Source organism: Homalodisca vitripennis, unplaced genomic scaffold, assembly GCF_021130785.1.
Source record: "Homalodisca vitripennis isolate AUS2020 unplaced genomic scaffold, UT_GWSS_2.1 ScUCBcl_3337;HRSCAF=8813, whole genome shotgun sequence".
Taxonomy (NCBI): domain Eukaryota; kingdom Metazoa; phylum Arthropoda; class Insecta; order Hemiptera; family Cicadellidae; genus Homalodisca; species Homalodisca vitripennis.
Window position 1 is genome coordinate 1 of NW_025779447.1, and position 58578 is coordinate 58578.

General features: G+C 33.9%; 1 protein-coding gene across 1 annotated transcript; it reads right to left on the bottom strand.

Moving 5' to 3' along the window:
- Window positions 1–372: 372 nt before the first annotated feature.
- Window positions 373–46229, bottom strand: LOC124372477 (cadherin-86C-like; the record flags this gene model as incomplete). Its single annotated transcript, XM_046830879.1, is given in 17 exon segments — window positions 373–475; window positions 30198–30420; window positions 30516–30605; window positions 31207–31306; window positions 32363–32538; window positions 32623–32938; window positions 33284–33436; window positions 34177–34267; window positions 34393–34588; window positions 36755–36878; window positions 38265–38405; window positions 38582–38704; window positions 40641–40678; window positions 40681–40723; window positions 43647–43700; window positions 43702–43889; window positions 46054–46229. Coding segments are annotated over 17 exon segments (2334 nt in total), but the record flags the coding sequence as incomplete, so codon positions are not given.
- Between the last annotated feature and the right edge of the window lie 12349 nt (window positions 46230–58578).

The window sequence follows — 58578 nt, forward strand, 5'->3', positions numbered from 1 at the left end:
TCTCGTTCTTATGAAATAACAAACATTATTATTTATGTTAAGAATAGTCCATTTAATTTATTTAATATATCAGTATAATTAAGAAGTATTTTAACAAATGTTTATTGTTAACAGCTGTTGTTTTACTGGGTTTGTAAAACAGCTGTTATGCAACAAATACCCTACGAGTCGTAAAATGGTGACTGAGGAGTGGTTGGTAAGGAATGTGGAGAGGGAAGTGAGTCCACGTTTCTTCTCTCTCTCTCACTCCCCTCCCCCTGCACTGTTCACTTAACAGGTTGCTCTCAAAGCAGTTCATCTATAGTTGCTATTTATAAAGCCCATCCTATTGTTGTAGATGATCACTACCTGACAACAGTTAGTTGTACTTACGACAGTAGCAACAAGTTCAGTCCTGTTGTTGAGTTGATGTTGAAGTTTGTCCACATCAATTACAGAGTGCCCGGTAAACAAGACTGTAGCTACCACAACACTCCTAGACAGAGATCACATAACATTAATGTATTTATACTCATATTTTAACAAGTCTAAATAATTCTTTATTAGTGTTTTGCATATTTATATAGTTCATAATGTACAAACAAACTATAAAGTAGATAGATCCACTTTACTCAGTTTAGAGAAATTTTCACAAACTGTACAATATTTCAATATTACTAACTTTTATCTAATTAAAATTGAAAGTAACTCTGTTGCAAGATACTTAGTTTGTCAACCTGTTATTCTCTAAACCTAAAATTCTAAAAGTGCAAAAAGATTCAATGTATATTGGATTTTGCGTTTAGAAGGCAAATTCAAATCTTCATGCCAATACAAAAATTCAATGCTAAATGGATTAGGATACTGAATGAACTGTAAAGTACTACAATTAGGTTGATTTGATGGATAGTATAGTGGTGTATATAAAGATTATGTTTGAGGGGTTCCGCTGAGGGAAGTGGGGGGTATGAAATATGGAATATTTTTTTTCCCAAACCAATAGGCCTAAAATATTTTTCTTTAATCTACACATTTCCCTGTTTCCCTTGTCTACTTTCATGTAATTCAGGATATATACATAAAAGCAAATTACCATTGACTGATTCATCATGAATTCTGCAAGACCACAGGACACCTACATTACAAAATATAAAATATAGTATAATCCAGGTGAATTGACATTCTTATTGTCTCATCCAGTGCACAATTGTCTTTGATATTGAGATGATAGAAATTGTTCGTTTTTAAGCTTATTCGTCATTGACTTTTTTTCAATCTCTTCAGACAAACATGGCTCCAGATTCCAGGTGTCAGGTATGTAATAGCATCAGGTTCCAGATGCCGAATTAAGAATCAACATTCATATTAACCAACCCTTGTCTATTTCATGAAATGATGCAGTGTCTAGTCAGCTCAATAAAGACAGTGACATGGAAAATACAGCATTTATAATTAAAGTTTAGTAAACATTGGTTAACGATTCTTATTTTTTTAAGCATAAGTTTTCCATGAACCTTGCTCAGCCTTTTCAGATATTCAACAACCAATATGCCTACATATCAGAACATAGTATATAATTTTTTTGAAAAATACTTTTATGAAATATGTAATTAAGTAAGTGCTAAAATCAAAATAAACCTATAAAACCGCTCATATTTACCAAAAATTTCTTCTCAAGCACGGCTGCCGTGCTGTTTATTAGTAGTATAGTATAGCCAAATTTTCATATAATCTCACAGACAAGCAGCAATGAAACGCCCTCGATCAAACTTCTTTTTCTTTTCTTTTTACATAGGGGGAATGCATTTGCGCACAGAGTGTGGGACTCCCTTGCGGACTATCCACTAAACCCCCTACGGGCCACGGAGGGCCCAGGCCGGAACCCTTTTCGGATGACATCTTGCCTGGTCCGTGTGTCTTATGTCCCATCCAGGACAAAACTACTTGTTTCGGAAGCTAGGAGTCAGCGAGGCATCCGTCTTCACGCTTCTGATGAAGGATCGCATGTACAGCTCCACAATGGTGTCTGCCAAAACATCGCCAACTGTGGTGGCGAGCGTTCGCCTGGCCTCGGTGAAGCGCCCGCAAGCGAAGAAGATGTGATGAACATCATTATCTTCCTCCGGGCATTAAGCACACCGAGGCGACTTCTTGAGGGTCTTATTACCCCCAAATGTTTAGGGAATAAATTAGTAACAAAACATAATAGAAACTGGAGGTATTTAAAATACACAGTTAACAGCAGATTATTTATTCAAAAGATTTAAAAACAAACTACAAGTAAATAAGTTTTACAATTAATCTAGGGTTCAGGGAAGGGGGATTCGGACTCCTTTATCTATGCCACTGTAATCATAAAATTATCAATTACAAACTTAAGGTGTAGGAGTACAATATATATATATATATATATATTTACGGAAACGAGGCACTTGATGGTCCTGTGTTATACAGCGACCCATGCAGGTCCATCAAGCCCCCTATTTAAACCGCCATATAACCGTATTATGAATTTGTTCTCAGCATACATTTATGTTTTATAACTTGCTTGATAAATGTATGCTAATATTTTTTAATATATAAAAACTTTTGTCCACATGCTGGTCCGCGTGTAATGAGCGGTCCATGTTGGTCCTTTTTATACACCGCACAATTAAGCGGTACATGTTGCTCCGCGGGTCGTGTGGTCAGTGGTGGGAGAAAGAGGGGAAGGGACCTGCATCTGCCTTTTGATTGTAAATTATTGAAATGACCTGTACTTGCCTTTCGTTTGTAAAACTCCAAGTCATGATGCATTAATTTAACATATTTTATTTAATTTAAGGGGAGCGGGTCGTTCATATCCCGCGCATGTTAAAATTTACAAACTTTAGGTACATGTATTGTCAAAACTAAGTAAGTTACAACCTTCAAATTTTTTGTAGGCAAAGAGTACTCCTTTATAAACATCTCTTGCAACTTTAGTAAAAAAGTCTTTAAAATAAATTTTTTTAGGAATTTTTAAATATTGTGTGTAAACAAATTATTTTTTTTATACCAAAAAGTTTTTTTTCTCATTTGTTTTTTTAGATAGAATGATAAAAGATGCAACGCCAGTTGGAATTGCACTGTTCTATATGCATACCAAATTTCAATTCTCTAGCATTTATAGTTTTTGAGATACATGTACCTTTATATGAAAAAAACCAAGTTTCCGGGAAATGTCCGGTAAAGGCAAAAATGACTGCTAAACTAACCTTTTGCTGCTAAAACATCCCAGCTCCGTACTCAGGGTCATCTGGGTCTTCATTTTCCTCTTCTAATGCAAGTTTTCTTTTCCTCCTAGCAACTCTAGCCTCCTTGGTCATGTCTAAAGCAGATTTTTCTGCCTTTTTCAATCGTATTGTATCAAAATTTCGCAATGCGGCAACAGACTTCTCGCTCAGTTTGATTCCTAGCTTGTTTATACACATCCAATTTGCTGGTGAATCCATTATTAAAAGTTAAAACTGCATCATATATGCCAAGTTTTAGAGTGTTTAGCCTTACAAAAACATTTTTAGGCACCTTAGACCAGACGGCATTGTTGAAACTTTCGTTCTGGTTTTGAGTCTTTTGGTCAAGGCATTTTTTTAGAAGATCCGGATTGGCTAAATCTCTATAAATTTGTTTGATCTGTACCATCACTTCATATGGCAAATTGTGTGACTTATGGCTGAAAGTCTGATGTAGGGCTTCGGCTTTATTATAACCGCACCACGACTCCGGCCCCTTTGGACATAGGCCATGTTGCGGAGTGTCATCATTCGATATTTTGTGGAAATAAGTTGCCCACACATTATTAACCATTTGTTGAAGATCTGATCCACCTCTTTTTATAGCTAGGCCATAATATTCTTGCAGCTTGTCTATGTCATTATTTGTTAGCCTATTCTTGCCCCCTATTGCTCTATTATCTTTTAGTTTTGTTTTTCCCAACCGTTTCTTCAATTCCCTTAGTCTGCTCCCCATTCTCTTCTTGACATGATTGACGCATTCCAGTTTTCTTACTTCTACTTCATCTCCATATGGCTTATCGTCAACCACCTTTTTAAAACCATTGCTGTCACCATCTCCTAAGTATCGTACATACCGTACATTTCGATCTCTGGACTTTCGGAAAACATCTAGGGCACCCGCAACTTCCATGCCGCCACTTGACCCTTCGTAGTTTTTGGAACATATATGATCAGGTACTATTTTTTTTTTATTTTCATGTACAGTGCAGATTTGACAGTATTTGGACATTATGGAAACATCCAACACCTTGCCAGTATCTAATGATGTTACGCTGACAACCCCATTCAGTGACTTGTGTCCCCTCCTTTGCCAAGACCCATCTAAACAAACCGTCAAATCTCTTTTTGACGTTTCTTCACACTCATTTACAGACACAGCTTCCTCAATTGCCTGCTTCATACTTTCACTAGCACAATTTACAACAGCCTGATATATTATGTTTACTACAAGGTCCTATTTTTTGAGGTGGTAAAGGTAAGTCTAATAATGAACACAGAATGTTACCTGCACTGATACCTTTTCCGATCGTTCTCATGCCGTAAATAAATTTCAAGTTTACCTCATATTTTCCATTCTCATTTTTTAGAGTTGTAAAAATTAGTTGATTCCAAACAAACACAACATTTCAGTTCAATATTCACAGCCAATCCAAATCTTTTCTTATCCGTAGTACAAAGTTCTATGCAGTCTTCGCTATCGCAGAATTTACATTTTACAAATTTTTTTAATTGCTCACTAAATAAACTAAGATCCAAAATAACACTACCCATTCCAGTTCCTTCATAATTGTCATATTTATCAAAGGACAGTTTTTTAGAAGCAAAGCTAATGTTTGCATTAGTAGTAGGCCTAGGGCTAGGGCTAGAAGAATCTGTTTGGGTAGGCCTAGATTTAGAGTCCAACTTACGGTACTTGTTTTAGATTTAGTTTTGTAACTAACCTTTGCTCTTGGCATGGTTATAAGAAGTTGTAAAACACTTCAAGAAACAATACACACTCCTAATCTACCACTAACTATGAATAAAGTGCAACACTTTTAGTAAAACACAATTATCCGACACAAACACATACAACATAACCTCCTAAGCATATCAAAACAAATAAAGCAATATTCTTTCTGTCATCTGTATTCCCAGTTGTCAGTACCTAGGTTTTGACCAACAGAGCAAAGCCATAACATACTTATAACTAACACACATGATATATATGATTGTGTCAGCCAACATCTTACGAACTGCTGCAAAAAACTAGTGAACATCTTTTGTTTGGGATTTTTTTTTGGTAATTTATAAATTTATTTGAGCATTAATACTTACATATTTTTAAAATACACACTTTAAACTATTCAAAAAAGCAATAAAAAATTTTTCTAATTTTTTAAAATTTTCATCGACCTGCTCCCCTTAAGATAATCAATAATACTACCTTAGCTAAAAGTAACAGAATTTCTTGGATAATTAATACTAAAACATAAATTGCTGTTGAATCTGATCTGTGGCATCCTTATTACCCACAGACATTTGTTGTATTTCATAATATTAAACATATATTTCAATAGAATGGACATTTTCTAAATCATACGCATTAAATAGATTTTCATTTTAAACTATTTTTCCATTTATAATTATAAATAGATATAGCAATGTGCATGTTTTAATATAAGTAAAGTTTATCTATGGTGTGCATTTTTGTCATAATACTGTTTTTAATTTGTTAATGGGTCGCTTTCTTGTAGTAAATTTAACATAAAAGTTAATTGACAGTGGCTGGTTTACGCACGGAGAATACTATGCTTCAAGCGTCTCAATTATTGCTGGGTAGTTGTGTGGTCAGAAAATCAGCGAATGGATTGCATTGAAATAGATAAAATAACAGTTTTATTTTGCCAGAATATCACAAATTTTATAGCACTCTTCAAAGTATTTTTTATTTTAAAATTTTAAATATCTACATCACATATATCACCACACTAAAAGAATGTAATATTCTACATTAATATTATTTTAAAAATAATACACCAATCATTAATGATGAACTTAAATCTAAGAATTGTTTTAAATTTAAACTAATTTTCGAATATGATCAGGGACCAGGAATGTATACACGTATATGCCTACTAATTATATACTAACTGCTGAATTAAATCTACCAATTTATACTATAAGATAACCAGCAACATATTTATATACTAAAATTATAAATACGGAATGAGATGAAAAATAAAAGTTGTACATTTTATAATAAACCTGCCATAAAAAAATAAATTATATCTATGTGATATTGAAGGGAGTTGAATTCACTAACAGCTAACAAATAAACATTATACCAAGTTTATACAAATAAGGTCTTGACATTTCAATTTATTGTGGACAAAACCTTGAGCTGATCTTATAAAATTAATAGTTCTCAGGTACTGCACTTAATTGTAAAGTTTTAAATTTATTCCTTTTCCCTAAATGTTTTTATGGAAATAAGTGCGCACAAATTTTTATTATTTCATTAAATTCGCCTATTTTTTAGTTCATTGGCACGTTTAACAATTTTAAGAACACAGAAGGCCAATGCACAATACTGTTTCTTATGTTACCCCTTTTTATTGGCCCTTTAATTTTCAATATCGAATGTAACATGTGATGTTAGTCTTTCACTACTTTAGCCTATTCTGGTTATGGTTGTATTTTATTTAACAATCATACAAAAATTTACTTCCTCAAATTACATATTAAATGTTTGATTGCAAGAAACCACTGAGCACTAATTTAAAGTTTAACGAATTTAGGAAGAAATATTATGGTATTACACAATGAGATATTACACAGGAATATATCCATATAGCATAATATAAAACCATAAAATGTAGCTAAGGTCTGTTCACACTCTACATTCACAGATGCTAAAACCAACTCTTCGTTATACTCTGCATTAAAAGATGGTACATAAAAGCAACATAGATCTTTTCACATTCTAATTTTGTATTAAACATATCGGAGTTAGTTAATAATATATGAGGGTGGTCTGAAAAGTTTGCTTTCTGAACGTGAAGATGGAAGCTTCGTTAACAAAAGCTAACTGAATTTCGTCTGTTGACAGTTACTCAGAGAAGTTTTAGCTATTTTCGACGCGCCGTTTTTATGTAACAGTCGAGTGAGTTGATATGAGTGTTTTTGTGATATGGACCCGATTACGTGCTGCCATTAAATATTTGTGTTTGAAAGGCAATACGCCTTCTCAAATAAAATATGAGTTGGATTCTGTGTATGGAAAACTCTGCACAATTATTTACCTCAGTGAAATTTTGATCTGCTTCATTTAAAAATGGCCATAAGATCTTGGGAGACGATGAACGTTCGGGACGTCCAAAAACTGCAAATACCCATGAAATCATCGACAAAGTTAACCAAATGGTGATAGACGACCACCGAATTAAAGTGAAAAAATATATCAGAGGTTATATTTCTAAAGAACGTGTTTATCACATTTTAAACCAACATTTAGGCATGAGAAAAACTGTCGCGTTTGCTCACGTTAGACCAAAAAGGTTTTAGGATGAACATGTCCAACGCTCTTCTGGCGTTGATTAACTACTGTAGATAAAACTTGACTACCCCATTATACTCCCGAAAGAAAAATACAAGAAGGGAACCGACTCAAAAAAAGAAAAAAAGCTGCTTCTTTGGTTGGGAAAGAGATGACGAGTGTTTATGCGATATTAATAGAATTAATTTAATCGATTAGCTTCAAAAAGGAAACCATAACAGGAGCATACTATCCATCATTACTTGACAAGGTAAAGGTAGAATCTTTTAAAAGAAACGCCCACATTTGTAGAAAAAAAAATATACTGTTTCACCAAGGCTACGAACCCTCTCGACCCTTAGCGGTTCTGATGGCGAAAATCCATGAATTACGGGTTTAACTGCTTAACCATCCGCCTTACTCACCAGATCCAGTCCCCAAAGCGAATTCTTTTCGTTCCTTCATCTCAAAATTGCGCTCGGAGGACAAAGATGATCGTCAAATGAAGAGGCAATCACCTACGTGAACAATTATTTTTCAGAGAAATATTCCGAGTACAATTTTTACGGGTTACAGAGATGGTATCGCCAATAGAAGTATGTAGAGTGACAAGCAGACTATGTTGAATTTTTTTTTTTTATTTCACAAATTATGTCATGTTTGTTAGGTCGGAAACTTTTCAGACCACTCTCGTAGATATAAAGCATTATTAATGGCTTTTAAGACCTACATACATTGAATGTAGAAAATATTTGTCGAGTTCGTGAATTAGGACCAAAAAAACGGATGGATATAAAAATTTTATTTTTGTACGTAATTTAGAACTTCAGAATAGGACAAAATAGTTCATAAATTATTACATATTTAAAATTACACATATCTTAAAAATGTCTATATTTAAATCAAATATAATTTAAGAATTTTATTATGAATAAATTAATGATATTCTCACAAGCCACTTTTCTAGCAAGTACTGTAAAATGTATTATCCTTATTATCAATGATTTTTAGGCCTGGATATCACATGATGGTATTAATAATTATATAAATGGAAAAGTGCTTATGTTTGTTTGTTTTGCTTTCACGCTTTAACTATATAAATATATATTTAACCCATTGTACAGCAATTTTAGGTAGACATTCTTAGGGTTCCTTGGATGAATGTATGCATATTCTTATTTCGAAAATCTCTTCGGTCTACGCCCTACTGGTCTATAAAATAGCTAAAAATCCCATTTTCCGTCTCTACAGAAATTAGTTAATTAAAAGAGCCTCTTAAATGTCAAGTGTTGTAAAATATTATAGGTGCGAATTTTGCAAATTGATTATTATTATCAATTTCTCTGTGTTAAGGAACTGCCCCAAATAGAGAATGGCGTGAACCTACCGATAAAAAGGTTTTAAAATATATTCCCCCCCAATTCTTTCACATTCATACACACGATAATAATACCTTGCTCAAGTTGTCGCAAAAAATGTTAATTATCTTTTAGTAAATTTTTTAATGATAATGAATTCAACATATTTCTATCGATTTAAACACTACACGACACAGTAATAACAGCTAAATATACTATTATGGGATAAATATAGCAGAGGTTTCCAATGTTGCTTGATTTTGAAACTTCAACGCCGCGCCTTAGTTTTCCGTATTTATTTATTTTAATTAAATCAAAATTTTCCTGAAAAATAGTAACACTTACAAAGTAATTTGTTTTTTGTTATGGTTCATGTTAGCAAAAACAATACGAATATTGTCCTATTTGTGTTATTTTTACTAATTAAGGTTAATAACATGATGTTAATAAAAATAACAAATGTTTTAACGTATTTAAAATGAGAAATGAAAATAATAAAATTTTTTAAGCTTTAAAGAATTTCCTTAAGATGTAAACCTGGCAATAAGCGATAAGATAGATGGTCGCTCAACATTGCTTTGCGGATACCAATCCCAGAATAAATGGCAAATTTTTCAAATAAACCTATATAGAGCACACATAGTAAATATCATAACAGTTATGAACGAATGAAGATTACTCCATATAAGAAAAATATCATATGGGAAATCCACCGCTCCTTCCCAGGAAAGGAAGCATCACTATCAAATGCTCCTAATCTCTGTTATGTATATGCGATGGATATAAACAGTCAGTAAATCGCGTTAAAATCACTGCTTCTATCCTAGAGTTTTAGAATATTTGTTTGCACTAAGTCTCGTGCATAAATCTTAAAGGAAGGCGTTCTCAAAAGTGTGTCACAAAGTTCTGTGTCTGATAGTACTTATGATCCCTAACCAAATATGTCCTATATGGAACTGAGACCTATTTGATTGGATTTAAACCCTATCAACATTTAAACGCTACGGGACGCCATTGCGCAATACTGCTTCTTATTTACCATTAAATGTTAAATATATACTGTAACTTTTGATGTTAACCTTTCACTTAACCCATTTCGTTTATAATTAACTGCATTTTGTCCAACGATCATACTTGCATTCCTTTCTCCAAATAACATATAAACGTTTCCGTCTTATTGCAAGAAACCACTAAATACTAATTTAAAGTCACTAAACACGGGAGAAAATATTTCCTCACTACATAATGAGTTACATAAAATCATAGATATCTCCAAGTAGAATAATAAGAAGACTTAGAAAATCCGTTCACACTGTACATTATCATTTGCAAAACCGAGGTCTCGTTATACTCTGCGTTAACAGAAGGTTTAATAAAGGCAACACATATAAGAGCTTGTCACATATTACCTCAATATAAGTCGTAAGGGAATAAGTTAATAATACAGGGATACAGCAATATTAAAGGATTTTTTACGATTAATATATGTTTAAATGAGAAAATGTTTGTGGTGAAGTCCAAATTAAACGGCCGATGCCGATGATAAAAAAGTGAATTTTGTACAGTACGTAGATAAATAGTAACTTCAGGACGTAACATTTCTTAATTAATGATTTGAGAAAATTAAATTTGTTAAGACTAAATATAGCTTTAAAATGTTTTAACAAAATATATAAATAGTTAAAAACTGTGTTATAAATAAATTCATGACATTTTCTTCAGACAGACTACTTGCACCTACTTTAAAAATTCATATCTTTATCATTAACAGTTTTTAGTTCTGGTTATGAGAGAGATGAATATAAACAATTTTTTTAATACCCAAAATTGCAGTCATTAGGAATAATCAAAAAGTCAACCTTAAAGATCGGCTGCTAACACAGAGTTAAGTGGGAGCGAGCGTTAGTTATTGAATTGTTTTAGAAAAACTCATGAATGAATCTCTGACCAAGTGCAGGAGGTGCTGACCACGGTTACGCCGGACAGGAGTACTATTGTCGCGTCGTAGTGGTAGTAAGAGTACTATGTTGGTCAGCGGGGCGGATGTTCATTCTTTGTCATTCGACTGCTCGCTCTCTCTCTCTCTCTCTCGCTCACTCGCCCTGTTCTTGACAGAAGACCGGAAGCGAGTTTCCTCGGTGTCCTGCACCTGCACTGAATGCAGTGCTTGCTGTGATCGCAGATCTGAAAACTGTGCACTGAGCACCGAAGGAAGTAATAGAACCTAATCTGTCAATGCAGTGATGAATATACCGAGCCAGCACCGCAGTGGTCATCTATGCATTAGGTTCAAGATGCAATCTAACCTATACTTCAGATTGAGAGCAAGCAAAGTAATTTCCTTCCTCTTTTTAATCAGCTTTCATTGCGCCCTCTTATGAATGACGTGGTTGGTAAAGTCTTATCAATACATTAGAACAGCGTGTATTAAAATTATCGCATGAGTATTGAATTTTAACGATGTTTATGACACTGTAGACAGGGAGAAGTGCGTTAGCTGAATGATAAAGAAGTTAATATCTACGCATGTCAATATTTTAACTGTAATTAGGATTTTAGTCCAATGTAAATTTTCATGATAGGCAGGAGTTTGGAAAATGATTGTTTTATAACAGATTTTTCATTATATTAGCCAATTGGAATGGAACATCATGTAAGTTGATATTATGTTAGGCCAACGGTTTCAATGGTTGAGTGTTCTGAGTGGCGCGTTTATTATCTGGAAAGCGATAGCCTGGAGTCATAAATATCAGGGAACCGCTCCAGAGAGAACGGATCAATAAGAAAATACTCTTGAATTGAAGACGATAACGCACTTATAATATCTTAACAGTGCATATTAAAAAGAATATTATAAAATGTTTTCTAACTTTGTGGTATTGGTTAAAACCTTTTGAGGAAAATAAAGAGTACAACAAAGAAATGCTAATTTTCCACAATAAAAATTCCTTTGATACATAAAAAATTCATTGTAGTGTGTTTATGATTTAAAATAAATTTAGACATACTAGTATGCACAAGGGGGCAATTTGTCAGGCCAAAATATAATTTTTGAAAATGTTGAATTTATTGTTAATTAAATAAATTTACCCCTTTCCTAAAAATATCACAGCTAACAGCTAAGCATTCACGATACAAATATTTACTTTTTCAAGTTCAAGTTCAAAACTCTTTATTCAAGTCAACATTTTTAGTACATAAATCTCACAAATCCCAATGCGCCTCACAGGGCGCGTGCGGGAAAAGTTGTTGACAGTTAACATGTTACAAGCTTTGAAACATTTTGCAGTCGTCCATTTTTTATCTCCCACCACCATTAACTTTTAAGCCAATATAAAATAGAGACAATTCAAAAATTACACTTTTTTTAGCTTAATCATTATATCAAAACATTTTTGAGCAGAAAGCGACAATAAATAATAAACTGCTAACAAATAAAAAACCTGTTTGCCATGGTAAGTAACAACAATTCTGGAACTATGCACTAGGATGATCTATAGATTTTTAAGCGGAAACAATAATACGAACTATAAATAATTAACAGTAAAAATAACAATAACATTGAAATAATAATAACAATTTCATTAATTATTGTATAAACTATGAAGTAGAAAAGGCCTATAACAAGAAATATACTATAAAGTAGAAAAAGACCTATAACAATAAATAAACTATGAAGAATTAAAAATAAAATAATATAACTAAGCAATGTAACAAATAAACCTTATAATCTAAAAAACAGTATAAATTCAAATATTAGACCATAGACAATGGCAATGACTTTCCATCAGTTATATCAATATTTGGTGACATAATAGATACTATTGTCATAAAATTTTGTATCGTATAATATTGCCTTCCTTAAGGGAGAGGCAATATCCACAGCATATTCATATATTGAAATCTGTGTCCATGGTGTCTGAATACAATATCATTAATTGTGGTAAGTGACTTTTGAAACTTAACAAAACAATGACTTTGCAGTTAACTTTGTGAATCACATTAAATAAGTAACCTAACATAATAAATAAATATAACATAACAAATAATAAATAGTGTAAAATAAAAAATAATAATATACAAATACTATATAGCAAATAAATACTATGTAACAATTAAATACTATATAACAAATAAATACTATACAAACAAATAAATACTATGTAACAATTGAATACTATATAAAAAATAACTATAATATATAAATAAATATAATAAAACTTGTCTTTTTGTATGTTGATAACTTCTTCTTTAGTTATTATTTATTTTAAGAATATCTTGCCCAAATAATTAATTAATAGAAAAAAATGAGGTATTATTAATCTATAGTGTACAATTTTGTATACAAGTTTTGTGTGCAATACGAAACAAAAATATTAGTGTTATTACTACTCTCTGGCTAGTGCCTAACCAAACTCTATAGAGTGACACAGACCATCATGAAACCATCAAGACCATCAAGTCAATAGTACATTTAGTTTTCGGAATATCGTTCGGAAAGATAGACAGAGAATCATAAATTAAGTTTTTCCAGCCCCCCGAGTTACAGGCTTCATTAATTTTGAACCAATAACAATAACACTATTCATTAATTTAATAAATTTCTAAGGTTTTAAATTTGTTTGAACTAAATTTTTGAATTGTACATAAACAATGGTACATAAATAAAATCTATCACTAAATCTTTAAAGCAGAAATGTGTGTCTTTCCGTTTGTTTCTCGGGGAGATCTATAGAACGGTAAATTTTAAATGTGGGAGGTTTATACAATCATATTTAGTATTATTGCCAGATTTAGGAACTACATTGGCTTTTTGTATCAATAAAAAAGGTCATGGATGTATTTAAATATAATATAAAACTATAGACTGTAAAAGATGATTCTACGAGTTTTACACTACAGAAGCAAACCGATATGAACCTCTGGAAATTCGTCTGAGTCGTCCCGAATCTGCTTTGCCGGCCGAATCTCGGTAAACAATATAATATAATTTCATATTACTCTACATGTAATTCTTATAAAACATTTATCAAAGGTTTTAAATTCAATCCCATCCATCCCCATCAAACACAATACCATAATTTGCTGCTTTTATATTAAGGACGCTTTAATAAATCATTATTACCAGTTTTCCTTAAAAAAATTGTCTCAAATATTATAGACTTGAAATTGTGCCATCCCTCCCACCATACAATAACATTCTCAAATCCGCTACTTACAAATTAAAAAATAGTTTTAAAATATCATTTGACATACATTCTTGAGTCTTTCGCCTAGCTGACCATTATGACCCTGGCTTGTCACGTCACTTTACAGGAAAAGTCTTTTTTTTTTCTTTTGCGCTCAGTGCAAGACACTGTCAATATTAGCACTATCAACAAAACATTTACTGTATTCTAGATTTAATGAAACTTTACAGTATAAAACATGTAAACAATGTAAACAATAAAAACACAAACCACGAAATTCCTTGAAATGTAGTTAGATCGGGGTTTGACTTGGGATAATCACATCGACCACGCATGTACAGAAATTGCATAAGAAAATTTTGCTCTTCGCAACTTGGTACAGTATTGCTCCATCGGAGTCTTGAAAACGGCATATTTTTGTCTTATCTATCCTCATCTAGGGTATGGAATTAAACTCTGGGTAGCTGTGCAAAACACAAGTTGGAACGGGTCTTCAGACTCCAAAAAAGAACTGTGAGAATGATTTTGGGTTTGAGAGCCAGAGAGTCATGCAGAGATGCGTTTAAGAAGGTCGGGTTACTAACTCTGTCTTGGTTCTATATTCTCAAGGTGATCCTTTACTCCAGATCAAAGGGGGGGGGGGGGTTTCACCATCATGGGAATAGAGGTAACTCGATAACTTTCGAGTCCAACAACACAGAAGAAATGCTTTCAGAAATTTGCATTCTCAAGTTGGTGTCGGATTAATAACAGTCTACCTGAAGGTATTAAACAACAAAATTTAAAACAATTTAAAGATCAGTTCAAAACTATTTTGGTGTCAGAGGCATTTTACTCTGTTGACGAGTTTATGATGAATCGCTGGGACAATTAAGAGCACAAAATTTCACAAAATCATTTTGTCAGCCCAGTAAACGTTAATAAAAATAATAATAATAATCTCTTTATTGCATTATTTAAAAATGTTTTACATCGTATCGCAATAGTCAATAGTTCAAGTAAATCTACACGATTTATCCAAACACTAAAGCAACCTCATATTCACAATTCACACAATCATTCAAGACACAATCGCATTGACCTCAGATCCAGCACTCTCAAATATCCCAGGGGCTTATCATGAATTTATGAACAGAGTAGAAAGCCTTGGACACCAAAAGGAGATTGAGACAACTTTTAAATTGATTGATCTGACACCAACTTCTTGCGGTAGATGTTGTGCTAATGTCAATATGCGTTGATGAGTTCGGAAGTTGTCCCTGCCTCTAGTGTCATATCGATGAACGTCCCTGCCACGAATCAAGATGCACCTTGATCTGCAGTACATGATCATTTCAAAAATATAGAGACAGGGCAAAGTCAGCAATCTCAACTCTCTGAAAGATTTCCTACGCGACTCTCTGTAAATCAAATTTTTGAAAGATTCTGACAGCTTTTTTCTGGAGTCTAAAGACGCGCTCCATATTGTTTTTTTGCATAACTTCCCCAAAGTATTATTCCATACGCAAAATGAGGATGGATTAGGCCATAGTAGGCCATTCTTAAAACTTCTGGGGAACAAAATTTGGCTAGATTGCGCCGAGCATAAATAGTTGCCCGAGGGGTTCGGGCCGGCAAAGGACGATTCAGAAGGCTGGTTTCAGGAAGGACTGCAATTGTTTAAGTTTATATTCTGTGTGAACAGAGCCCTTTCATAGTTCCGGGAGTTTAATATGGAAGTGAGGTCATTAGATACCGTCAATGTCTTTATAGTTATAACGAGAGATTAGCTACTGAGTAGTTGGTAGGTGTTCACATTATGCTCGATTGATTACGGTTTATTGCAAAAACTTATCTTGCAATTCTTTTCCCGTTTTGATTTTAGAGGCATTAGTGATTTTAGTTCATCCTGCACAGTTTGTATGAATTCATAAACTAGGAAGGATGCGTTATATTTAAAAAGATTGCATTTACTTGTTAGGAAAATAATTCTTCTTTATCAAGATCCATTTTTGCACATATTTAATGTAATCGAGATTTGTAGTAGTATTTGGATAATATATAACTAAAAATGTAGTTATATCAAGTAAATATTTTCCCCGTGAAAATGATTGTTTTTAACACTAAATATTAAACTTTGAATAAATCACTATTTACAAATAGTTCAAAAGATTTTACCAATGTGTGAATTCCTATATTTTAAAAATTATTAGAATAAAAGTACCAACTATGCCTACTCTCGAATAGCAATGAATTTTCTACAATTTGCGAGCGGATGTGACAAGTGTATCTTTAAAACATGTGACATTTGAGTCAAATAGCAAGAAGAAGTGAATAAATTCTTGATTTGCTCATCATTTTTAATTCTTCATGTTCAGTTCAAGATCCTTAAACCTTTTATCACTGGGTAAAAATATACATGATTATTAAGCATACATTCAGTATAACTACGTACCTGACTGAGCGAGTACAAAAAAACAAGGCGATCACAACATACGTAATTACTGCAGCTGCCGTCTTATTGTCGTCTGGTAGATGCAAAGATCCCAGTCGGCAAGACACATTTTAAATTGCGCAGTTATCTATCTAGTAGTTGTATACATAAATGGTCGGAAGATGCGGCTTTGCTATCGTCTGTTCAGTAAAGAATGACTATCAGTGCACTTTGCTATATCGGTTTGGTCAGCCATAAACTTACCGTCAATTGGTAAACACCATGGTTTTGATATCAAAAGGGGTTTTTTTTGGTTATAGTTTAAGGGGAATTTATTTTTCATAAGGTTTCAATGTGTTATCAATGAAGCAGAGTACGGTGGCCCGAACTAGTTGTAGCGTTAGCGTATTCGTTGCCGGACCTAATACTTTCAAGTAATAATAGCGCAAAATCAATTCTCCTCTGTGACCGCTGCATCGTTTATTAGTACAATCGTTCTTCTCTATACCGAATTTCCTCCTTATTCTGTTTTATAAGATCCTCGTATTGATTAGTCACCTATATGAACGGACAGGATACGACTAGTAAGGGAAATACAATTGGTATGCAAGGCAAAATCTGCAAGGCCCCATGGCAAAATCTGACTCAGATGCGTGGCCAAGTAGCGTTACTTCTTAAAGCAATGAAGTTATCTAGATGTAAATATAAATTAATGACGAAACTAAAGGCTCTTTATATATATTTTTTTCTAAAAGAGAGATTGGTACCCGTTGAATGTGACCTTTGAAAAAAGTAGCCGCGTTAAGTTTGCCCGCTATTTTATTTCAATAAGACAGTAGATATGTTTAAATTAGCTTCCATATTAGAGGCATTAGAGTCTATTGAACATATTAACGAAAAGGGGAAGGCTTTGTCCAGTTTGGAATGCCTATTATATTAAATTTGCGTTCGTGGAATACTGATCTGGTACAACCATCATACGATAAACAAACTATAATGCTAAACGTAGCGACAGTAGTTTCAAACTGAGGCATCGCCGGGTTGATCTCATTTCGTGAAAATTTAGACTAACAACGTGGCTGATTGTGCATGTACCTTTTACATCAATGGTTTGAATTTTAATTAGAGCGCGTTTGTGGTTATTTCAACCAAAAATGCCAAGTTAGTTACAACAGGCCGACGACGAAAACCGGCCCTTCTGAACCGGGCGGTGTGGCTCGCCTGGGTTGACCATTCTGGGTTGTGTGTTGTGAGTCCTATTTTAAATCGATACTCCGAGCGCCGCGGGGACTACCTGCCCGGACTGACCTGACTTGCAAAGAGTCCCAAGTATCAGGAAGTCCTTCTAGAGAGAAAGACACACTAAGGTAAATATTTTTGAATTAAGGACAAGTCTGCAATTTCAAATATCACAGCAGGAGAGATTATAAAGTATAATTAAATTACATTCTAATCAATATAGGTTACAATTTTTTCGGCATGCTATTAATACGAAGGCATTATAAAGGATATATTTACTGTATATACAACTGCAAACATTTTTAGACAAGCAATCAGTAATTGTATGTGTTTCCGCCGCTGGTGGTTGACCTCCATTGTCTAGGTTTGGGGTCCACACACAAAGTGTGACACAAACACGTTATAGCTATAGGGAAATAACCACCATAAAATTTAACGCTCATATACGAATATAAATGGACAAAAATTCTATTTACTTTGTTGACGATTTTAATTTCAATATTCTAATTATGCCACAGACTCTAATGTCATATTAGAAAGGTACTCTTTTTATTTACAGTTTTAGACAAACTATTAGTCATCAAACTGAGATCTGACACTAAGATAGATCTGAGATGATAGTGTATTTCCTCCCCAGGCACGGAATATACAACATTTTTGTAAATCTGTCTCGTAGCAAATTAGAATTTTATTTTTAGTTTCTTAGAAATAAATACGTTGACACGCTGAAAAAGTAAAGCTGATAGTTTTTAGTAAAAAAACTAACGAAAAACAATGCATAATAAAAATTGGAGTAGAGTGTTCTCGATCTATTGATGTTAGATCGTTAGAGAAATCGTTTAAATCGTTAATATGTCTTTAAAACTATTAGAGCTCACTTATCACTTTGTAAGAAGATAATTTTGTTTGATATATTTTTTAATTAATAGACAAAAACTTCAAGATACTTTATATCTTACATTTTAATGGCCCAATAGAATTAATAGTTATTTTCAGTTAAAGAAGTTTTAACTAACATAGAGTAGATTTTGACAGGTGGGAACCTTTTTGAGTGCGACTTGGAAAATTGTTACTAATTCTAATTCATAATCTTCGTGACATAAACGTGAGATGAAAGAATTGAAACTCAACGAATTTATCTCGCACGATCTTAAAGAAATTCCTATAGTAAAACTATAATACTAACTTTACGGACTGCTCGGCTACATATAATTCGAATTACCTTTATTCCAGTAAACGTTTCATTTCATTTAATTTATTATTTTCCAAACAATACATACATACATTTGACTTACAGAAATTGTAAAAAGATAATCGTACTAGAATAATTCCTGCAGAGACTCCACGTCGTTATTCTTAACTCCAGTAATTTCCAGTTTTCTAATGAGATTTCTTCTATTAACGGAATCGAAAACCTTAGCTTGGTCTAGGAATGTCACTATAACGTGTTTTTTATGTATGTGAAATTAACTTAGTAGCGTCAATTAAAGCATCGGATGTACTTTTTTCTTTTCTAAAACAATAATGTTCGTTAGCTACAATGTGAAATTGCTTTAGGTAACTCGGTAACTGAATGTTTACACATTTCTCGAGAATCTTATCTATTGATGTCAAAAGTGACATTGGTTTAAAGTTACTGTGTTGTGATTTTAGACCAGACTTAGAGATAAACAGGTCAGTCTTATAGTATTCAATCTAGATCTTTTAACTGTCATATTATAATACGAGTATATTTAGTAAATTTTAGTGATTTATCCTCATTTAAACTAGGAAGTTCAGACATGGGGGAAATATTTGATCTGAACATAATTTCATTCTCAAGGTACTATAAAACAATACGGATATTTGTTCACGTAGGTCTTCTTGCAAACCACTGTTTAGATAAAGAAATATTTGTAACTAAATCCTATGATTTGTTTCATTAGCCCATAGGAACCTTAGTTTTTTTTATAGTTGTGGCAGCGAAAATTTCCTCTTGCCAATGGCACAGTGTAGCGGTACGGGATCAAGCAACGCCGAGCGTGGCAGCTGTTTGGATGGGTAACCGCTGTTTTAAAATTGGTTATAGCAAAATTTTAAAATATGATTGTGCTCTTATACCATAACTCAATAGCTAAAAACCGTAAAAAAACAATATAATTCTTTGGGTAAATTTTGGATTGCCACTGAAAGAAATGTAAACAGTATTCAATACGTAACTTAGTAGTTATCAGAGGCGTAAAGAATAAAAATATCAATTTAAGAACGGCCAGTAAGAAGATATATTTTATATGTTATCACATTCATTACTCTAGATAAATTTAATGAATTTTTCTGTTAATAATAAACGTACTTGGGAAGTCCGCCCAAAATCATGATCATTACTTTACCCTGTATAAAACCGGATTCACAGGCCAACGATGAAAAAACTTTTTTACTAAAAATACCTTATTCTAATGTTTTTTAGGTCGCTGAATCCAAATATGATGCTTAAAAAGTTGTATCACCCACAATTTCTTCACATTTTGAAGTAACATTTTTTTAACTAAGCGATTTCTACAGAGTTTAAATATAATCAAAAAAGTAGAGGTAATGGACTTAAATTGTGTTGGTAGCACTGCTGAAACACACTAAAAGATCAAAAAAGGTAGATTCCATTTGAACGTTAACAGCTGATGTTTGTTTACTGTCAATCTAACCTCACTTTCACGGTTTTTGTACACGTGCTCAACACAATGTCTAACCGCGGTTGTAAAAACTCTGTTGACAGTTTTTGTTATATTTGTGGTGAGTTTGTGATTAAAAAACACCAAAGAAACATTACGGACTTTGTGAAAAAGGTTTATCGATCATACTTTGGAACTTTACTTGGAGATCAGGATAAATATTGGGCGCCGCATAAGGTATGTTATGTATGTGTTGAAGATCTAAGAAAATGGTCAAAAAAGGAGAAAAAATCCTTCAAATTTGCTGTTCCTATGATATGGAGAGAGCCAAGAAATCATTCTGATGATTGTTACTTTTGCAGTGTTGATGTAACTGGTCACAACTCAAAAAATAAGAAGGTAATAAGCTACCCTAACCTTATGTCTGCCATCCGACCAGTGAAACACGGTCAAGATTTGCCGGTCCCTGAACCTCCAGATGATTTGGATTCCATTCAAACTGAACCATCTTATGATGTAGAATCTGAGTTAGATGAACAAGATGATGAAGAATTTCGATGTATTACAGAAAATGTAGAGCCTAAATTGTTTACTCAGATTGAACTTAATGACTTGGTTAGGGATCTAGGCTTAACTAAAGAAAAAGCTGAATTGCTTGGCTCTAGACTAAAAGAAAAGAACTTGTTGGGTGCTGGAACCAGCATTTATGTGTATAGAAAGAGAGAGCAACAATTTTCAAAGTTTTTTGAACAAGATGGTGATTTGGTGTACTGTACAGACATTCCAGGTCTGATGAATGAATTTTGTGTTGAGTACAAAAAGGAAGACTGGAGGCTGTTCATTGACTCATCCAAAAGAAGTTTAAAGGCTGTTTTATTACACAATGGAAACCAGTACGCATCTATACCTGTTGGACATTCTGTACACATGAAAGAAAGCTATGAAAACCTAGAAATAGTGCTGAATAAAATAGGCTATTGTGATCATGGTTGGATGATATGTGGTGATTTAAAAGTAACATGTATGCTACTTGGTCAACAAGGTGGTTTTACCAAGTTTCCATGTTTCTTGTGTGAATGGGACAGTAGGGCTAGAGATCAACATTGGTGCAAAAAGAACTGGCCTGCTAGGGAATCTTTAAAACCAGGTGAAAAGAACATTCTTCGCAAAAACCTCGTAGATCCAAAAAAAGTGCTCCTACCACCTCTTCACATAAAGTTAGGCCTCATGAAACAGTTTATCAAGGCTTTGCCTAAAGATGGGCCATGTTTTATGTATCTCTGCCTAAAGTTTCCACACCTTTCAGAAGCTAAACTGAAAGAAGGCGTCTTTGTCGGACCAGACATTAGAAAAATGATGTTAGACCTTAACTTTGAATCGACAATGACCTCAAATGAGAAAGAAGCATGGGTGTCATTCAAGCAAGTGGTTACCAAGTTCTTGGGGAATAAAAAAGATCCAGAATATGTTGCTATTGTTGCTAACATGTTAAAGAAATTTAAAAAGTTAGGATGTTTGATGAGCCTGAAAGTTCACTTCCTGAACAGTCATCTTGATTACTTCCCGGAAAAATTGGGCGATGTAAGTGAGGAGCAAGGAGAGCGTTTTTCACCAGGACATTAAACTGATGGAAAAACGCTATCAGGGCCGCTGGAACACTAACATGATGGGGGACTACTGTTGGTCACTTCACAGAGAAGTTCAGCAGGCGACTCATCGTAGAAAAAGCTACACAAGAAGTTTCAAAGAAAAGAGGGAAAGAAAATACAAACCAATCCCAGATGACTAATGGAACCTGTATTATACCACATGTATAACTCTTTCAAGTAACCTATTGTATTAATATATTCATAATTATGATGTAACATAGTGTTTCATTAATTTCACCATATACCGTATTTATACTACATAAGAAACTACATAAAAATGTATACTACATAAAAACCCAAATTGCAGAAAAACTATGGGTGATACAAAAAAACTAAGGCCAGATTTGGATTCAGCACATAAAAATCTATAAAAATCAGCTATTAAAGTAAAAAAAGTTTTGACAAAAAAATTTTTCGTTGGCCTGTGTTACATTTCCAAGTTTGAAAGTGATTGGGAAAATGCCCTCATTAATACTCTGATTTATTATATGAAGCTAGGGAAAAATTAAATAGGCCAAATGAATTTGAAGGAATTAGGCCAGAATGTTAATTCTGCCAGGAACCGAGCCGCCCTTCATATCCGTGACAACGTGCTGGAGTTCGGGGCCCGTTATAGATTCTAGCCGGAAGTAAGCGTCCACCAGGTACTCAGTATCGTCGTGACGACCCAGGTTACAGGAAAAACCGGGCTAGGCTGTCCCCGACGTTCGCGTAATGTTTCTTAAACAAATCTGCTTCATCTTTTACATCGTAGAGTTTTAATCTTTCGTTGACCCTTGATTGAAGTGATCAATTAATTGGAATCCTTTCTTCATCTTTGTTTATATCCATAGCAATATTTTACCACGTATTTTAATTTTTCGAATCATTGATGTTATTACACTAATTTCCTAAATTTTTTGAGGAACAAATTTTTTTGTTAAAACGTCAGGACCATTTGAAATTGGGTTTTCAAAGCAGTGTCGAAATGTTGTCTTTACAAACGGTAGCTCATATAATTTCTGATCTAGATTGATCTGATCAAACCGATAATTATCCAAGGTATTTCATATGGTTAATTTTGTATGGAAATTGGGATATCTTCGTTCACAATATAATATTCTGAAGCTGCTTGACGTAAGTTTCACAACTTGATTCGAGCTCTCTATTGTTTAGTACTGAAAACCAATCTCTACCAGAGATAAGATGGAACGTCAAGTTAATTGTTCTTATGTTTAAACAAAATCTGACCTGGATTTTTGACCAAACTTGGTTGAAACAAGGCAACGGAAAAATAATGATTTGTCATTTCTGATTGAATTACTGTGGATTAGACTGAATTTGCGTTTTTTATGTTCATAAATATATGATTTATATCATTAGAAAACTTTGAAACACTAGTAGATACATTGATACAACTTACATAACAGGGTATCAAGTTATCTTTGAGAGAGCTTATCTGTTAAAATACAAAAATTTATGTCTCTAACCAGTCACTGCGACTCCATCCAACCCGGTGCCTACCGTCAAGATAAAACCCAAGGTCGCCGGACGGACTCATGTACAGTGCAAGCAGCAATAGCTGCTCACCACCAAACTTTAAGTCCACTCTAGTACACGTGCTCCATGCAAATTCACTTCTTCCGAACACGCAAACATATTAATTCACAAACACAATCACACCGTTGTTCTGGTTCTTACTACAAGTGATACCAATCACATCATATCCATTCATACTCACATGCGGAATATCTCTCATCCAGCTAAGTACCTGTTAAAACGATAATGTCAAATTTGTTGTTAAATCTATTAAGAACAATCATTAACTCGTTTTCATTATATTATACGTATTAATATTAATTTAAACTGAGAATTGATAAGGACTTTCTCAATTCTACAGTTTGAGAAAATCTTAAAGGTTCCCGCCCACCTCTTTGTTTATGCATGCATTCATAACTCTATTAGATATCTCATCCAAAACATCATCCTCTGAGCTGTAAAATGTAACTTAACAGCCAACTTTTTTCGTTCTGATACTTAAACACACAGAAAATAACCAAGACCTTAAAAATTTAAAGTGAGTTAGTTATGTGTGGTCCAAATACAAAACTGACATTGTATTGTATTTTGATAATTTGTATTGTCCTTTGCGGTATTGGTTAGTTCGGTGATAAAAGTACCCTATTTAAAATTCCGATCATCGATTCTAATATTATACACATGTCTAAATTAATGTTATTATTATTTGTTATTAATTTATTACTTAGATTCTTTTAATAATCTTGACTTGTAATTTTATCTATTTATTTATTTATTCATTAATTTATTATTGACAAAAATATGCAATTTACAACAGAAAAAACAAAAACCGGGAAACCCTGTATTCTTTTTAAACAATTTTAAATACAGACAACATAGAATTTTTAAAAATGAAGACATATCTTAGCGATGTCTCGGAAAAAATTTGCAGCGCATCGATTAAAACTGATACAAATATAACGGCACTGACTGTTTGCAATAAAAAACACAGCGGCGAACACCCAGTCACCATGCGTTCGCTTTTGTCACCGCTAACACCCAGTCACCATGCGTTCGCTTTTGTCACCGCTGTCCAGGACTCAGTCTGCGACCGACGCTGCTTCACCTACTCCGCCTGCCTGCTCCACGCCTGGGCCGGACCCTGCGCTGAGCGCCACTCCAACCAGATCCTCCACATCGATTGGTTCACCGGCGGGCGAGACTACTGGCGTTCCACACGTCTACTGGAATGAATCCGACCCCTGCCGCTGCAACAAAACCTGACCTGCTCGCTACTACAAACTCACTCGAAGTGCCTACGCCTGTCGCCTCGTCGGGAGCCTCTGATGCTGACAAACTTAAGTCAGAAAACTGTAGATTAAAGGAGCAGATAAGGCAGCTCAATGTGAACTGATGAGGGTTGTCGTTCATTCCATTCAATCGGACACAAGGCTTCTTCAGTATACAAATGACATTTTCGTTGCGAGATCTTCGCTGTCCGGAGTATCAGCGGGAGCTTCTGTAAGAGACTGCGCTGTTCAGTGCGAGCCACCGGTGACCACCTGCTGTCAGCTCGCACAGTGCTCCGAGATTCGGGACTACCAATCTGAGGACAACTATTCAGGTACTCGTGGCAGAGATTGAATGTCTACGGCCCGAGAGGGGGGTCCGGGCGTGTTCCTGCGGCTACTCTCAGGAGACGGGTGATTGGATTGTCTGTCAAAATAAAAAAATATGTTCCTATTACGACCAGGAATAGATTTGAACCTCTCAAAAATACAAACGAGAAACCACCCATTCTCAAAACCATCGCAACCACTAATGCAGCTCAACAACAAATCCCCGTACAATAACCTGCAACAATAGAAAACCATCCGGCCAACACCCTCCTGGTAGAAGGCCAAAATTGAAAGGCCAAATTAAAAGACAGTTGCTTTCCTTCAGGAATGTTTTGATTGAGGGTTACAGTCATGCCCGGTTCCTGGCCGGCATGGTGCAGCGCCGGCTACCAAAGTGACTGGCATATGTAAACCCGGGGACAAACTCCTGAATGTAACGTACAGCGGCCCCTCGCCTCCTTCTAGCTGCTTAATCCTGCTCGCCAGAACCAACGACATCGCTGCCGGTGAGTCACACAACATCTATAATCGCCTGGAAGAAAGAGTCACCGCTCGACTGAGTTCGGCCGATGTCATCTTGGCAACGATCCCTTATCTTCACGATCTGCTCGTTAGCCATCCTGTGAACCAACGGACCATTCTCGCCAACTACTACATAGAGGAGCTATGCGTGAGACACTCAAACCTCAATGATATCGGAAGAAACTGGTTCACACGGATGGCATGCATCTGCGATTGTTGGGCCGAAATGATAGTGGAAGGCTTGGTTGCTGCTGTCGGACCGCCTGCTGCGCCTGAGTGTTCTCTAACACTGCCCAGTGCCCGCTGCCTCACCTGCAGCTGCTGATACCTGTGAGTCGTCTGCCAGTCCGGCCGAGAACCTTCTCATGCAGCATGACACTTATGACGACGTCGTCAAAGCTACTTCGCCTGTAAAACCAGACGAAAACAATATACGCTTTCCTGTAAAAAAAAAAAAAAAAAAAACGAAGAGCCTATGATGAATGTAAAAGGAAAGAGGTGTATCAGATCCTGTATTTTATTGAGAACATCAAAATTCATCAAAATTGTTAAACACGTTTTCAGAAAAAACTCAAAATTTTCATCAAATTTCGAAATTCAAAATTCACCTAAACGCTCAATCCGCTGCCAATAAGTTAAAAGAGTTGGACCTCATGTGCGATGAGCGAAAACCTGATATTATTGTCATATCGGAACACTGTTTTTACAACCGAAACATCAGCATTTTAAAAAATACAAAACTATGAATTGGCACATATTTTCCTTCGCTCCAATTTTAAGGGAGGTGGTGTGGCAATCTTTGTAAAAATCCCCTTAAAATTTGAAAAAATTAAAGTCATTCATACTCTGGAATTTGATTTTGAGGCTGCTGGTATTAAAATCAATTTAAATTCGTACAAAAAAGTTAATATTGTTGGAATATACCGTCCAAACAACAACCGAAGTGTTATCCTTTTTTGGAACACTAGAGAGCCTGCTAACCAATTTTCTTTTTCAAACAATAAACTATTTCTCTTAATTGGCGATTTAAATATAAACTTACTGGACCACACCGACCCCCACTCCCGACGGCTGCGTGATATTCTTCAATCTTTTGGTCTAAATTGGTCAGCGAACTCTCCTACACGAGTATGTGCCATTGACAACGTTATCACCAACAACCCGATAGTTGACGATGTCGTGTTCAATCCTGCCATCTCTGATCACTTCGCTCAGGAGGTTGTGATTATTGGACTTGATCCGGTGACTGGGTTTGCAGAAATAACGGTCACAAGAGCTTTAAACCGTCAAAATATTAACGAGTTAATTTATCACCTTAAGCGAGAAAGTTGGAATTTTTTAAGTAACACTCAGTGTCCAAATAAAATGTACAATGCTTTTAATGAACGCTTTCTCTATTATTTAAATATTTCATGTCCTTACAGAAAATTCAATGTGTGCAGTGAGCGACATAAGAATACTTGGATTACACAAGGCATTCTCACATCTCGTGAAAAAACTTAAATTTTATCACTCATTAATACAACGAAAATTTCCAAAGATTTTAAAAAAATATATAGAAGAATACATAAGAAAGTTATAAAAGCTGCTAAAGCCTATGAATTAAACAAAATATTAAAGAATACCGAGAACTTTTCAAAACAGCATAGAAAATAGTTAATGAATCCATAAAACGAAAATATCCAATACAAAAATCAAAACAATGTTTTCTGCTCATTGAAAACCAACTTATAGATGACCCTCAAAAAATGTCTGACGAATTTAACAAGTATTTTGCCTCAGTTGGTTCGTGTGATGCGTGCTTCACTGAAACCCTCTCCCGCAATCTTGGTAGAGAACCGGTGTCGTCTATGATCTTGACCCCTGTCGATGAGGCTGAGATGGCTGGTATTGTGTAAAGACTAAATTGAAAGAAATCTTGTGACAACAGTGGTATGTCCATGAGGCTAGTCACAAAATGTTCCCAGCATATCTTGACTCCACTAAAAAAGTGGTAAACTCCTCATTTCAATCTGGAGTTTACCCGGATGATTTGAAAACAGCAAATATTGTCCCGATTTTTAAGGAAGAAGATCCTCATCAAACCAAAAATTACCGCCCAATCGCAATCTTGCCAATTTTCAGCAAAATCTTTGAAAAGGCATTTTTGAATCAACTACAACGCTTTCTAAGGCTTTTGACATGTGTTAGACTGTTCCACATCAGTTAGAAACATGTGGAATACGGGGTCTGCCACACACGTGGATCTCGACCTACTTGAAGGATAGATACCAGTGCGTGCAGATCTCAAATGCCATGTCAGAAAAATTTAAAATGGCATATGGCGTCCCTCTGGGATCGATCGTTGGGCCAGTGCTTTTTACTATTTACGTTAACAATTTGAACTCATCGATCCAGAATGGAAAGTTGATTCAATATGCTGAAGATGCGACTCTCTGCATTACTGCAAATTCTGTGCAGAAGCTTGAATTAATTCATTTGTCACAGTGAATACATGCATCCAATTTTTTCTAAAATCAATTTGAAAACAAACAGCTCAAAATCAAACACAATTGGTTTTTGTCTGAGACAGCGTGAAGGTAGTGCACGACCTGCTGTCCTGGTAGATGACAAACTCTTAGAGGAATCTGACTCCATCAAATTCCTAGGGATGTTCCTAGATCAAGGTCCGAACTGGAAAGTGTTGAAAGTGTTTGTTCCAGAGTAACTTCAGGTTTGTATGCTTTACGGAATCTGTCAAAACACTGTTCTCACGACATCCTGAGAATAGCTTATTTTGCCCTTGTTTATCCGCACCTTGCATATGGAGTAAGACTCTGGGGCAGCTGTGCAAACAACAAACTGCAAAGAGTGTTTCGCCTTCAAAATAAAGCTGAACGAATCATTTCAAAACTAAAAAAGAAGAGAGTCGTGCAGGGATGCCTTCAGGGAGCTGGGTTTACTGACCTTGCCCTGCCTCCACATCTTCGAGGTGGCTGTGTTCTGTAATAGCACATTGGCACAGGGAAGGAACACTCACCAGTATGAGACAAGAGGCAGGGACAACTATCGCAGTCAACCACATCGAACGGTGGCGTCTCATAATGTGCCATCGCAGGCTGGTGTTGGGTAGATTAATAGGCTCCCTGAGGATCTTAAAACATTGGCAGTACCAAAAAATTTAAATCTCGTCTTCAACGCCTATTGGTGTTAGGTGCTTTTGACACAGTATGTGAGTTCATGGAAAGCCGCCTGGGAATAGAAAATTAAAATAGAAACACGTTTTAACAGGATCTGATATAGGCATTGCCTGTTTGTCTGGATAAAGAACTTTTTGTATATATAATTGTGTGTGAATGAGTAAATAGGCTAATACATTGGCTAATACAGACTGTTTCTATACAATATTGTATGCTGTTAAGAGGCAATAAAGACTGATTTGATTTGATTTGAGAAAGCACTTTATTCAACGTTCGACAGTATGCCCTGTACAGAAACCCGGCAAATCTTGGTCCGAGAATGGTGGGGGATTTCCCCTCATTCGAGTATTTAGTTCGTTATACTCACGCTAGGCGAGCTACTGTACAATCAAATGAATTTTACAGGCAAGCAGCACTTCTTGGTCCAGGATGTTACACGCTCTATACAGAGCCTCGTAACTTGCGGGTCCGGACCAACACGTTCAAGGCCCGGACCAGCATGAGGCGCGATGACCAACAAGGTACGCACGATTTACGCTCCTGGACCAGCAAGTGCTGAGGTTCTAAACATATATATATATATATATATATATATATATATATATATATATATATATATATAAAATACCACAAGTTGAAGTGATCTCAGTGTTTACTAAAATTTCTCTTTTCGTTACGCACTTAGAGAGAATTAATTGTGCTCATTTGAGTGCACAAATGAGTTCTAATAAGTTTGGTTTTATAGTTGGTGGTTGTAACAACTATGGTGGGATTATAGTGAGAGTGTTAGATGGGCAGACTAATGGGGTAACCTCATTGCACCCCCGATGCTTCTGATATCATGTTGACGCCATACATGAGGGGGTACAGTACCACTACTGTACATATACATGGCCTGAATAGCACCTCCTGGGGGTTATACTGCCAATCCTTCAACATGACCAAGCCCTGTCACTATACCCCCCTGCTAATGGGGATATAAGTCCAGATACTTCATTTATACATCAAGAAGAAATTTACAATGAACTTCTTTTAATATATTTGACTATTTTATAACATCTTGCAGAACAAAGGAAGTGAAAAGTTTTTACTTACATATTGCACAAGGAGTATGATCATGTATATTCCCTTTAGACATAGAGAAAATTAGAATCCTTGATAATAGCTAAGACGAACTATTTCCAAGCAAATGTCATAAATAAAACTCACAATGATTTTGTATACATTGATGGATAAGTTGATAAAATTTTATTTTAATCACATTATTTTTCCATTAGAATTGATTGACTTTTAATAAATAAATTACTTTATCAAAGACCCTAATTTCTTGTAGCTATCACAAACTCAAACTTACTTGTCTGTGTCAGAGCTGCCATGGGTTAGATCCTGAGCCGGACCCTGGTAGTTGTGGAAGGCTTTTACCTCCTGTACGGTAACTTCTCCCCCTGTAACTCCCTCCAGAAGCTTCTGTACTGTTTCCTTGTCTGGCTTCCCCGGAACAATGAATGTGAGCACCCTCGCCCCACTCGAGTACGGGTATACTCGAGCCTGGGCAATACTCCACTGCGTTGGGATTCCTGCCAGATGAGACCAACTATAATACTACTTAAAAAAAAACAAATGGTAATTTTATTTGAAATAGACTTGTAGGGTTTGATGATCCCTAACTTACCCATGTCATATGCTCTCACAGTAAGTATCATCACAGAGATTGAAGCTTGTCTGACAGGCCGGTTAACAGACTTTACCACTCTCAGTTCACCTGTGAAATTATTACATTTTCACTGTTGGTAATAATTGTGAGAAACAAATTGGTGTTTTAATTTTTATGTATATATTATGTATTGTGCAAACAAAAGTTGACTCAAGAGTAAAAAGATACATACCATAATTGAAAGAGTAGTTATATCCTAAGTAAAATAAGAAGGTTAACACGCTCAAAAATGGTGGAATTACCCTTTGATGATGGCAGGCAGGGCCCATCACTAAGGGCAATAGTGTGGCCCAGGACTGGAGGGAGACCTGGCATGTAGGGTTAAAGTATTTTTATGTGGCCACTTTCAACTCTTTCCTCAACCACTTTTATCCTGAGGACTAGCTAGATCTTCTGTTCCCCGAATGAAAAAATGCCTCCAACAAAGCCTCTGAGAAGTGACTAAGAACATGGGTTATACTCTTCCTTCTCAATCATACTTTCACGAGAACTAGCTTTTCTAATGAATTACTATTCAAGGTATCCAGCCAGATATAAACCCAAGCTCAATTTTTAAAATGTATACGTCTAGAAAAATTCAAACAATTTATTTTTGGATGTCTTCACATCTGAATTGAAGACGATATTATTGTAAATTTAGGTCACTTACCAGTTTCTCCATGAACGGAGAATCGGGTTTCTCCATAGTTTCCACTAACTATCTCATAGCGAACAATGTTGTTGGGTGGCTCTGCATCCATGTCAATAGCCTGAAATAAAATTTGAACTAGGCTATGAACAATTTTTTCAAAAGTGTTTTGTCATTCCCAAGTTTATCTCTTACTCCTCACAATGCGATGTGGGATAACTGATTACAATGGTTATAGCAGAGTTAACATTGAATCTGGATTTGATTTTTAATGTGGATGTGGAATGTCGATTAAATTAGTTAACACATAAGGTTTATGATTTGTTAGTACATAGTTAAATTACATCAATTTTATTCAATAATCTGTCATTTTAAATTACATAAAGGGGAAGCCTGTAATACCTTCACTCCTATAATATGACACGCCAAGAAAATTAAAAAATATGCCAAAACAGTAATGATAATAATTTATAAAGTGTAATAAATTTCAGTAGCAATAATTAACTCTTAAAATCATTTGGCTTTCTGAGTGACACTGGAATTATTTTAGGAATGAGAAAGTGAACTGAATTCTTCAACTTTATACAAGTAGGCTGTAGTGAGTGTTTTCGTGAGGAATGAAACAAATTTGTTGAAACTGTTTTCTTATTTTATCTCCTCAGGCAAAATATTATAAAATTTAATTCCCGTGTAATGTGGGCATTTTCAAGCTTAGTCAGACGATGAATAGAGTATTGGTGCTTTGTTTTATTTCTAGTGTTCTGAAAACGGTTAGGAAGAGCTTCTGAAAATAATTGAAGATTTTTTTTCCTAAGAAACTTTAAGGTCTCTAAAATGTATAATGCAGGAATAATTAATTCATACTAATTGAAACAATGCCATTTACAACATAAAAGCATTAGATAGTTAACATTTTGGAAATATGTTCAACTACTTATACTCAGAATAAATACTCTGTATAAGTGTCATAGGGGTTTCAAACATAAAGGATCATCATTCTTTCATATCTCTAAATACTTAAAATGTTGTCAACAAGTAAAGGATAACAACTAATAAAAAGAATAGGGAACATGCATATTGGGGACATAAATATACTGTAATGAAATAGATTTAAAACGTTTTTGATTTAGCATTTTAAAGTATAGACAAATTTATACCGAAATTCCATCTGGTGTACCTTAATAAAAGCTCTCTCTGTAAATCCAAGTCCGTCCTTATCCAAGATGAAATCCATGGGATCTCGTACAAACTTGGGTGCCTCGTCATTAACATCCAGCACTGTAATTGTAAGAGGTACAGCTGCACGATTGCCCAATCCATCACTGTCTCTTGCCTCGACCAAGAAATGGTATTCTGCAGGCATTTGACCAAACAGACAAAATATAGACATGAAGGCTACCATAGATATAGTTTTTATCATTCAAAGTAATGCTGTACCTGAAGCCATTTCCCGGTCGAAGCCATGCTTGATGGTGTTGACAGTGATGGTACCAGTATGAGGATGCAGACTGAGGGAAGTGTTAAGGTACCCTTGGAGTCCTGTGTACCTCACCAGACCTCCCAGTCCTGTGTCTGGGTCTTGGGCTGCCACAGTTATGACTTGGTGACCTAAAGTCACATTCTCTGGCATACTGACTGAGTACTGTGGTGCCAGAAACACGGGTGGGTTATCGTTCATATCCAACAAGTGTACAGTAACATTCACTGTTGAGAACAGTGACTTCTTCCCTGGGGTTACTTCCTTAGCCACGATCTGTAAAATGCACGTTCGGTAATTTTTATATCAAATTTATAAAAAGTATCAACTAAAAATAATGTGTAAAACTATACAATGTTAGTTCCAATGCACTTTATATATAACATTTAAAGTATCACAAATAATTATCCTTGAAATCCATCTTAAAACATTTAATTTGTGATCTATAAAGAAAATAAACGTATATTTTTCAGTTATTACAAACAGGAAAACTAACTTTTTACCAATAAAGGAGAAAAGGTAAATTATTATAGTTTTCTAAAACAAATATTAAATCGGTATTTGTGATGAAAATTAATTTAATTGTTTGAATTAAAAGAATATTTAATATCTGTAACATACCTTGAATGTGAGGACTTTGTTGGTTTCGTAATCTAACATGGAGTTATCCCTGACTCTTATGACAAAATCTGCTAGTCGCTCAGCAATATTAGGACTCACTTCAAAAGTTCCATTGTTGTTTTCCAATGAGAGTGCAAAAACTCCCATCTTACCCTGCAAACAAGATTGTTGAATTTATAACATTCTTTAAAAAAATGGATTTATGTTTGTGAATAGTGGGGTTGTGAAGGGGTCTATTTGACATGCAAATATGGCTGGCTCTAGTAGCATCATATGTAGTAGCATGATGTCTGAAACAGGAGTATTATTAGTCACTGCTCAGTATTCTCACCCTTTGTTATAAAATGAAGTACACAAAACTTACTGAACCAATTTACTACAGGATTGGGCTGAATCAAAATTTACAATTGGTTGAAAACTGCTGTGTGTTCCAAACTGAATATACTGTATAATAGAATCTTTATCCACTGAAACAAAATACTTTGTCTATTTCTGAATTAATATACAATGTACAAAATTAAAGTTATACTATCAACATACAAAAATATATTCAGATGGTCAATAGTTATTAATGATCTGCAGTACATATTAGGTTGTTACATATGATTATGAACTTGAAAAAATTCTTAGACAATGAGACATAATAAAATAAATGACAACTAGAACACTACTGTGAAATATCACAATCTGCAACACACTTAATATGTCCAGTGCAGACCATGCAGTTGTACATGATAAGATGCTTGATAGAGTGCATGGCCTACAAATCTGCTTGTGTTAATACAGAGTTCTAGTTCAGGAAAATTACTTAATTTGCTTAAAAATATGTATATAAAATAAGTCATCCATCCCCCTAAAAAATCCATTAAAAAATCCTCATAAAAAATACTCACCATATTATCATCTCTGACTTGTGTGTTATAAGCATCATCAAATCGCAGAATTGTCCCTTGAGCACTGTTTTCCTCAATCATTGTTGAATAACTGGGAACAACATTATACTTTTGAAAAACACATGCAATAATAGGTTGAGTAGGTATTAATGAATCAATACAACTGAATGATTAAAATATTGATCAATTAACAATTTTGAATGTTACTGAACTTACAATGAGCTTTGGAAATATGGAGGGGTGTTGCCCAGTTCACCCAACAAGAGTGCAACAGTAGCTTCGCTGGACATGGCAGGGAGTTCATCCTGGCGGGAGTCCACTACCTCTTCAGCTAGCACTGTTAGCAGCACTGGCTGGTGGGCGTGGGAGATAGATACTAATTCCCGCAATGGCCGCACCAAACGTATCTCTCCTGGACCATAACAATGTCAAACAGGTGTTTTTTATATATATATATATATATATATATAATATATAAAATATGGCAATGATTGAATTAAAAGAGTTATGCATTGCTCTGTAGTAACTGCCCAATAATATTTGAACACTTGGTGTTAAATGTGTAGTCTTCCTGATTTAAAGTTTAAATAAGTTTTATTTTAAATTACCTCTAAATGCTTTAAAATATTACTTTTTTGTTTCATTATAATGTCCAATTTTTGTTTATAATTTAAATTACACTCTGGTTTGGGTCATTATTTCATTAAATAACTTGTTGAATCTTCAGCCAAAAAGTAGCTGTTATACATTATTTGGAACTTGGAGAAATCACTTATACAGACCCAATTCAAAAAGTCTACTGACTGGTAACTTATCATCATTTATTGTAGGAATATGAATATCAGCATATTTTACCTATGGTTCAAATAGTCACACAAAGAATAAAGCTATGAAGTTTTATGTCAGTTATGGGAAGCCCACTTGTTGCTAAAAGTCACAAATCCACTAAGTGGGAACTGGCAAGAGTAAAACGTCACTTAACAGGTACTCAGTGTTTGTTCAATTTCCATAGGTGAGACAACGATTCGTTTTCAAAATCATAGAACTGAAATTGTTATTTAAAGCATAATTTATTTGCTCAATAACTACTAATTTGTTTGATATTTTAGAACACAGTAATTACATTTATATACGCAAGAAAGGTAATGAACTGGCATCAGTTGGCAATTATTATAGCTTTTGCCTTCACCTAATGATCATTTTTACACTTCTAAGGTGGCCTAACAAGTCTCAAAGTTAACTTTGCTAAAAAGAACTAAAAAACTTTGTGATTGCAGTAGCATTCCTTCTTGTCAAACAGAAACACACTGTGGAAACATATTGACTGTCTTTATTCTTTGTTAGGTTTTCACACCTCTGATGTCTTAATTTATCTGATTAATACAATACTATGTTATTTTATATAATCCAATTTACCTTAAATAGTAAAAACTCCTGTAATGTATACACCTCTCTTAGAGTAAAAAAAAAACTGAGAAATTGTCACTTTAAATATAAATTAAATCATTCATAGTAAAATAAATATTTATTGGAGCATAAAACAATTTTTTTTAATCCAAGATTTGAGCTATTTAGAAGGAATAGTCTCTAAACATTCATTGTATACTAGTACATTAATTGTACTTATTATTAATCCCTTATAGTGTTGCTATTTTACAATAACAGAATATTGTAAAATCCTAATAACTCTGAAAATATAACACAAATTACAACTGTTCATGAATTGTTCATTCAGCATTTATTAAGTTTATATTTTAAACACAATCCACCAAATTTTACTTAACTGCACCTTTAGTTACATCAATGGCTCTTGTAGTTGTATAAATAACAACTTGTATTTAGGTTAACTTACTTCTGGTTAACTTTTGTTTAGTTTGATCACTATTCTGTTATATTGATGTGATATTTAAATATCTCTAATCATTCACTAACTATTTAGAGTAGAATTGGGACATAAAAGAAATAAAATTTGTTTCTATACAAGTAATATTCATAATTAATTAATATCCCAATTCTAAACTGATATTACTCCCATTATTACAGAACAGTGTCGCAGTCACTGTTTTATCCTTCCTTCATTCATATTCATTACATTATAGATTATATTTTGCCCTCATCTTAAAAAAATCACTTAAAAAATGTTTGAATACTGAAACCCTAACTTTTGTATGGACTGCACTAAGAATGCATAGTTTCAATGATATGAGAAGATAACATGGCACCTGAAAGTCTGTTCTAGTGTCATCAAGACATTACTGGCATGAATATTCTGTGCAGCTCAGTAATGGCACTAAGATATGAGTGGTCTCTCTGAAAAGTATGCTGTTGTTCAGAGAGATCTGCTGTAGCTTGTATGGCTTCTTAAGCTGTGTACCAACTTTTCCATCATCTTATTGTTCTTATTGTTCTTATGTTCCAACATACACAGCAGTTGATATGACAAACGTTTTGATGATGGAACCTTTTGTTTAACAGCACATATCTTATTATAATGTGTTTACCAGACCCCATGAGTTACAACTACAAAGGATTATTACTATAGTTAAGCAATGCCTACTAAATTCTTATGTATTCATACCGTTGTCCCTGCCAATGGAGAAGAAAACTGTGAAAGGATTGCCCTCAGAGACAAGTCCATACTTTATCTGCCGAGGTGAACCTGTGTCCCCATCACGAGCTGTCACCTTTAACACTAAGTCTCCCTGTAAACAACATGTATCTTTCTTATTAACATTTCCAGTAATTAGGTATAAAATTACTATGTATAACATTATAAACCTACAATAAAAGTAAATTTCACTATGAATCATAATTTTTAATTGATACACTAATGTTATTTTGATACTATGTTTATGTCATGGAATTATCAAACCCTATTGTTCCAAATTAGTCACATTCCCCACTAACCTAAAACAACAAAATGTGGTGGCTAGTGCTGAAATATTTTATTGAAAATATTATAGAATAACACTAATTTGGTAATGGAATAACACTAAAACTATAAACATATAGTGAGGAATAAGACAGGCAGCAGTTAACTGACTGAAAACTGAGCATGAAAAAGGGAGAAAAGTTAAATTACCAAAATGGCCCAATGAAACCAATTGGCATCATCCCCATAAAACAAAAAACAATAGAACACATGGGCGTATATAAGTGGAGGGCTCAGGAGGTTCAGGCCCCCCACCCCACCAAAAATTCAAAAGAGTAACTTTAAAATTGCACTCAGTAATTTGTTTTATGCTAGAACAAATTTCTTATAGGTTAAACATTTCCCAAGAGAAGACTGTTTTTGGAAGGGATTTTATATCTCCTAAACCATCCAGAGTGTTAGCCTTCTTCAAAATAATTTTGAATACATGACTGAAAAAATTGTTTTTCTCAATAATCCTTAACTTCATGATAAAGACCAAATGATGTAATATTAGATTTGCCTTGACACTATCACCATATTTTGTAATTTGAAATTACGAAGTTTTTTTTGTAGATTAGAAAAATTAAACTTTGAAAACCTTGAGCCGCAGCTGATTTGAAATGGATTCCTGCAGAGAGGTAATAATTTACATGATTGTTTTACTCAGTATAGTAAAGATTTCTGCCGGGTTTCATGAATTTATCATGAGTTTTTTTTTCAAACTCACACAGAGACAGATAATTTTAAACTAAGCAAGATATGACACATGTTATCTTGTATTATTTGTTAGTTTCTACCTGCTAAACAACATGGCAAAGTTTGTTCAAATCGTTGTGAGACATTCTGTACAGGTATAATTACAAATATAAGTATAAGATTGATTTAGCATTTGATCTATTAAAAGCCTCAAGGAATAATCGAATTTGACTTTTAGGTTTCAAGTACCATGTTTGATCATTCTTTTTCAAATCTTTTAATGGGGCAGATTGATAATAATATGTATATTTTTAACACAGATAAAACTTCATAATTTACTTACTAAGTAGTTGGCAGTATTCTTGCCTGATAAATTCCATGTATTTTACACTACACAACAAAAACAAATGAGATACATTAAAATAGATAGAAAAACTGTAACACAATAACTACTTACAGTGGAAGACGAAACACTGACCTCCTTCAGGTTGGATGAGAGGACAGTGATGGGGGCAATGTGGTCCCAGAGGGGTGGAGTGTCTTGTATGTCTGCCACCACCACCACTAACTGGAACCCTGCAATGTTACGGGAGTCTTCCCCTGGTACTGCATACATGTCCTGCATCACACATAATCTTCATCCACCATGCTCTATCTAAGAATAAACGTAATAAGTGTTTGTATCTGGCTTGCTGTATGAACATTAATATTTAGAATTATATTTTAAACACTGGAAGAAAGTCAACAAAACAGCTTAAAAAGGAAATACAATTCACTTTATAAATTTGTATGTACCAAAGCGTAAATTGATAGCCTGTACATGGTCTGCTGTTCGTAGTCCAGTTCCTGGGCTAGTTTTATCAGTCCTGTGGATGTATCCTTCTTGGAGCTCTGGACCAATCGGAACTCTGGAGCTGGCTGAAGATAACTTCCATTCACCTCTTTCTGTAAAAAAAACTTAAATTTTAATTACTTAACAAATATTTTATTACAATCTGTAACAAAATAAAATATAAGCCTTAAATGTGTGCTTACAAAAATAACTCTTTTTTATAATAGCTCATTCTAAGAAATAAAAATCGCTGTTTATTTCCACATATCTTCATGTTGATTAATTTATTGACACACATATCTTAAAATTCAATGATCTTTTTACTTCATGACAATATCGTACTGCATTGTGTAGTATAACACGTGTTATACAGTACATCAGACTATTATAAATTTAATCTGTAGGTAGTCTGTTACCTTATACACATTAAAATCAATTTGTTCGATACTAAATTGTCTGTGCAAAACCATTACTTTCAAACTTCACTATAATGATCTTTCTCATATTATTTATTTCATAGCGTTAAAAAGTCAAAGGCATAAAGGGAATTGTGAGGAATCCGTCTTTTGTACTAGAATTATACTTTACTATTATCTAAAATGTATTACTGAAGTATTGAATCTATTGTCATGAGTAGCAGTGCTTACAAACATGTCTTATTAATGGAGGAAATATATAAATAAATATAGATATATATATATATAGAAAATGCTTGACTTTAATTTTGTTTTGACTTCCTCTGAGTACTTCAAACCTTATTTCAATTCCGTGTTTAAGAGTTTTGAAGACAATCTTACCCAAGTGTTTCTACAGATTTAATTACAACCATATGCTGCTGGGAAAATATGTTGAAATTTTGATGCAGTTTGTAAATTATTTAAAACAGCTCTAGACTACTATTTCTTCTTTATAGACACACAAACACACATCCATTTATGTAATATATGAGTAAGCAAATACTATTTTAATCTGATTTATGTTCACTGTGTAATTTTTTATTCATCCTAACATATTCTTACTTTTATGAGATTATTTTGCACATTTTACTATGCGATGTTGAACGTTCTTATTTAAATACATACATGGTTTTGGGTACTCTGGAAAACAATTTAAGTAAATTTATAGCTTTCTGTTCAGACTTATGTCTTGTTTTTATAAAGCCTAAAAAAATCCTTTGACTAAACTAAAGCTTAGCTTAATATGATATTGCATTTCTATATTATATTAAATTAAAATTATATGAACTTAAAATTATATAAAAATTATATTTTATATATTTTAACTTCTTGAAACTTAATGATTTGTTTCATTAATTTTTTATTGTTGTGTTTATTTTTTATTACTATATTTATTAACTATAAATTACTGTTTCATTGCAACTAGTAATTAATTCAAAATACTGTATTCGTTATATACTGTTTTTTCATTATACTAAAATGAATGAAACAAATTAATTAGCCAATAGTGCATAGTCAAAAGTTGACAAATTTAACCGAACTCCCTGTAATACAAATATATGAAAATCATTCTTTTACATACAAACTTGTCTAAAGAACATGTTCCTGAGCGATGAAATTTGTTGCTGTTGTTTACTGTGTACAAACACACATTGGATTGGATATATAAAACAGTATTTGTTTGATGATATTGTATTGAAAATAATTTGAGTAATAGTATCACATTTGGCAGATAGGTATTACAGCAACTACAGTTGTTTTCGTCTAAACCAATCACAGCAAATTATAATTGAGACAATTATATTAGCACAACTTCAATTTCTCACCTCTATTTACCTTTAATTCTATGATTTGATATCACATGATTCTAGCATCTTTCCTAAGATATTAAAGCACTTGAGCGACCAAACATATCTTAGACTTAGCAAAAAAGTTTACTCGCAAATTAAAAGTTTAATTATATATATAGTCCAAAATTATACGACAAAATTAGTTTAAACTAATTATGATGTATCTTCAAATAGATTTCTTATATCTGTGAAAAATTTACAAACCTCGTACTTACCCAGAGCTCTAATAAGGCTGGATGTGAATTTCTCGGTTCTTCCTCACAATTACATACTCTAGTTCTGTACCAACTTTAGTATCCTGAAACAAAAACAATAGGTAAGTATGTTTCCATTTTGGAACAACAGAAGGCAGGCTACAGATTTCTGCTGATTATTCTTTTTTCTGCTGATTCTGTAATTTTTGGATTCAACTACAACAGCTATAAGGAGCTGGTGACAAAGGTAAGTAGGACGAATATGGAGGGTAAATTAGGGTGAATAGCCAGCATACCATTGAAGGGATTACATAGTAGATTGGCCCCATCAACAAATTGCAGAAGCTTTACTATGGAATCCAACTGTGAACATGTAAGTTGATATACTTATGCTGTTTGCAGATCAAAATGAAATGAAATGGTTTATTAAAACAGCCTAATATTACAATCTTGGAAGAGACAACAAGAGATAAGGACACTTGAAAATAAATAACAACAAAATGCGAACTAAATCATTATATGTATAACGTTTTAAAACAAGGTGAGATCAACATTGTTTTAGAATAATATTATTCTCTGGTGAACTCGGACTAAAGTCATAATAAATATAATTCTACTCTAAGCAAATGATCTTTCATAATTTTTTTGAAAGGTCTTTTCATGTCAAAATTTCCTTCCATGTCAAAAAGAAAGTAGTCTATTGAAAGATACTGACTGTTACATGAAAAATATGTTTAAACGTTTTAATCAACTTTTTTTATAGCATGGATATGGTGTGTGGTAGATATAGATGGTTTGAAATAAAGTAGTTGAACTATGTTCTTTTTGCAAGTTTGGGCTGAAACTTACATTTCATACTTTTCACAATATATTAGGTACATTCTAGATGATCAAATAATCTTCAGAAAGTTTATAAAGGCCACAAACAACCTCTTTCTGATTTAAGACAGCTAATACAGTCTGTTAAATTTACCATGAAATCGATACATAGTTTTGTACAATTATTTGTTATGAGCAGAAAGTGGAGAGAGAGTGATATCTTATGCAGATTGCAGATATACAGTATATTTACTTTGGGACCAAATATATCAACTCATATTTTATGGAAGGAGTGGATTATTGGCTTTTTATTATGTAACGTTATGTATTAAAAAATGTAGCACATTTGAAAGTGTGAACCAAAACTTCTATGAATTGGCAAACAGATTTTATTACTTAGACATTGTATAAAAAGAAAATAGCTTCTTCAAATATTATATTTACTCAACATAACTTAATAAAGTGTTACCATCTATCTACTATGCGGGGATGGATAATGTGAACTAATGAATATATTTACTATCCTCAATGTTATACAACATTTGAGTGAGTCACATCAAGTGTCGCTGAATGGCTTGCTTAATGCAAAACTTCAAGTGTATAGATCGACCCAGTTTTGAGATATCCTGAAGATAGTTAAGTTTCCCTTACTCTCAGCTAAATCCCATATAGTCATGTATCTTGCCTTGTATAGAAATGAACCTTTTAAAAAATATAAAATCTATAGTTCATTTCGTTCTCAAGACATTCCACAGAAGGCAGATTACAGGTAGAAGAGAAACTTTACAACCCCCACCCACGACTGAGTTACATCATCCAACAATGCCAGATTTAAACCAAGTCTAATTTCATCTGTGGGGGTTATACAGCATTGGAAAACAATTGAGTTGTAACCAAATAAGTACATATAAATCCTAGTGAATACTGCCTAGGTTGAGCTCTCGAGTGGGAGACCAGAGTTTGGTTCGATCTTAGGGTCGTTGGAAAAAAGTAACTAATAGAAACTTATTATTTCTAAATCAGTGAACAGAGATTTTAGTTCTTAAAACTGCAAACCAAAAAAATGTTCGCCTGTCCATCTGTGCGATAACTCTTAAAAGAAAGGTTCTAGAAAAAACGTACATAGTTAATTCCTCTTGATCCCATGAAGAACTGTTGATTTTAAGGTCAAAAGATGAAAGAACAGTCCGTCCGTATCCATCTGTGATAACTCTTCCATCACGTTCTGTCGAGTTATTTGGTACTCTGTTGTGATGAATATTTATTTTAAATAGTTTGGGGAGAGAGATATGCCTTGTCCCCTGACTACGCTGTTACAGCTACACTACAATGGGTATTTTGATTTTGTTAGTTGAATGTTTAATCCATTCAATTCCTAAATTACGGACAAGGAGTGAGCAGGAAGAGATTGTGGGTATTGCTCTAGCTCACCAGGTGAATCTTGTTTTCAGTTCTGAGAAAAATGGGGGAGAAAAGTAGTGCCTGCAATGAAGGAGCTTTCCGGAAACCATTGGAGTAGTGATACTATGGAACGGTACCAACTCTTGTTATATAAGTTATTTTAAGGTGAAATCCATTTTTATACTATATATTCAATATTTATTTTGATTTGATGCCCCTTTCCTAAACGGAGCCTTGTATGGCTGGAGTCTGTAACTTCTCCTGATTTGGTACACTTTTTAAATAGTCATTAATTTTGATAGGATAGCTAAATAATTAATAAAAGTTATCCATGTTTTGTAATGTTTCCAAGTTATTTTCGGAATATTCTTATAGGATTGCTTAAAAAATATTTTTAATGTTATTTATTATACGTAATGTATTTAATATAATATGATCAAATAAGGGCTTGACTGACCAAGGAATTCACTTTGGAGTTGTTACTGAAATCAATTATACAATCCTCTGATTGAAAGTTTACTTCTTGAAAATGTTGGAGGATAAGTTCAATTTATCTGAGTGAAAATCATTGTGTACATGTTCCAGTAAACAAACTCAGAGACTAAGTTTTCTGTCCAAATTGCTATAAGATCCTTTTTACAACTACATGAGTATAAACTACTATTTATTTACTACTTTTCTTTGGAATAAACTTCTTTTTGGAAAACATATTTTTTTGCCATTCCAAATAACCAGTAGCCCTAGTTATAAGGATTGTCTAAAGCACAGTGCATATCTCAATTCCAGAAGTGGAAGGTGATAACTAACCTCAGGCACCATGATGACTCCTGGGATGTGTGGGAAGACAGCATTGATGTCGCTGGAAACCACCTGTCACCTCGATGGTGACTGCTACTGTGGTTGTATCCCCTGCGGTGTCTCGCACTGTTAGGCGAAACTTGTACAGCTGACCAGGTGCAACACTACGCTCCAGGAACACGTTAGCCGAGCAAGTAGACGAGTTCACGTAACAAGGTAGAGTCTCTATGCGAATAACATAGCTTCCAAAATCTGTAAATAATTGTTTTTGTTCCACAAATATATAAATAGAAATCTGAATTTTCACAAACTCTGATACATGTGCATAGGATTAAAACTTCTTTTATTTTAAATTACAATAGGTTAAATTACAGGTTGTCATAACAAGTTTTACTAATTTTACATTTTATAAAAAAATGATTTAATGCTAAAATCTGTTACTGCTCTGAAACATTTTTGATGCATACTACATACATAATTTATAATCAATTAAAATAATAATTATACTTTTGATTTAACAATCTCGATCGTGTTTATTTATATCATGCATTCAAGCGGAAAAGTTAATAATAATTGCTGCCATTACAGACATTACTGCCATGACCTCAACGCTTTCGTCCGGTCTGACCTGATGGATAATAACTGGAATTTCGATACAAAAGACGAATTATTTTTAATTGAGAATAAACACAAAATAAAAAGCACACCTTTTAAAGATTTATCTCACAATCATTAATATCTAAAAAAATTTCAATCGGACAACTAATACTAGTAAACTAAATAGTAAAATATTAAATAATAAGTAAACTAAATATTATAGCTACATTTTTGAGTTAACTAAATTAATGAAAAACTATTCTTAAAATGAAGCAACAAAATTAATTAGAAGATTAATAAGAATTTTGTCACTAATAGTTTTTAGTAATATATATTGAATATTACTACAATTAACAAAATAATAAGATGTTGTCAATGGGATAACGGTGTGGGGGGGGGGGGGTGAAGCGGTGTGACGGGGGGCGCGGCGTCGAGACATGACGGGTCCCTGCCGCATAAACTTTTTTCCGGGGCCCGCCAAAGCTGTGTACGGCCCTGCCTATCCTTCTGCCTCATAATCTCTTCTTCACATCATGCGTATAAAACAACAAAATAAAATTATGAAACCCCAGCGATGACGTTGCTGACAGTACAGTTGTACAATGTAATATTTTATCAAATGTCATCATCCCCGGACTCATACAATCGATGTCATAAGACATCGAGCATTTTACTCTATAAAGCCACTATTATAGACACAGTCCAATGAATACCATTGTAATTTCAAAAACTGTTTTCTCATTAGATTCTATACATAACTTTATTAGTTTTTGTCTAGAAACAATTAATTAGTAGTGATGCCAGCAAAATAACAGCCATTGCTTTTGAGCATAGGAAAAATTCGAGACAAAAGTAATGTAAGTTTTAGATAAAATTGCCGACAAGTATTTATTAAAAAATATTTAAAATTGAAACAAAAACAGGATCACCAAAAAGTTAAATTTTGGAATTCAGCTCAGTTTTACTAATATATGAGCAGCATGGTCATCATCGATGCGTGTTACAATTTAATTAAGTGCAACACGATAGAAATGCAATACTTGGGACATTTGATTTCAAAATACAGCCTTCGATTATGTAACAGTCCATTTGAAGATATTGCATCCAATCCCGATGCTAGGTGAATACAACTAAATCAATTCCCACATGAAACAACATGGTGGATAGCGTGTGGATATTGGGATTTTATTCAGTAATCATTTCTGACTGTAGGTAAGTCTTTAAACGTTAGACCATTTAATTCTAGAAGCCCAATGACACTCTCGTTGCAAACGATGTTTTGGAGATAAAGATGTATTAACTTCAACCACACAATTTCAGACAGGATGCTCGACTATGTAATATAAAAGTACCAGTCAGTGGCGTAGCTACCTTGGGTGGCACCAGGTGCGGAAGTTGGTGGTGTCACCCCATCGAAAGTAAAAAGCAATAAATGTTATGTGATAAAGGTCATGGTTATAATATTTTTTTCTTTTTTATTATCTATCACTATATAATAATACACGTTTAACAATTCATGTGTAAATTTTAAGTAGTAGCCTACGTCATATTGTTTCTGACAAAGTCAGGGACAGAAGAGCTTTCTAAAACAACCTAAGCGAATCGATAACTTAAAAAAGGATTTATTTCGAACTAATGCACCACAAATGGCAGGGAAAACGGGTTGCTTGTAAAGGCCGGGACAGGAACAGTCACGTTCGATTGTCGCTATATTCGGTTATCGACTTGGCGATAACCGCTGAACCATATTGAACTGACGAGACTATGCTATCGATAAACCGGTAATCATTACTCTACATGATGTACGTTGATAGTGTACCTGTAGCAGCGAACGTGAGCGGGTAGTCACGGTCAGCGTCTGAAGCGCGTAACCGGTAGATTATGGTACCTGTCCTAGTGTCTGCGGGGAGTAGCACTTGTCTCATGTTGTTAGTCGCCTCAAACACTGGGTAGTTGGCACCAGTGCCCACCAGGAGAGCTGCTGATGCCGCCATCATCAGCAATATCATCCCTGTAACACAACGCAACACTGTTACACGCTTTATTTAGTATCCCGACTTTGTAATGTACCACATCACTGCAAATTACAATCTAGCTTTTTAATGTGTGAATTCCGCCATCATTTACACTAGCCCGCATTTCAAAATCCGACTACAATCTGTAACCTATGTACACTTGTCATTATCGGTTCTTGTCAATTTTAGCATTCACAACACTATGGCTATGAGAAGGAAATAGGAATTGCCCGGACATTTGCCGTCGTTCAGTGATACAAAAAAATCAGTAACACTAATGGTACCTACTGAACGATGGCAAATGTCCAGAAAAATCATGTTTCCTTCACAATCCTTCCATTGTCAAAAAGAAACTTCAAGCTTTGGCTATATTGTTACTTTCACTGTACTCTGTCTGGAGAGAGATAGCTCCTGCATGAAGAGTTACGAACACACACTGACCAGAGCGCTCTCGCACGCGCACACACAGCTTTAAGGTCGGGCTGCCCTGTCTATCATCAATATTGTATTCCCTATGTGCGTAGATCGGTTTTATTAGTTCTTCTTCAATTCAGTTCAGTTAATTATATTAAATATGCAATCTTTATGACGAAATAAAGAGAATGGGTAAAAATACTATGTAAATTAATGAAAATGTAAAGCTAACGTAATTGTATGTAGCTATATTAATATATATTTTAACATGTCACTTATGCCGGTATTGTTTTCACAAATTTGCACTCGTTTTCTTAATTTTCCATGGATCGCATTACATACATTTCATAAAATAATTTCAATACACACAACAAATTTCTGAACGTCATCATGCTACCACACCAGTTGATGATTGAGGACCGGCAGGTAGTAGGATTGCGGCCTGCAGAGACAGCTGAGTTCGTGTACTTGTGTCTTTGTGACACGAATCTACACAGTGCACTCTATATAGGTGCCTCCTTCAGGTGACAGAGTATTCCACATGTTATAATAATTGGACTTTCAACGTGTGCAAGCTAGCATTAAAATGACTCGCACAAATTTATGTCGTTTGCGGACTGAAATAAAATTTTTTTTTTTTTTAACTAAAAGAAATTAAAATAGTTGGCTAGCTTATTTTACTTTTGAAGTAACAGTGAATATTTGAGTAAAGATGACTCACAAATTAACCTTAGGCTGTAAATACCTAGGCTATTACAAAGTATAACTAACGAAATAATTGGATTAACTAATGTGAACTAACGAAGAGTCAACGACAGGGATACAATTCATAATTGCGCCCAACTTCACAGACGTCGCGTCACGTTTGTACACGCCATCATGCCTCTCTTACTAGTGAGGGGTTCTATCCACGTGCTATTAGAGCAGTCCACCCGAAGTCACGTATTTAACGCACAATCGCGCATCCCCACTCATTTCGAGTCTGGAATATTACGTGATGTCGATTAAGAAATAATAAACGTTCTAACACTTTGGTTCAATTCCCCCCTAATTACAGATTATCACATATCAGATATGCAACAAACGTTTGAATTAATACTATTCAACAAAGTACATCGTTGTTTAGCTACAAATTGTTTTATACTGTACATATTGTACAGAAATGGCTGCACCATGTTTTGAAACAGAAACATATTTGTGGCCTCTGGACTGCCATGAAATTCAGTTCGCCCACTTCTTAGTCAGTTGGCTATATCAGGACATTGTTGTGGTTGTGGGGGCCTGCATCCTCGCGGAGGACTCATGCATGACAAGCGAGGTGCGCGAACCGAGGCATATGCCTTGTGGCAGTTAAGAAACCGGCGGTGGTAATTGGACCACTATAGTTGGATGAGTACCACTTATTAATTATTTATCCTTATATTGTTCTTATTACCTATTATGGATTGTACATAGGGACGGCGGTAAATTGGACCACTATAGTTGGATGAGTACCACTTATTAATTATTTATCCTTATATTGTTCTTATTACCTATTTTGGATTGTACATAGGGACGGCGGTAATTGGACCACTATAGTTGGATGAGTACCACTTATTAATTATTTATCCTTATATTGTTCTTATTACCTATTATGGATTGTACATAGGGACGGCGGTAATTGGACCACTATAGTTGGATGAGTACCACTTATTAAATTATTTATCCTTATATTGTTCTTATTACCTATTATGGATTGTACATAGGGACGGTGGTAATTGGACCACTATAGTTGGATGAGTACCACTTATTAATTATTTATCCTTATATTGTTCTTATTACCTATTATGGATTGTACATAGGGACGGTGGTAATTGGACCACTATAGTTGGATGAGTACCACTTATTAATTATTTATCCTTATATTGTTCTTATTACCTATTATGGATTGTACATAGGGACGGTGGTAATTGGACCACTATAGTTGGATGAGTACCACTTATTAATTATTTATCCTTATATTGTTCTTATTACCTATTATGGATTGTACATAGGGATGGTGGTAATTGGACCACTATAGTTGGATGAGTACCACTTATTAATTATTTATCCTTATATTGTTCTTATTACCTATTATGGATTGTACATAGGGACGGCGGTAAATTGGAACCACTATAGTTGGATGAGTACCACTTATTAATTATTTATCCTTATATTGTTCTTATTACCTATTATGGATTGTACATAGGGACGGCGGTAATTGGACCACTATAGTTGGATGAGTACCACTTATTAATTATTTATCCTTATATTGTTCTTATTACCTATTATGGATTGTACATAGGGACGATAGGGCGATGGAGCCGGCTCTTTGGTAATTTGAGAAACTTTTAATCTATAAATACGTAGGTATCACTTATGCCGTCCTAGGAGGGTGGTAAGACTATATTTTACCTATAATTTATATCATAGAATATTCCATTTACGTCAGGAACCTTTTTTGGCAATTTACAAAATATTTATTTCTTTTTCAAAGCTGGATGTGACGGGGCGAGAGGTAGGTGGAACAAATTAATTGGTAAACTGACTCTGGGCACTATTGTCGTAAATTATTTCATTGTTTTGTGTGCGAGCGTGTGTGCAAATGGATCTTGATTTTCAACAATTTGCAGTGACTTTGCAGTGACAAAATTATCCTACGAAACAAACATCCTTCTCACCACCAATTTTGTCTAAACAATATTATCATAAATTTTTATAAACAGGGTTATAACAGGGTTATAAACAGGGAATATAAGATATGATTCCCATATATATAGTAACATATTATTTTATTATAGCCTATTTTAAAATTAAATTTTGGGAAAGTACAAATAAATTTTAGCTTTTATCAGTAGAAGAACAAGGTAAGAGCCGATACATATTTCAACAAACAATTCGTTGTGTAATAATTTCCAATCGATGTACTGTCGATAAGTGATTGCCCGTTTCAAACTTCACATTACGTTCTCGGATTACTTTTATCGCAGATATCATCTATCGTAGATATCTACGAAAGCGCTTTATAATGGATGTCCAATCTCATCAATTTTAGTATGAGCTAACAAAGTTGTCTTCGCCAAATATTATATTAATAGGATTTTGACTTTTCATTAGCGTAAATTGAATTATAAACAGGACCAAACAAACCTAATACATTCTGCTGCGCTTCGATTTCAAAACTTAATTTCATTTATTCAAGTAAAATCGAATATAAAAACGATCTTCTACAATTCTTATTACTAAAAAAATTTATATTGTTCACTACGTTTGCCCGTAAGGATTTTATGACCTCAAATTCTGTTAATACACATCAAACGGTAACGAATTAGAATTTAAGACTCGAATTCTTGCTACTAAATTAAAGTTCTCATTTAAAACGTGTTGATATATTAAACTATAAGATATAAATTTTACTACTAATATTATTTTACTGAAGTAATGAAGCGATGACAGCTGGAACAATCGTTTTGAAATAGCTCCCTCGTGCTAGTCCTTACTTAAGAACTTTGTCATCAGTAGATCAATTAAAAGTTAGACACGTTCACTTAGGAATAGGGACAGTTAAGATGTTTACTGGTTCAACAAAGAGACAGTGCGAGGAAACAAACAAGTAAACGGATTGGCAAAACTTCAATGAGAGTTGCCTTTTTGGAAGCTGATAAATTATAAAAGTGGAAACACACTTACACAGTCTCACGCTAGCCTTAAAGAACGGCTTGTTTGCATGCAACCCCTCCCTACCCGGACACTTGTCTCTTGCAGTTTCTCACCACCTTTTCTTGTAAGAATAAAAATAAACGGACTTGTCAATGTAAATGGAACTGAGAAATGTTTACCCTTTTCTGTAATATGGTAAATATGTGAGTTGATTACGGTGGTACTTTTTTGCGTTTGCTAAATGTGATACTAAAATCAATCTATAAAAGTTAGCTTTATTATTTGATTTTATTAAAATTAAATTAATAGTGATTCAGCCTATGTTTATCGAAGTAAAATCTAAATTTTGAAAAATTACACATTCGCAGCCAATCAAAAATGTATAAAATGTAGTCCGTATCGAAACAAGTTTATCAAAAGAAAAAGAAATAACAAACAGATTAATTTAAATGTTTATTACACAGTTGTATTGTAGATTAGTCCGAGACATATAATTGCAAGCCTCGGTTGTGGCAAATAAACTGTTGTTTAATGCACTTAGGCCTCAGGGATATTGTTTGAACTTCGCACGAGGATAGAAGACTAGTTTCTTGCGATAAATTTAGTATTAATATGATTAATTGATATCTATTTACAAAATTAATATATATTGAAGCCAAACGTCCAGGCTTGCAATGATACACCTCTACTATAATGTACCCAGAACGCACCCATTCTTGACAACTTTATAGCACCATCTTGACCGGTGATTTTTGTAGCATTCTTAATTATTAGTATTTAAGTAGAAGCCCGTTTCCTTTTTAACCTTTTCTATATGTTTCCAAAAGTAACAGATCTGTGTGAGAATATCAGAGAACAAATTAAGGTTTTGGGCTAGTGCAAAGTCAACAGACAATAAAACTAACCTAATGAAATGTTTTATGACCACAGACACAATTAGAATGTCCACGAATTCCATTCAACAGCACTTAATACATTAAATTAATTAATTTTATTTCTAATAAATATAAAAAAAATTATAAAACAGTAACATGTTTGGAAATTGACTGGCAATTTTTCAAGCAGTGTGGCTAGTTAGTAAATTGAAAAAAAAAAAACATTTATGAGAGTCTAGCATCTTAGATTACTATAAGTCACCAAATGAAATGGAGATTGTATCATACCACTGAAAAGTACAGTAGCTTTGGCTATCATTCATAATTTCTAGATAAATACCACATTCTAAAGCTAACGTATTCAGAATATATATTAGAAGTAATTATTACAGTCAGGATTGTGAGTTTTCAATATATTTGCTATATTTACTTCTTATGTTAAGACCAATTTCAGGTATTTAAAACTACACTCATGATTGTGACAACTAATTCTGTGAAGCATTTTTCTTGTTTAAAAACATAGTCAGTAGGCCTATTTATTTATTAAGTTTATTAGATCTATAATAAGTTAGTCTAGCGCCTAGGATTTACACCCGTATTTCACAGCTTAATTCAATCAAATATGCTAAACAATCCTTGAGCCTGCCGTGCAGAATCGTTTCCACAATCTCAAGATACTTTTGAAAATTCGACAACCAATTATATAATTACTAGTGAGACAAAAGGAACGCTCCTCTGTTTTCTATGTACTCATAGGTGTGCAATGTTACATGCACTTAGTCTGCTACTCACCCAGTCATGTTGATGAGGCTTTTTTAAAATCTTCCTTCCCCTGTTCTTTTCTTTTCTCCCAGTATCTTTCAATCATAATACTGTATTTAACATCATAAGAAAATAAGATTTATCTGTAGGAGCTTTCACATAACATTTTACAGTATTTTCAAGGTTAAACCCATATAAAACCAATGCTAAGCCACTGCAAGCTTTATCAGTGAGACAAACATGGCTTACAGATAACACCTGCTTTGATGTTAAAACCGTTAGTGAAAGATCCTCTCAGTTTATTTAAGGAAATATTTACACGCTCTCTTGTCTGCTGTTCTATTATCTAGATTGTTCGGTTTAACGCCCGAAGTTGAACCTGAGTTTGAATTGGACTGGCCTTTTCATGTACAATAACAAATACTTTGGCATGGTATCGTCTAGATTGTACTCGAACACCTATGATCCGTACAGGAATAACATTCTGTTATCATTTTTTTGTTATCAAAAAATTTGACTCAATGTAGAATACAACTAATCCCGGTTCGCTTTTTTGCTACACAGACAAGTTTTTTCAGCACAATTCCTGTAAACCTTTTGCACGTACAGAAACGATCTGTTCAATCTCATAAAAATGCATTTTATAAAAACCAATCTCTTCTGCAATCGTTCTGAAACTAAGGCTGTCTTCCTCCAGCACAGTTTGCATCACTTCCACATTCAAATAGTTTGAAACCCTTTTGAAAGCTTTGCGTTACTTTAACTGAAGGTGTTGGAGAGGTCAGTCTATCGAGAACTATAGATTTTAAAGCGGTAAATGTCTCTGTGGCAGACTTGTTGAGTTTCACTCAGAATTTCATCGTGTGCTATTGTTTAATATTTTCCTACATCGCAAACGTAATGTCGCTGTGAAATACGACCGCACACGACAACTTACAGTGGTGCACGACTAACCAAACTAGTCCAGTTGAAACAAGTTTGTACGTGTAGACAAGGTCCTCCGCCTACGTGCTGATATACGAGCTACATCGTGGAGGTGGTACACTACCAGTTTATTTGTAGAAGTAGCACACTTACCTTTGGTATAGATCTCGTGTGTCAGAAGACTTCATGTAGTGTCAGAATATTTCGTTCTCTTTCAAGTTTATTTTGTAAGTTTTTTGTTTATTGAAATGTGTAGAGCACATATGTTTTTGTTTGATATGTTAAACCTTCCTGATACGCTACATATAACATACATTTTGGAGCTATTCTTAGTATTGTGTAAATTAAACAAGTGTAAGATCATTAATAATAAATCTAATCAATTAGTTTAGATATTATACAACTCCAAAGCACCTCATGCACTTTTTACAATTCATTGTTGCACCACATTTTTATGAGTTTATTTTATTTTCTTACATTTTTTATGTAAGTGCTAATTTATTATCTGAAATACACATACACCCAAAACTTAGTAAGTGCATTCCGTTTTTTTTTTGTTTTGTTTTTTTTTTTTCAAGATAATAAATAGTAGATTATTTATATTGGCTACAATACGTTCTTGTTTTGTGCGACTATATGTGCAGCACTAATTATGAAATATTATAATATGAATATAATTATAATTTTAGACAATATTTATTTATTTATTCAGCTATTTTATCATTACAATCATGGTGATCCATAAAACCAATATATATATTGGTTTGATCACCTTGGTTGATCATAAAGTTTGAGTTGATGGATTTAGGCCTACCCTAATTAAAATCCTGGATACGCAACTGTCTCAGGAAATGAAATGTTTACCCTACAGGTAAAAACGAAATGCAAAAATTAAAATGGAAGATTCTATTAACATTTGATTCTAGTATATACAAATCTAGTATAACTCGGGCTGGTATCAATAGTGTAGATTTTTGTGCACAAATTTCTTTATTTATAGTGTATAGTATTACACTCTGGTTGATTAATTTGAGCTGATTTGATTAATAATATAGCTTCCATATCAAAATTATCGACCTTTACAAAAAAAATTAATATAAAAATGAAAAAGGCAATACATGCGAGGAAATCATTGTTTCTAATATTAATATTATTGGGACTATATTATTATTAATTTGATATTATTGAGGAATCTGCATTAAACGTATCCGTTTCCACATAATACACGTGAATTACATGTAGCTTATTTACCCTTTAATGGTCAACATTTCGATTGCCGTTAGCGTGTTCTTGGAAGCGACCTCATGAAGTGACCGAGAATTATAGGTTAGGTCACGTGACCACAAAGGTCAGCTGATGAGTCACGCAGCTGAGTCATGATCTTATTTTCGATAACACCGCGCCATTAGATTTCTTCTTATCTTAGCACCTAACACGACATTATTAATATATTATTTTGGGAACAAATTGTACCCATGTTACTATGGCTTTGATAACATTGCACATGTAAAAACACTGCAGTAGATAGGATCCAGAATGAACTGACGGGTGGGGGGCGGGGTTATCACTACCAGTAGATCTGAGAACTTTACATAATACTTTTCTTAGTTACCGTCCAAGAACACTTTTACGGAATATATTTAAACGCTATAATATAAAAAATTGCAGTTGACAGCTTTTTGAGAGCATATTACTCATTATAATGCTCCACAAAACGGTTATAAATTGAGTCAAATTTTTTGTGACCACCCGATAACACATAAAAATAAGAAAACTACTTTATTTTATATGGATTTACAGAGGCTTTGGAAAATAGCTGTATCTAAAGAACTGCAAAGTCACATCCTCTATCTTTTACCTTAAATTTGTGAAATATAAAAGGGGCTTTCTGAATATATGTCTTTGAGAATGGGAATGTATGTTTTACTGTTTAAATAGTATGTATTGTACATTTAGATTAAAAAAAAAATTCAAACCATGCCATCCATGGTAAAAAGGTACTGACATTCTGTAGCGTTTTTAAAGCTACATTGATTTTTTTTTAAATTAAAACTTAAATTAAATAAAAATTTTGGGATCGAAATATTGGGACTTAATTTTAGATTAGATTGTGAAATGTCAGGGTAAAATCGATTATGTAATCCTTTGGCAAGTTAGTACTGGTAGTTTTAAATTGTTAGGAAGGCAGGTTGACTGCCTTGAATTGATTAGAACTTGTCTTATTGTGAGTATTGTTCTCCTGGTTTGATACAGCTGGACCAATGAGAGAGCACCACGGACGTCCTGCAAAGTTGATTGGAAAGGGAAGTATTTAAGCGCCCGCTCATAATTTTTCGCCCTTCTTTTGGTTATTTTCGTGAGTAAAGTTAATTGCAGTGTGCCGTATTTCTTAAATTTTTTTTCTGCGAGTGATTTTGAGGTAAGCACCACTTTATTGTACGTTTTATTGAAATAGTCATCTTGAATCTGATATTAAATTAATTTTGTTGTCTTTTTTATAGGAAAAATTAAATTCATAGAAACTACAGAGCAATCTGAATAACTTATTCTCGAAGAACAATAGAGCATAATAGAATCATACAAGTTACATTTGGTTCATGCTTGCAAGAGAAGTGAATTAAAATTGAACTTTGTTAATAACTTTAATTGAGATTTGAAAAAGTAGTAATTTATTAATATTTAACTGGAACTGTTTTATTGTGAATTATTAATTGAAAAATTAATTGAAAATTAATTGTTAGAGAGAGAGTTGTAATCTGAATTGCAGAGACTTGAAAGTTAAGGTTCAAATAGTGTAAAGAGAAGTTGAAATTTTATTTGTATTTTGAGTGAACTTAGAAGTGAACATTTTTATTTTTATTATTTCCAAGTGGTATTTCATTTTATTTTAAAACTTTATTATTTTATTTTAGAAGAGAGCTCTGATTTTTAGTTTGATAATTTGATTAATATTTTTTATTTCTTGCCAAAGGAATTTTTAAATTTACTAAAAGGTTTGTAAGAAGGGTACAGGGGAAAAAGGGGCCAAGTCACTAATTTTCACATATTTGTTTTTTTATGCCATGAAATAGTCGTATAGATGGAGTTTAAGATGGTTTTATTCAAAGTGGCAAAAGTGAGTCAAGTCCACCTTAAAAATATCAGAAGTAATAATGGGCTCCTGGGGAAGAAAGGGGCCAAGTCATTCAGCGCCTGGGGAAGAAGGGGTCAAGTGCACAACTGGGTACAAGCTTTCCAGCAAACTAATAAGCATAAATAGACATTAACTATGTATTTGGCATTGAATACGTAACTTATATACTACTTACAGTTAAATGTCTCCATTAGATTAATATTATACGTGTATTTTTGTTTTTTGTGTACATTAACATAAGTTTTAAAAGCACTCATTTGATTAAAACAGCTAGCTTGTGACACATCTGGAATAGTCAACAGTTCTGTCTACTTTGTAGGTTAATTAATTGTTACGTAGTTCAAAGGTGAAACATAAAACATGAGTGATAGTGAAAAGTCTCAAAGCAGTGATGTACTAGATAAGAAAACAAGAAAACGCAAAAGTACTTGGTCGCGTTCGTGATGTACTAAAAAAACTTCGAGTTCAGAGTCATGAGGCAGGTGCAGACTGCAAATGCCGTAAACAGTGTTTTGAAACTGTACCTCTACAGGTAAGGGATGATATCATTAGAAAATTCAACTTGTTAGAAAGTGTAAATGAGCAAAACTCGTAATTTATGTGGTTTAATATCCATCGTTTCCTGTTCAAAAAAACGGAGGCCTAGGCTTGATTCTGAAAATGCTACAATGAAAGATGTCAGCTGTAAATACAAAGTGCGGAGTGTTACTGATAACCAATGCACTGAATATTCTGTCTGCAGGAAAGCTTTTACAGCAATTCATGGAATAACAAAGAAAAAAGTTGAGGTTTTGGTTAAATAGCCTAAAAATGACAGGTGCCTCGCCTAAGGATCAGCGGGGAAAGCATTCTAACAGGAAACACAAACTACATGAGGAAACTGTAGAAGCAATTAGAACACACATAAGTTCTTTTAAAGGAAGAGAGGAGAGCCCACTACTGTCTTCACGACTCATCTAAAAAATATCTTCCTGAAGACCTGAATATTTCTAAAATGCATAAAATGTTTCTTGAAAAGAACGCTGAAGGTCCAGTTTCATATGAGTCGTATCGCTCTATTTTCAACAAGGATTTCAATATATTCTTTTTGGATTCCCCAAGAACCGATACCTGCAGCTATTGCGATGAACATAACATAAAACTTGAAGCACTTAAGGCGGATTTAAAAAATGCAGAGACAGGTGAGGAAAAAAAGAAGTTTGAAGATGACTTAAAGAAAATTGAAATTGACTTAAAGCTGCATAAAACTAAAGCAGAAAAGTTTTACGATGTAAAAACGAAAAGCCCGTTTCGCTGCAAAAAAACTCCATCTTTTGAAGCCATTTGTATTGATTTTGGTAAAAAACCTTTGTATTCCCCAATATTACCACAAATGACGCGTACTATAAAAGACAGCTCAGTGTTTACTGTTTTATTGTACATACTCTCAGTAATGGTAAATGTGTATTTTATCTATATCCAGAGACACAGGGCAAAAAGGGGAGTGAAGATGTTTGCCAGATGCTGTTTCATTTTGTCAACAACCATTTACCAAAAGAAGTAGAGAACCTTCAGATCTTTGCTGATTCGTGCGGGGGTCAGAACAAAAATATTAATATGTTTCGTTTCCTCCACTTCCTTGTACACAGTCAAAACAGATTCAAATCAGTGCAATTGACGTATCCAATCCGAGGACATTCATATACTGAATGTGACAGGGATATGGCCTTTATAAAATCAAATTTTGGTGCTGAAACCCCACATGATTGGGCCCTTCATTTGTCAGAGGCTAGACAAAACCCAAGCCCTTTTCTCGTTGAAGAAATTGATTACAAATTTTGGAGAAAGTGGACAATGTTTTTTTGAAGCTCACGTACAATAAAAAGCTTTCTGTTTTCATAAGGCCAATAAGGGAAGTTAAAATTTGTACAAACAGCAGAAAGATTACTCTACTTTAGAAATACATATTGTGGTCACTGGGATAATGTGGTTTTTGACTTTACCAGTAAAGAAAACGATTTGCAGTGGATCCATCAGCTCTTCCTGAATCTACTTATGAAGGTAATGTATGCTAAATTTTAAAATTAAATTCATTAATTTTATTTATAAACTGCTCTATGATTTAAATAAAAATAAGGGGTTTATTTGAGGAATTCAAAATAAAAAAATTAAAATTATTGAAATCAAAGATATTTAAATTTTTATATGCCAAAAATCTACGTAATTTGTGTATATTTCAGATGTCATTCCAGTCTCAAACGAGAAATATTAAAGAGTTAGTTGTGCACTTGTCAAAATTTTGCAAAAGTCAAGCAGCAGTAGAGTACTTGGATAGGACTGAAACATGAAGATAAGAAGAAAAGAAAAAAAAGTGCAATGAAGCATAAAATAGTTATTATTTCTTTGTGGAAAATAGAGTGATAAAAATTCTGAAAACGTTGAACTTATTAATTTTGCCAGTTAAAAATAAATCCATTGTTTTTATTTAGAACTGTGATTTTTATTTTAGACAAACCAGATAATATTTAATAGTTAACAATTTTAGTAATACATTGTATTTAATA